The sequence below is a fragment of the Camelus bactrianus genome, chromosome 14 (assembly GCF_048773025.1).
Source record: "Camelus bactrianus isolate YW-2024 breed Bactrian camel chromosome 14, ASM4877302v1, whole genome shotgun sequence".
NCBI classification, from domain to species: Eukaryota; Metazoa; Chordata; class Mammalia; order Artiodactyla; family Camelidae; genus Camelus; species Camelus bactrianus.
The window spans coordinates 68,574,855-68,646,546 of NC_133552.1; the positions used below are offsets into that span (position 1 = coordinate 68,574,855).

At 49.9% G+C, this 71,692-nt stretch overlaps 1 protein-coding gene across 1 annotated transcript; it reads right to left on the reverse strand.

Annotated features, from left to right (window-relative positions):
* Positions 1–23,914: 23,914 nt before the first annotated feature.
* On the reverse strand, positions 23,915–54,785 carry IRS2 (insulin receptor substrate 2). The gene is made up of 2 exons (XM_074378523.1): positions 50,254–54,785; positions 23,915–26,362 (listed from the first exon to the last, which is right to left on the reverse strand). Exons 1-2 carry the CDS (start codon positions 54,248–54,250, stop codon positions 26,358–26,360), a joined length of 4,002 nt encoding a protein of 1,333 aa, XP_074234624.1. The 5' UTR covers positions 54,251–54,785; the 3' UTR covers positions 23,915–26,357.
* Between the last annotated feature and the right edge of the window lie 16,907 nt (positions 54,786–71,692).

Below are 71,692 nucleotides of genomic sequence, written 5' to 3' on the forward strand. Positions count from 1 at the left end.
GTCTCCTTGAGGCCTGCAAGAGAGAGGCGATGGACGCCCCGCAGACGCAAGCCCTCTCTGACATCGCAAGCGCGAAGCAGTGGAAAGGGCTGCTGGGCACATGGCGTCTGAGCGGCCCGTCCTTCGCACCGGAAGCAGTTAGCAATGTGAGTCTGGGCCACAGAGAAGACAGGGGTGTGGATCTGGCCATTGGATAATACCATAATGAAAAGAGCACAAAACTCTAGTAAAGAAGAGAAAGGTGATAGAAGATGAAATCTTAGAAGGAAAATTTGAAACATTGGAAATGAAACGCATCCTTATTTCTGCTAAATGCATTGAGAAAGAATGGCCCAGAAAGACATCACAGGAGACCAGAGAAGCAGAGTGTGGCCAGTGATTTAAAACACCTCCCAGAGGCCCAAGGCTGTAGGCTTACAAGAGGCCTCCGGATCTGCCAGGGGAGAAGGTTGTTGCGCTGTTTCCCAGCTTAGCTGGAAAGTGAGGCAGGAGACGCCACTGAGCAGTTGTCCTGGGGGTGAGGCTGCCGCCCTGGGGTGCAGGGTGGGGATGGCCGGAGGATGCAGACGTGGAGCCGGAGGAGGGGCGGGCCGGGGGGCGGGGCCTGCCAGGCGCTTGTGAAGCAAGTGGACGAATGAGTGCAAAGCAACGGAAAAGGGAGGCGATGTGGAATCTCCTACAGGCAACATCCTTGAAAAAGTGGGGAGGCTCATGGGTGCAGGTGTGGGGGCAGAGAGGCATCACACTCCCCGGGCGGAGGAGGGCGGGGACCCCTGACTTCTGCCCGCTGGGCTCTGCGCCTTCCACCCACAGGTCTGCGCTGGGTCCCCGAGAGAGGAGGCGAGGCAGCTCACTGACCCCGACTGATCAGCAAGGGCAAGAAAGTGCCAGGCTGTTAAGGAAAAAAAGCAAAATAGGTGGTTTCTCCTATTGCCCAGCTGGCACCTTGGTTCCGAGGACACAGCCGCACAACAGGACATTCTATGTCCCGCAACTGCTGCCTCAGTCCCAGGCTCGTCCCCACTGCCTCCTTCTTTCGTTCTCTTTCCCGCCAAAGTTTCTGCTTCAGGGCTGAGCTCCACGGGAGGAAAGAGCCCGTGACCGCGGATGACCGGCCCCACCGGCATGAGGGTGACGCAGCGGAGGCCTCCCGTAGAGGACCCCGCGGCCGATCTGGGGAAGGAGCTGTCACCCACCGGCCACCAGCGGACAGCTCCCCGCCCAAGCGTTTACCCTTTTTTTTTTTTTTTGCTTTATTCCGCCTTCTCTTTCTCTCTGGGCAATAAAACAGCCTTTTTTTTTTCTTTTCCACTTGGTGCCTCTACTGAAAAGTCTTTCTCAATTGGCAGGCAAGGACCCACACGTCTGTGGGGGAGGCCTGCTCACCCGTCTGGTGGGCTTTCCAATTTGAGGTCCCTCTAACTGCTGACATCTCCAGAGCCACCCGTCTATTCATCCAACAAATGCTCAGTGAACACCTCCCCAGGCCAGGCAGTGTGGCCGTGCACGGGGAGGTGCAGCTCCCAGCCGAGGGGGGTGGGACTTGCACAGTGGGGACTGGGGCTCTCACTCCCGGCCTGTGTCTTTTCCAACGCTTCAAGCCACTCCAAATATATATATATTGGATATAAGTTAGAACATGGCACTTGCTATGAAATTCAGCTTCATATTCAGCCCCTCCTGGGGCACCACCTCCCTGCAGTCCTCCCTGTAGAAACCAGGGGCTGCCCCTGCCCGGGAGGTCTAGGGATGAGGACACAGAGGACAGAAAGGGAGATCACAGACACCCAAAGTCACGTGAAGGAGGCAGACACTCAGCCAGCATTGAGAAAGCTGTCGGGAGGGCGGGAGGTCCACCCTGGGGGGCTCCAGTGTATTCCTGGGAGGCTCCGAATTCCATCAGAGCAAGGAACTGCCAGAGGGGATGAGAAGGGCCTGAGCAGTGGACAAGTAAGGGCTATCCAGCCAGAGGAGAGCGGGCTTACAGAGGAGCCACGGGCGAACTGGGAGAAGCAGGAGGGCAGAATGAGCAAGTTCAGGAAAACCCACGCCCAAGGTGTCTGGCGCGCCTGGGGCCAGAGAGGAGCCGCACGGGACCTGACTCCGAGCGAGTGCTTGGCCGTTCTTCTAAAGGGCATGGGGAGCCCCGGGGCACGCGAGACACCTGCTAATTCTCAAAGAAGTATGTCCGTATCCAGTTTGAAGATGCTTGGGGTCCAGTGGCTCGGACTGGGTGTCTCACTAGGTGATGAGGGGCTGGAGGAGTAGAACAGGAGTCTTAAGCTTCTGGCTTCTCCTCTCCAGGGAGTCTAAGAGCCAGGCAGCCCGCATCACCCCACTGAGACGGCAGAGCCGGAGGGCACAGGCATCCAGGGGTCGGCAGGTCTTAGCTGCTCGTGGTCTTTAATGGGATTCATTCGTCCCAGCACCGAATGAAGCTGTTTCAGTTCAGTCCAGGGAGGACTTGCCAGCCCTGCTTCTTCCCTGGAGGAGCCACATCTCAGCCAGAGGCCGATGCTCAGCACAGGGACGATGTCAGACACTGCACAGGTGAGGCTTCAGGAGCTCGGCCCAGGAAAGGAGCCAGTCTCAACCCCAGGCAAGTACAGAATGGCTTCCCGAGCCGAGAACGAGGACTTGCTTCACACATTCCAAAGGCAGCCGGCAGCCGGGACAAAGGAAGCGCGCGTGCGCGCACGCACACACACCCGGCCGCGCTTTCTGGCTGGTCCCAAACAATTGTCCGCAGCCACTGGGAGGCCCTCGGTGGCTTCACCAAGTGGAGGGTGCATTGCAAATGAAAACAACAGTCTGCCAGTCAAAGGCGATGTTGTTAAGCACAGGAAGAGGAATGCCACTGTGGGGGGGGCGGATAAAAGGGCTCCGAGCATCTCTAGAGCGGTTCACACACAAAAGCACCTCTGTGCCTTTAACAGCAGCTCCCCGGTTTCATAACCTGAATGCTGCCCGTAGTGATGTGGTTTGGAAATTAACCTGGCTTTTCTTCCCACTGCTGTTTTACATATTAATTAAAGTGTTTTCCTCAGATCAGGAATGCCTGCAGGCTGGCCGAGCTCTGCAAAGGCATCCTGCCGCCACGCCCTGCCGGGCCCCAGCCGAGGGCCTGCCATTCGAGGAGTCTGCCCCGACCCTGTCCCCTCCCTGGCATCCTGAGACAGACCACACACTAGTATGGCCTTTAAACAGTCATCCATCGCTTCCCTCCCCCAAAGATGACTGCAGAGCACAACTCAGGGGAGGTGAATTGTGGGAGAAATTGCTGGAGAGGGGTCTGTGTCTCTCCTCGGCACCCGCCGCCTCCCTCCCCAGCCCACTTCTTTCTTTTTCTTGTTTCCTGTTCCGGTGGTGCTTGGAAAACATGTGCAAACAACTCACATTTTAAGAGTAAGTTGACTTGTTATAGGTTATCACAAGCTATTTACACCAGAAACTAACACAATATTATCAATCAACAATGCTTCAATTTAAAAAAGAGTTAAGTTTTAAATCATCTATTTTTAGGGAATCACGGTGGCTTAAACTTTAAAGACCATGGAGTTCCTGAATCCCCAGCATGCAAAACGGATCAGCCCCTCAGGATCCAACACCCGCCCTGCGGTCAGCCTCCGTATCCCGCTTTGCATCTCGAAGTATCTTTCTTTACAAGTTGAAGATTCATAGCAGTGCTTCAGTTACACAGTAATGCCAGGAGTAATTTTCTAGTTCGGCACATGTGGCTCATACATCTGCTTCCCAGGGTAATGCAATCAAGTCACAGTTACTGCCGTGGGCTCAGGATACTTTAGCCCAATACATCCTTTTCAATTTTGAATTATATTTTGGACTGAATCCATGAACTTCTTGCATTATGTTAAATAAATATGCTTCTTTGTGATTTTAGAAAACTTTGTTCCCCATAAAGTCAAGGGTGAAATGATTTAGACTCAAAAATGCAAAATGCAGGGCTAACTGGTCACCTGTAATGAAGGTAATTCAGTTTATATACCGAAGAGCAGATTATTCCAAAATATATGTCATGGATTTCTACACATGGATGTAGACATCAGTATAAATAAGGAAATCCAGTTGATTTATCGAAAGTAAAATAAAGCTACTCTAGTTCCCTACTTGGCGTTTATTTATAAAATTCAAAAAAGGTGAATGAAAGTCAGATTCAACGTAATAAGCGTCTGGGGGCACCGTGGAGAGGTGACCTCCATGCCAAAGGTCAGCTGCAGAGGACAGATCCCATCACTTTCTTGGAAAGATGTCTACAGTATATCCCCCTGCATAGCGCGCCTGTGCCAGCTCCAGTGACAGAACTGTCTCAAACTACTTTATTAACAAGGAAGTGTAATGGCTCCTCTGGCTGTGAGTCCAGAGGCAGGGCCAGCCTCAGGACCGGAGGGGCCAGGAGCCCCAGCCATCAGCCTCGGGTATCTCCATCCTCCCCTTCCTCCATCCCGCATGAGCCCCGCCCCCAGGGGGCCACCTCTCGGGTCCTGGGCTGATTGCCTGAGAACTTACCTACATTCACGGAGCTAGTCGCTTCCAGAAGATTCTCAGTCGTGCTGGGGAAACCCTTCCAAGAGCCCTAAACTTCCCTCACAAGCCATCCAGCGCCCAGAATCACCCAGCAGCAAGAAGACAGATGGCTGGGTTGCCCCGGAGGTGCAGGAATCCGTCTGGAAATCAGCCTTCTCTTAGGAATGCTTGCAGAATGGAGCAGGGTGCTCTAGCAGGGGACAGGCTGCGCACAGTTGCACGTCCCCATCACAAGAATAACTCAAGGAGAGGGAAACGACTGATTACCTGTCGGGAAGGTCATCCCGGGATTTCTGCCCTGAGAAACAGGACTCAAGCCCACCTGAGGCCTCTTCCAACTCCGAGATCCTGTAATGTGACACCTGTTTGAAAAGAAATGCCCCACTTTGTCACGACAAAAGATTCACAGAGGATTTACTGAATGACTGCTCCAGGCAGGGCGCTCTTCTAGGGTCTGGACAGCAGGAGTGACAAAAGAGACATCACTGCCCCGGGTCACTTACCTTCTGGGAGGAAAGACGGACAATACACAAGATGCATGAATAAAACACGCAGGACCGCAGAGGGGGGTGGGGGGAGCACGAAAAAGTAACAGGGAGGAAAGACACGCGTGAAGTGTGGAGGCAACGGCCGGAGATTTCATTTTAAATAAGTAGCCAAGGAAGTACTGACTGAGAAAACAGCCATCGTAACTGCACCCCGCCCCCCAACAAAAGGTCCCTGCAGCACGGATTAGGGCTCAAGTCCATCTGGAAGGCAACCCCAGGACGCCTGGAGGTGAGCAAGGGGGCATGGAGAGACAGCTGGCCCTGGGGCAGCGGCGGCTGGGGAGGCTGAGGAGGGAGCACGGCCCAGGACGTCCCACTGACGGGGACCCGGAGCTGCCCCGCGTGGGTGCCTTCGGGACACGCGGCCATGGGGTGTGCTGGGGAAGCCAGCAGGCGGGGAAATGGCAGCTTCGAGGAGAAACGTTAAAGATGGAGCCGGGAAGCGAACCAGAAAGGTTTTCAGGACACAGTGAGACTTTTACTGCAAGCGAAGAGGGGACACATCTAACCTGCTTTCTTCACAGGGTCACCGTGCTTCTTAATGAACAATCCACCGAAAGGGGGACAAGAGCGAAGCTGGGAGGCCAGTCCGGGAGGGAGCCGGAGGCGGGGCAGGAGGAGTGGGTGGTCCCGAGAGCCACGTGGAGAGGTCAGGAGAGAAGGGTCAGGTGTCCCAGGTCAGATCTACAGGATCCCAACGTCCGCCTGCAGCGAGGGAGCTGGAGACGGGGGTGCGGGAGGGGTGGGGGGGGGGAGATGGAGAGGGAGGAAAGGAGAGGGAGAGAAGCGTGAGCAGAAACACAGACCCTTTTGTCCCCGTGTGTGTGTGTTTGTCTCTGTGACACCTAGTCAGGGCTTCCAGTCTTCAATGCAGTCTAAGAACGTGGAACATCCAACTTATGAGAGTGGGGGGTTATTTGTATTTGCTGCTGACAGGGTAGGAAGTGCGGGTCTGGGGGACAGTCCTCTTCCATGAAGATACCTCGGCCTCAGGTGGCGGGGGAAGCCGGACCCTGCGGCCCCCGACCCAAACTCTTATTTTATTCCTCGTTATGTTTCCGCATCTTAAAAAAAATTAATGTGTATATTATGGAGTTTAACTGAATTTTCAGTGAATGAGGGAATCCAGGTAGAGGGTTTCACAAAATACCAGTATCAATGGTTAGATCTTCCAAACAAACATCTAGGATTCTTCTTATGAACAGCTTTTTTAAATCCAAGAGACTAAAAACCAATGATCCACACTTAGGATACATTTGCCCGAGTTACACATGACCCTACCCCTCAAGAACAGACCTCCCGAACGAGACACAGCAGAGAGTAGCCAGGTTAGCCAAACTGGCCACAAAAGTCATTTTTCAAAATCCAAGGGTAGTTCCCTACACAGCTGTCTTTTCATAGCAACACACAATTCCACGGCAAACCATCCTGAAGACCTAAACACCCACCTTCTCCAAGAGATTCAGCAGTGCTGTGCGGACACCTGACCAGCGCGAGGCCGGCCCCTCGCTAGGTCTGAGCCCCCGTCCGGCAGTTCGCCCCTTGGCAGCCACGGGGTGAGCCTCTCTGGGCCGCTCTCCTCTCCAGGAACGCTTTCGCGTTTCTAGAAGGATTATCCCTGAGTTGTAAAAACTGTAGTTACCACCATGCTCTTATCTTAACTTTTTATTTTGAGTCAATTTTCTGAACATTTACATCCATGAGAGTCGAGGTTCATGGTCGACCAGTCATCCATCCTTACCCTCAAAGACCATACGCTTCTTGAAGGATAAAACAGGGACCTCAATTCAGGGGCAACCAGGAGACCCCCCAAAGTGCTATGGGTCAGTCATGTGTGCGAGGCGGTCAGGGAAGTCTATGGAGGAGGTAGCAGTGGATAAAAGCCTTCAGGGTTGGGAAAGCTTTTACTGGGCAGAGTTAGGGGACAAGAGGAAGCAGCACCCATGAAGACAGGGCAGGCAAAGGTGCAGGGGGGCCCTGATCCCTTCCCGCGCCTGGGTCACACAGCACAGGAGTTCAGAGATGAGCCGCTGGAGATCCAGGCCTGGAGCTCCAACAGGGAGCATTGGACTTTGTTCAGTAACAAGAGGGATCTGTTGAGGTTTCGTGCACAGGGCAGTGATGTAACCTGAGCTGAGCTGGACAGGAGATAAGCTGGAACCGGGGGTCCAGCGGAGCAGGCGAAGTAAGCAGCGTGTTGTCGGTGGAGTGGCCAAGACAGGACGGATTCGAGGACATCGCAGACACAGACCTGACTGGATGTGGAGGAGGTAGGGCAGGGGGCTGTCAGAAGTAACTTTAAGCCTCAGTAATTCAGAGAAAATGGTTGGGAGGTGGAACTGGCTTTCAGGGAAGACAATGATCCATTTCCAGACACGCTGAATTTAAGACACCATTAGAGAAGCCACACTAAGCCATCGTGCAGGCAACTGCCAATGAGAGATCGTGGCTTCTGAGATTCGGCGGCAGAGAGATGGGCACAGAAGCCAGGAAGGGGGTCACAGAGGAAGGAAAGGCAGGCCCAGGAGGTGACGGAAGGCTAGTTGGGAGCCAAGGGTGTGGAAAGGGTGGAGCGAGGAGGACAGCAGAGAATGGGGCCCGGGGAGGGCAGGCGCTGAGCGCAGCTGTGGAATCAGACAGACTCCATGTGAGCCCTGATCCTGCCCCTCTGGAAGCGGGGCCAAGTGCTCTCCATCAGCATCCCCTGCAGAAGAGATGCTGTGACCACATGACGCAGATGCGGAGGTGGAGGCAGCCCCTCAGGAGGACCTGTGACCTACTGTTCTGGTGACTCGGAGGCTGTCAGCATAAACGTGTCACCAGCTGGGGGTGGCCGAAGCCACTGCGGGTCTTCCTTCTCTCCCTGCAAAATTCTTCCTGCCTCCTTCCAAGCTGTAGTGGACAGTTTCTCTCTCAAAAGCACTCTTTAACTCTTCTAAACAGAACTCGTGGCTCCAGCCTCCGGTCTTTTTCTTTACTTGAGGCCCAAGGACGCGGTCACTGTCTTACCCGCGAGCGCTGCGCGGCCCGCCCACCCCGACGGGGCTGAGAGGGACTCAACCAGGAAAGATGTCCTTGTCCTGGAACAGCTCAGATCAAGTACTGGTTGAACGGCTGGTGGACGACAAGGGCGGCGGAAGGGAGGGAGGGCGGGGCGGGGGGGGTGGAGGCGAGGGAGACTTTGGGGGAGAAGGACTGAGAGGCAGCTCTTCTCGGGGAGCAGGACTGTGTGGAAACTAGGGCGCATGCTGGGTGGCAGGACGGGCAGGGGTGGTGGGAAAACCCAGGGCTTGAGCACCCTGGGGACTCAATAACAGAGGAGTAACAAAGCACCAGAGACCCGAACTGAGATGAGAAAGTACAGATTTGACTGGGGTGTCACCTGTAAGCGAGCTCAGGAGCGTGGCTCCCCGGGTCACCTGGGGCCAGGAGTATGCAGCCTCTCCTGAGCCTTCCTAGGCTGATTGCTTGACTCTACTGATGTTCGCACATCTGCTTCGGGAGAAATGTGGATGGAAAGGCATATGAAACCACGGAGGCACAGTCCTTCCCCGCTGCCCTGAAGGGCTAGCTCTGTGCGTCAGCTGGGTGACTTCTCATCTGGACCAGGCTCTCGGGCGTGTTTGGGACAACCGGCCAGACGGGTGTCTGCTCTGTGCGGTCTCCCATCAGCCAACAGACGAGCCTGGGCTTGTACCAGGGCAAGGGCAGGACTCTAGGAGAGCAAGCAGAAGCTGCCAGGCTGCAGGAGGACCAGGGGTGGGACGGGTACCCGTCCCTCCCTCCACAGTCTACCGGCCACAGCAAGTCACAGCTGGGCCAGACTCAGGAGTGGAGAAACAGACTCTGCTTCATAGAGAGAGAAGCCTCCAAGTCACGTCTCAGGGGCTGGGTCTGGGGCAGGGCTGGAGAGGGAAGCATGCGGGATCATTTTTGCAAAGAATCTACCCCAGGAGGCTTGAGAAAGAAGAAGGGGACAAAGAAGAATGGTGCAACGGTAGTGTCATCAGGCAGGGAACTTTGGAGTTGGAGATCTTGGCGATGGATCATTTTCAATGCCTGATAAGACCGAACGCTTTGATAAATAAACCTAGTTACCTCCCCGCACCAAAAAAAAAAAAATAAAATAAAATAAAATAAACACCGAATGCCTTGCTGGTTGATACTATCATCTGTCAGGAAGAACGTCATTTAGCGAATTGGGTGATGGGTCTTTGGTGTTTCTTATGTGATTTATTCTCATGCTTGTCACTTTATTAGAAAATTCATGACCTTTGTGAAAGACCTGTGCCTGAAGCAAGGTTGGTGATTGGTATAGATATTTGCTGAATGAATTTAATTCAATCCCCTGTGAGATAATTCACATATTAGGAAGGTAAGGCTCAGAGAGGTAGAAGAGTCGGCTCAGTGTCACACAGTAGAGTCTTTTCTCCTGAATCCTAGTCAATCCCATCTTCTTTTCATTCTTTATTAATTGACTTTTTTGCAAGTGATAAGAGAAGAAAAAATGACTGAAGACACTAACATTAAGTCACATAATATGCTTTATCATTTTAAATTTGTCTACCCTAGCTCCACCAAAAGCAGTGTGGCCATGATGCTGTATCGCCTGGTATGAAATAGGCTAGCCTGTAGTACAAGGAACCAGATTCTGTGCCAACCACCTAACGCCACAGCTTGGCAAATCAAACCCAAGGATGCTGTTCAATTATTTTATCAAACTGTGTTTATTTTAGCCTCAGAATTTCCCAGGACACCTCATTTCATATTTACTCCAGATCATCTCTTTAGGCCTAGAGAAGTCATTTCTTGAATAACTCAAGAATGTCTTCACTGCAAGAAGATCTTTGGCTTTTTATTCTTAACCTGCTGGTCAGTGTTTCCCTTTGTCAAAAGCAAACAGGGATTCCAGCCTCAGACTGCATGATGTTCCTCAGCGAAGAGTAGCCCCAGGCTCCAGAGGAATGACACTGCAGAAGACAGCAGGGACAAGAGGAAGTCACTCGCGGATGAGGTTCCAGAACAAGCATGTGCCAGGGAAGTCACTGTCAGGCAAGTGGCTGGGCCAGGAAACATCGCAGCAGCAAGCGCAAGGGCTCAGCAAGCGAGAGCTGGGGGTGCGGGGGTGCGTCTGCCGGCATCACATTATAGAGGAAATCACTGCATCCTGTTTATCCTATGGAGGATCCTATTTTTTTTTAGTTGAAGTACAGCTGATCGACAATGTTTTGTTAACTTCTGGTGTACAGCACAGTGACTCAGCTGTACACATATATCTTCCTTTTTACGTTCTTTTTCCTTACAGGCCATTACAAGGTATTGAATACAGCTCCCTGCGCTGCCCAGCAGGTCTGTGTTGTTTATCTGTTTTATATATAGTGGTGTGCACCTGCTAGTCCCAGACTTAGAGGGTTCTATTCTTATCCGTGGATTATATAAATACGTACATTGATCATATCTAAAATATCGTGTCTGTGTGAACATTCAGATATGTATCTACGTACATATGTATTTTAAATTCAAGTGAATGGGTAAATACTAAATTTAACAGTAACCAGATAATTATTTTTTCCCTTCCCAGTTTCAATTGCTCCCATAGCACCAAAACATTTAAAGATAAATTAATACGTTGATATCTAGACCTTTACTGGTATAGATGAGTGTAACAAATGGTCAGTCACTTGTCAACCATGGAAAGAAGTGGGGGCCCCACTTCAAGGGTGCTGGAAAGCCCCTGGGGAGCGGTCTGATCTGATCCACGTAGCCTAGCCTCACACAGCTGTATAGAGAATGGGGTGGAATGGATGGGGCGGAAAGGAATGGAACTGAATGGGAGGAAGCTTGTAAGTGGGGAGACCACTTAGGAGGCTGCTGTGTAGCCCAAGCAAAAGATGATGGTGACCTGAACTATGAAGAGAGGTGGTGAGAAGGGGTTAGGTTACGGGCGGCCATACTTCTACGGAGAAGTCACCAGGATTTGCTGAAGAATGGGATGGCGGATGTGAGCTGGAAAAGAAGAATCCAAGATGGCGCCCAGCTTCTTGTTCGGCGTGTTTGGTGGATGGTGGTGCTGTTTATGGAAGTGGGGAAGACCGGTGGGTTGGGTGGGCTGTGTTAAATAAAGAGGTCTTTTTTGATTGTGGTGATTTTGAGGCATATTAGACACCCAGGTGGAGCTGTCAGGTAGATGTGAGTCATTGGCACATAGATGGTATTCGGTGCCCTATGATTCTGTGAGATCACCATTCCCGATTCCAGGCTTTAGAGGGAGGCAGATGGAGAGAATGTTTGGCAAGAAGAGCTGAATGGAGGATACAGGAGGAATGGCAGGTCCAGGCAAGAGCATGATTTGCTTTTTTGATATGTTGAGCAGGAGCGGCCGGTGAGACATACTTGTAAGTTGTCAAGTCGGGAGTTGTTCATGTGAGGTTGAGACTCACGGAAGACAGAGGTGAGGATGCAGCTTGGGGAGTTGAAGTAATGAGGGTGCATGAGGGCATCCGGGGAAGGGTGTCAAGTTGACGAGCAGTGGGACAGGCAGGAACGCTGATTTCCAGGCCAGGGAGAGGCAAATGCACCAACTAAAGAGGCCGCGTCGCACAAATGCCAACCAGGAGAGAGCAGCGCCTGCACCCCCGGGTCGGCACTGCTGTGCTTCCTTACCAAGTGCGGGAACCCTGGGCGCCAAGCAGTACAAAAAGAAGAAAAGGGGGTTTGATTTAGTGATCACTCCTAAAGCTCCTTCAGGCAAATCTGCAGAAAGGGAGGGGGAAATTCAATCCGTGGTTACAACGTAGTTGGACCCCAGCGGTTAACAGGGGGAAGAAAAAGCTTTCGCCTTGACTTTGAGTGACTTCGCATCACTTTTCCCCAAACTCCAGAAGGCAGCTCCTGCCTGGACCTCTGACACATGGGTAAGGAGATGTTTAGGAAAAAGGCTCTCATCCCAGAGGCTCCTCAACTCTTTCAGGGTGGTTTTGCAGAGACCTTGCCACCACATGTGTCATCAGTGGGATAGCTGATCGCACTAGGGTGCAGGGCATCCTGCCCTGGCGGCTCCCCAGGGGCCCAGGTCCGCAGCCCGTCAGTCTCAGAGGAGAGATGCCCGGACAGCGCACGGTTACAGGGGTCCGAGTACTAGGTCAGGAACTGATCTCCCTTCTCATGTGCTAACAGGGAAAGGCAGCATTTGACGTGGAAGGGAATGAGGCAGAGAACACGGACTGCTAAGAGTTACCTCCTCTTCTCCATACGCATTTCCCACCCACCCTGTACTTGGCATTATACACCCTCGCTCCCCGAAGTGTGGTCCCGGGACAGACCTGCAGCCGCAGCAGGACCTGGGAGCTGGTTAGAAACGCAGAGGCCCTGCCCCGGGCCCCCTGAGTCAGACTCATCAGAGCTAATGCAGTTCCCAGGGGGCCTGTGTGCGCATTAACGTGTGAGAAGCACTCTTAGATATTATGAAATGGCACTCCACTTCAGCTTTTCCAAAGAAAACCTTCCAAAGAACTGAACAAACCTTGCCCTTTCAGTAAAGGGTGTCACTGAGGTAGCTCAGGTGTGCCCCAGAGCTCCAAAGCAAAGCTGGAGGGCTGCTGATGGCATCAGAGGGGCCAGTGTGGCTTTGACACCTGCAGACACAGGGCTTCACTACCGTCGTGAAGAGGCTTCATGCACGTCCACCGAGTTGCAGGCACAGCAGGGCTAGGAGGGCTCCCGTCTACCACTGCTGGGAAGGGCTCAGAGCCGTTCACGCGACGCCGTGCGGGGCTCCAGCGAGCGAGGCTTTGGGTGGATACGGCGGGCCCTGTGATGGCTACCTGCAGTCCCCACGGGCTGCCGCCTCCTGGTTTGGGCTTTTACTTGTACTGCGTCACCTCAGCCGCTTCCCCGTCCTAGCCCCGGCGGGCAGTTTACGAAGGTCTTTGCCCCTTACTGTAGCACAATCATCGTAAACAGAGCAGCTGAACCGCAGCAGAAATCTACTCACGGCTCCGGAGGCTGGAATTCCGAGGTCAGGTGGCGGCGCGGTCGGGCGCTGGCAAGGACCTCTTCTGAGCTGCCGACTCCTCACTGTGGTGGCTGGGGCTGAGCGGGGCCCCTTGAATGAGGGCACTAATCCTGCCCGTGGCCCAACCGCCACCCACAGGCCTCGCCCACCTCCCAGTGCCGCTACATTTTGGGGGGAGGTTTCAACACATGAATCTGAGAGACACACACACGTTCCATCCACAGCAACAAATAAAGATTAGAAGTTATTTTACAGAAAACAGCATAAAAACTTTTTCCATATATATTTTAAATTTACTCACGTGTTCATCTTGGTGCATTCCAATCTCTTTTTTTTAATTCGAAATCATTAAAAGTCTCACCTTTCTACCCGATCTTGAATGCAAACAAATGGAATTAAAAGTTTTCTTTTCTTCCCCAAGATAATAGCTTTGAGAACAGGGAGACAAAACTGTGGATCCAGAAAGAGTGAGGACGGCCACGTGAAACCCCTTCCCAGAGAACTACGCCACGGAAGGGGAGCTCCCGCGGCCGGCCGGCCGCGTCACAGCCGGCCGGAGTCACAGGCAGGCGGCTCAGGCCGCCGCGAGCTGAGCCCGCAGGGCTGGGCTCCTCCGCAGCTGCTCACCGCCCGTAGGTGTGGATATTTACTCCGGGGGTTGAGCATATTTTCCGCCACACCTGGATGCCTCCAGGTCACCAGGGAAAACTTTCAGTGGAGGGGAAACGACAGGCCTCTGATGGGAACGTGAGCGCGGAGGAAGGTTACTCACGCTCCTCGCACGGGAGCCGCTTTGCTTCCTGCTGGAAACGTGTGCGAGTAAGACGAGGCTGACGTGCTAAGAGGCTCTCCGGTCGATACCAGAGCGACTCCAGGATTTAGGAGGCCAAGCCCGGGGCTGCTGTCCCGCTAACCAAAGTGGGTGAGAGCGTGACTGAGCCGCACGTGGAGGTACCACTTTAAATATTTTATGTCGCCATGGCCCAAGCTGGACACACTGCCCTTCGGGGGGAGGCTTCAAAAGTCAAGGAACTTCAGTAAGTAGCCCGGAGGGGAGTGAGGAGAAAGGGGTCCCCCAGCCTCTGTGCGTTTGCAGAGCCAGCGGTCTCGCCCTCCGGGGGCTGCTCTGCCCACTGGCCGGACGTCCTTGGTCCAGGCCAAGCAGATGAAAGCAGGAAGCAAGCGAGCCAGGAGCTGAATGTTTTCAAAAAATAGACCAGACGGGAAGGAGCAGGGGTTTGCTTTGAGAGCAGCAAGCACAGCCTTGGCTGCCCGCCAGGGAGGAGCTGATGTCTCCAGCAGATCCTGGAAAGCTCAGGGCTGTGGGGGCCTCTCTGGGGCTGTGAATGGGTGGCAGGAGGGCTTCCGGGGTGGGGGTGGGGAGGCCCAGGGCCTAGAGGAGGAGCCCAGCCTGGGTCTGGTGTATGGGCTCAGCTCCCCGGGGCTCAGCTCCCTAAACAGTGGAGGATGGAGAATAGCCAGGCAGCATCCCACGAGCTCCCCTAGCAGGTGCTCCTGGCCAGACGGGACCTTGCTCACGAGAAGGTTCTGTTACCAGGCAGTTGACAGCTTTGGGGTCCTTAGGGAGGGCCTGGCTGGATCTTAGCCCGAGGCTTCCCCGCCTCCCTTACAAGGAGTCTCAGAGGAGCCTGAACACACCCCCAAGTATAAAACCCTTCGCAAAGACAGACCCTTCCCTGGGTTCTGCCCCTGATGCCCTTCACAATTAACTGGCCTCTCTTGCCTTTTTAGGGGGACCTGTCCCTGCCCACTCAGCACAACACAGTTATCAACCCAATCTTTCATCTTGCAAAGTGGCCGTGGGCGCGACAATTGCTGGGCATCCTCTGGTACCACTGGATGGGGGAGTGAGGTGCCATGTGCAAACACAGTGAGAGACAGCAGCTTTATTAAACCTTTATCCTCAGCCATTTTAACAGGGGTGCCCTCTGCGTGCCCGTAAACGTTCATACCCTGCGAGAATGGGGCTGGGATGTCGGTGTGTTTTGCTCTTTTTGGAGAGCAGGGACATTCAGAGCAGACGTCACTGATGGTGATAATAATGAGATAACGACAATTGTACCAGTGGAGGAAGAAAACACACAGCCTGGTAATTCTGTGATGACACGGACTCATGGAGTGAACTACCTTAAACGTGGGGCGAGGACACCTCACCATCAGGACCTCGTTAGCTCGAGGCCCAGCTCATCTTGCCTGAGGGTTTCATCGGAAGTCCGCACCTGGGGAGCCAGTGAGGACGATGAGGAGCTCAGAGACCAGCCGGGTCACGGCGGGGCACTGGGCCGCAGACTGAGCTTGCCAGCACCTGCTCACGGGCAGGGACTATGCCCCTGGGCCCTGAGGACCTCGGGCCTCCACAGCACATCCCAGGAAGAGGGTCACTATGTGGTCAGCTGGAGTTTCCCCAAGCAGCTCTGTTTGGGTCACTAAGGAAATGCATCACTTGGTTGAAACAGCAAATCGAAGGCAGTTTCCCAAGAAACCTGGGCCTGATCACCTCACTCACAGCCTTTCTGGTGTTCCTGGCTGTCCTGCCCGCCCTCTGCTAGGAGACACGCCAGCCACCATAGCGTCCAGCCCACCAGTGTCCTGCCCCTTCTCATGGAACATACCTGCATCCCAAATGAATAGCCCTTCAAAGCCAAGGGAAGTTCCTGTTTGTTGGCTTAACTCTGTCCTTCCTCCTACCCCATCCATCCTCTGTATGAGGCAGTAAAGCCAAGCTCTGAAGGGTCACACTGAACTGGCAAAGCTTTGATAGACGATTTGTATAACTGATTCTCACTTACAGATGAGGGTTCAAAGTGAACCATAAAACGTGGAATGGTAGACCAGAAAACAGAGTCTTTGGCCTCCTTCTTGTTTATCTAATTTGTCAAGTATGTTCCTGACCCAGGGCCTTTGCACATGCTGGTCCCTAAGCCTTCAGTGCTCTTCCTCTGAATGTCCACACAGAGGGCCACAAGATTAATATCAGACGTAATGCATGTATACAGTGTAACCATTAAAGCAACCAACTCAGGCTGGAACAGTTACAGTGACACATGAGACAAATATTCAACAAACTCAGTCAAAATACTCAACAGGTTTTTGCTGTGGACCTACTATGTATCAGAGGTTGTGTTTGCTCTACCAAAACCTAGTGGGAAAGGGCAGGGATGTGGTCTAAGTGCAGTGAAGTCTGATTCCTTGTTTCTTGGGTGTGTGACCTTGAGCAAGTGACCTCTGCAAGCCTCAGCACCCGGGGCACCACGGAGCCCAGGGGGACCTATGAACGTAAATGAGGACGGAGGTGAGGGCCTTAGCACAGCGGCACCGCAGTTACAGGAACAGCGCCTTGGTGACTCCTGTCTCTACAGCCTGATCCTGTCCATCAAGGACCTCCCTCCTGGGAGGAACATCCACAAACAGGTAATACATGAAACTCGGGAGATGCTGTAGCAGTGAAGTGAGCGGGGTGCTCCGGAACCCAGAGGAGTGGGTAACTAGCCGTGCGGAGGTGAGTTGAAAACAGGCTGTGCTGGCATGAAGACTCTTCCCCCAGTAGTTCTGGACTCCTCCTTCTGGCCCCTGGACCTGTGGCTTCCCAAGAGTTCCCTCTGAAGATGCAGCCACGGGATAAGCTTCGGTCAGTGGAAGTGAGCAGAAGCAACAGTCTCACTCCTGAGTGTCAATTTTAAGAATCAGGGGACAACTGGCCTTGTTTCCTACTAACTGTGTGGTGACTGTGGGAGCTAACGATGGTCCCTCCACCAGCCCAGGCCTCTGGTGACCACGGCAATCCAGGGCCTGCTCCTGCGTGCCCACTCACTTTGGAGAATGATGCTTCTGAGGTCTGGTGGCTTCTTGTCACTGTAGCATTACCTAGTCTCTCCCAACTGATCTGACAAATAGTGACAATGTCTGTCTTAAAGACTGAGTGCAGGTGCCCAGGGCAAAGGGAACTTTCTATGCAGAGGCAGAGTCCTAAAAGAATTAACATCTGGTGACGGGTTCAGGGCTCCTGTCACCCACACTGGGAACCCGGGGCAGAAGGCAGAGGCTGACACTAGTTCAGGTGGGCACAGAGCACCTCTAGCCTGCGTAAGGCATCTTTGACAAGGCCAGTTCCCCCAAGGCAATTCAAACTCAGAAGCCATTCAGCAGACTCTCCAGATTCAATAAATTAAGAGTTTAAAAATGGATTAGTAAATGAAAATTAGAAAAAGATGAAGAGGGGGATGCAGCAGTGGAGGAAATGAGTTGAGGACCGAGACAGCACTGACTGGTACAGCATCCATAATGCACATTAGAGGTGAAGGACCAGGGCAGGTATGGCTGGGACCTGAATTACTGACACAGAGAAAACTTTCATCATAGTGAATACAGAACAGATGAAAGAAGACAAAGATATTAAAACACTTAAAAAGAAGCTAAATCATCTACAAAACAGAAGCAGACTCACAGACACAGTAAACAATCTTACGGTTACCGGGGAGAGGGGGTGGGAAGGGATAAATTTGGGAGTTTCAGATTTGCAAATGTTAACCACTATATGTAAAAATAGATATAAAACAAATTTCTTCTGTGTAGTACAGGGAACTATATTCAATATCTTGTAATAACCTTTAATGAAAAAGAATATGAAAATAAATATATGTAAATATATGCCTGACTGGGACATTATGTTGTATACCAGAAATTGACACACTGTAACTGACTATACGTCAATGAAAAATATTTAAAAATAAAACTAAATACAAATAAAAACAAGCTAAAGATACAGACATGAAGATGTGTCAAAGCCCACTGAAATAACTGTTTACTCCTAAAGGCGAGAACTCAATGAATGTTTTTCTGAAAGTATTCAAAAGTAAAATACAAGAACACTGTCATGACATAAAGAAAAAACTAGTCTCCCAAGGAAAAAAAATGAAGCAAAAATAAACAAATGGGACCCAATTTTACTGAAAAGCTTTTGCATAGCAAAGGAAATCATAAACAAGATGAAAAAACCTATGGAATGGGAGAAAATATTCTCAAATGATGCAACTGACAAGGGCTTAATTTCCAAAATATACAAACAGCTTAATATTAAAAAAATAAAGAAAATCAACCCAATTTAAAAATGGGAAGAAGATCTAAACAGACAGTTCTCCAATGACGACATCCAGATGGCCAACAGGCACAGGAAAGGATGCTCAGTATCACTAATCATTAGAGAAATGCAGATCAAAACCACAGTGAAGTTTCCCCTCGCAGCAGTCAGCATGGACCTCATCAAAAAGTCCACAAACGATAAATTCTGGAGAGGGTGTGGAGAAAAAGGAGCCCTCCTACACTGCTGGTGGGAATGTAAATTGGTGCAGCCGCTGTGGAGAACTGTACGGAGGGTCCTTAAAAAACTAAAAACAGACTTACCATGTCCAGCAAGTCTACCCGTAGGCACACATACGAAAAAGACAAAAACTCTAATTCAAAAAGATACATGCTCCCCAAAGTTCATAGCAGCACTATTTATAATAGCCAAGACATGGAAGCAACCTGAATGTCCACCAACAGACAATTACATAAAGAAAATTTGTCACACACACACACACACACACACACACACACACTAGAATACTACTCAGCCACGAAAAAGAGTGAAATAATGCCATTTGCAGCAACATGGATGGACCTAGAGATTGTCATACTAAGTGAAGTAAATCAGACAGAGAAAGACAAATATCATATGATATCACTTATATGTGATTTACAAATGAACTTATTTACAAAACAGACTCACAGAGATAAAAAACAGACTTATGGTTACCAAAGGGAGAAGGAGTGGGGAGCAATAAATTAGGAGGTTGGGATTAATGGAAACACACTAAAAAAGGAAAGAAAACTCTGTACCTGCAAACGCAATGCATTCACAGAATCACCGAAATTATTTGAAATAAAATGCCCAGCACTGAGGCATGTCCTGGTTAAGCTCCTGAACTTCAAGGATCAAGGCAGAACTTTTCAGAAGTGTAAACAGAACAGAGAAAACACTGTAAGAGCGAGAAATCAAGTTGGGTGGGATCTCTATACCCCGAATCCCAGCGCCAGTAGGCAGTGGGGAGATGTCTACATAACGTTCTTGAGAAAAAGACCGTATGACCAAGGACATTCCACCCAACCAACCCGTGGCTCATCTATAAAAGCCACAGGAAAATATTCTCAGATATGAGAGGACTCAGGCAACAAAGCAAACATAACGTTTCTTGAAAAACATTTTGAGTTTTCTGCTTGTTTTTAGGAACAAAATTGGGACCATTTTCAGAAGGGTCAGAAAGTAAGCCTGTTCAAAACCAGTGTCAGGAAATAAATCAACTTAAATAGACGTTGGATAGTTGAAAATCATGTGAATTATATTATAGACGAGATTTTTTTTCTTAACCTGGGCAGTGCCAAATGAATCATGTAACTCACAAAATACAAGCGGGGGTAAGAGGAGAGGGCAGGAGAGGAGGGTGGGGAGGGTGTGAGGGAACAATCGGTAACGTTTAAATGCATATTTTCAAAGGTGCTTCCAACCTCTAATGTTTTGTGTTAACTTCTCCCAAGGGATCTTTTAGAAAATGGGGTCTCTACCCAGAGACACAGGTATTTGTTTCCAGTTCAGCCATTCTTTCCAGGTTCATTCTGTTTTCTTCTGTCCCCCAGTGGGGTACAAGTCGCATAACTTGGTAAGGTTTCCAGTGGAACTCAGGGGGAGAACCATGAAGACAAGCTAGAAGGAGGAGGCAGAAGCCAGGTCATAAAATGCTCTGTGTCCATGAGGCCAAGGAGGTTGGCTTCCCCTGTGAGATAACGGTTTCATTGAGATACACAATCACGTGTGCATTTTTATAAAGGTCACCCTGTCACTTCGGCTGCACCGTGTTTTACCATCCCCTGAAGGGACGTGAATTAGAGATGATCTCTCAGCATCATTTTATAGCTAATGGTCCAGATTGATCTAACAGCCTTCTCTTCCATTCAAATTTTTAGCTCTTTCCTTCAAATTTCTAAATATGACTCTGGTACAGAGTTTTACCATGAAGTAAAGTAGGTCAAAGTTGCCATGTTACTGCAAATGGTAATATTACATTCCTTTTTGTGGCTGAGTAGTATTCCATCATATAGATATACCACAGCTTCTTTATCCGGTCCTCTGTCAGTGGACATTTAGGTGCTTCCGTGTCTTGGCTGCCAAAACCCAATGCTAAGGAGTGTCCTCACCCCCAGAGAAGCTGGGACAGGAAACAGGACCAGGACACGCCGGCCAGGGCTTCCAGGCCGCGCCCCGAGTGCACGCAAGTGCCGCTGGCCTGGCACCACGGGCAGCGGCACCCCCGCCCCTGGGACACCGGGGGGAAGGACCAGCTGAACTTGTGTGGTAGACCTGCCCCTCTTCCATCCGTTCAAAGAAAGACAGGTAACAAAGTCCTATTTTTTAAGGCCTCCAAGGGATGTAATCTAAAATTCTTTTGATGTTAATACTGGTATTTAAATTCTCATTTTCATCAAAGTATTCCTTGTGGAAACAAACATGAATTCTCAGTGTCTTCTGTCCCTTGAAGGTCAGCTGACGAATCTCTCATCATAGCCTCTAATACAACGGGTGCGATGAATCACCAGTTTTCCTCTCTCCAACCTAAATGGTCCTCGCTCTTCAACGCACCTTCAGAGGGCCAGCTTTCCGCCTGTGTATGTTGACCTTTCATCAAGCAGCTACCAATGCCTCGTAGAATCAGTAACAAAAACCAACATACGTGAAGAACAGAGTGACAGACTTATGCCCAGGGCCTTGAAAGTAATCATTCCGTAACTACAGGCCAGCATCGCGGTCACGGTTTTGATCACACTAAAGTAATCACTTTATTCCACTTGTATTTTGCTAGAAATCCGTTTTTCAAAATGACTGGAGACTGGGAGCAGGTGCGCCCGAACGGGAATAATGCATTTGAGGTATACACGCATAGGAAAAGGGTTTTGATCAACCGTTCCTTCTTTGCTGCTGCTGAAGGCACCGGTAGCTGCCTCCTGCTTCCCAGCGCTCTGTTCCTGACACACCGCTCCCTTCAGTGCCTCGCAGCCTGGTGCTTCACGGGATGCTGGCGCTTCCCTGCCCGAGGGTGAATGTCTTACAGTGTCAGCCAGCCACAGCGCAGCTCTGCTCCTGGGAACCAGTGTCAACATCCAGCCAGAGCCTGGTCTGGGGCACTGGGGAGGGAGGCAGAGCCGGCGGGGGCGGCTGGTTCTGGGCCCGTCTGCGTCTCTCTAACGGGGCACCCGAGGAAGGGAGACTCTCTGTGGGGCATCATCACGGGAGGATGTGCTGTTGGGAGCCGCTACAACCATCTTATCAATACGGGGCGGATAAGTCTGCAAGGTAGAAGCTAAGATCCCTAGGTTGGCTGAGTAGGAAGATGAAAAGACCCCGGGCCCCTGACGATGCCACGTAGCTGCCTGACTAATCCAGCCGTGAACTCGTTACGTGAGATAGCACATCCCTTTCCTGTTCAGTGGTCCTCAGAGTGTGGTCCCAGACCAGCAGCGTCAGCATCACCTGGGAAATTATTAGAAAAGAAAATTCTTGGGCTTCTCCCCAGAGGTGCTGAAAAGCAGGTCTGGGAGTCAGCACCGGGATCTGGTCTAACGAGGCCTCCACGTGGTGCAGATAGGCCCCGGCGTCCCAGACGCCTGGGACCAGCCGTCCAGCTGCACTCTCTCTGACATGTGCTAAGCACATCCTAACTAACCCAGCGCTTGTACGTTTGATGTGCCTTCTGTGAAACTCTATCCATCAATTAGGTGTTTTTGTTTTACTTTGGAGTCATCTGGGAATTCAGGGCTGTGGATGGGAAGGTCTGAAAAGGGCCTGGGCCACCCAGGGAGGCTGGCCAAGAGCTGAGGTAGGTTTCTTGAAGTGTAAAAAATTCTGGTCAAAACTTAAGAGCTTTTAGAGTTGAAAAGGGTGAAAGGAGGGGATTCTGAAATACAGAAAAGGAAACGGAGAAGCCACAGCTCAGAGGGTAGGATTTCTAACCGTGTGGTGACAGAAGCTGTGAGCACCTCGAGGGCTCCGAAGGACTCGGGAAGTAGCCCGAGAGGAACCAGATCGTGAAAGAGCGCGAGTCTCAACACGCGCCCGAGCACGGAATCGAGGAGGTGCCGACAGCAAACAGGGAGCCACCAATGGCGAGGCAGGGTCCTTTGGGGTCGTGGAGCAGGAACAGAGACCAAGCTGGAAGAGGCAAAACGCACCGGGAGCGCTTTCAAACTACCAGTCCTCGCCTGAGACTCTGCAGGGCCATCATCAGAGGTCGGCGCCAACAGGGATCGTCAGCGTCCTGCTGGCTTAGTTGCGCCAGCCAAAGGAACGTGGAGGCACTGCCCTCCTGGGAGGGGACGCAGAGCAGCACTGCACGTTTCCAAAGAAGCCCTTCCGCCCTTTGTCTTCCAGCCGGCGGCCCTGAAGGGCGGTACGACACAGAGGTCAATGCTGGTGGAGCCGTCGGCTGGGAGTTAGACGCCCAGAGGAGTGGACGGCCTGCCCAAGTCAGCCTGCAGACTTGCGAAGTGACGTTCAGCCTGGCACCCGGGACCAGGTATGAGCCTGCAGGTCCGCTCACAGATGCTGGAGACAGCGCCGAGACAGCCCCAGGACCCAGCGTGCATCTTCCAGTATGGCTCCTAATGGGTCAGAACCCAACTCCCCCCAAACCAACGCAGTGAGCCTTTCAGCCTTCCTCCTGGTGTATCTGAAGCTGACATTCTCCTCCAAGTCTACACACTGGTTTCCAGTGAGTGTCTCTAGCACCTACAGAGCTTTGAAACAACTCTTCACTTCTTTATTTACAGTCAGCTTTTCTGAGCAAACATGTTCGCGGGTTCCTGCCTCACACGGCTCCCCTGGACAGCCCTTCATCAGTAGTTAACGGATCTCAGGGACACTGAACCTTGCAGATCATACCTCCTCCTCAGCGCCTAACGGGAGGACGGTCCGTCTGGGCACTGACAGCCACATGCCACCTATGAGGTCCCAAACACCACACAGAGCTTGCCAGTCTTGTGATTTAAAAGCCATCATTTAAAAATCATCTCCCATATTGCTGGGTTTATTTGTTCAAAAGAGATGACACCCGTGTCATTGCATGGCGGTAATGTGAGGGTAAGGCGGATGGAGAGAAAAATTATTTCTAACAGGAGGTAAAACTGTCCTTGATAAATCAAGACAACAATTGTCGTATTTTCTGCCTCCTGAGTGGTACCTCCCGGCTCTGAGGACCTGATGTCTGCGTGGCCCGGTCCTCTGCATCCCGGAGGCAGCAGGCGGTGCCCAGGCGCCCAGGTGCTGGGGCTGTGCTGCAGCGGCCGCTTCCCGGCTCTGCGCGCCCAAGCTACACGCCCCTCACGAGTCCTGGCGCCCCCTGTGCCTCCGTCTCCTCACCTGTAGGTCGGGCTGGCGACTCCCACCACCGGAGGCTGCTAGGAGGGAGGGAGGAATTAAGACCTGCCCAGGTCTGGAATGCTCCGTACAGCCCCAGCACGCTCACAGCACTCCTACATCTGGAAAGTGAATGACATGGTTCTGGTTTTGTTTTCTGAACACAGCCCCTTCTGGCAAATTTTGTGATTTGGGGATATTTTCTAGTTTCAGAATAAAACCTTTAAGACGGGACCAAGCGTCTTTAAGGAGCCAAATATTTACCTCTTTAATCCAAAGCACTGAAAGAGTGGGCTTGACGTCAAATTCATCATCCACACAGGAAAAAGCAGCCCCCAGGCTTCCTTCGCTTCATAAATAATGTACTTTATTGTACTGCGTGTGGCTATTAAGGGGGGCATCCGTGATGGGAACAGACTACGCACGACACGCCACCGCAGTCCCGCCGAGTCCCGCCTCCGGCGGCGCCACAGCGGCCCGTGTGTACCGCGAGGGCGCGGGAAGACAGAGCGAGAGTCTGCTGTCATGTCACAATAGCAAGAAATATATTTAACATCTTGATATCCAGAAACAATACGTACCCCAAAAGAAAACACTGTTTAATAACTATTAAAGTTTATATAGCAAAAAATATTTTAAATTTAAGGTAAGTCAGGCAAAATGTACAAAGACCCAATATACATCGTGAAGTTTTAACAAACATAACATTTATACATTTTGGTTCCATTCTGTAAACTAAATTAAAAATGTAAATATTGCATATGCCTTTTTGAAATGTACAGGATAGAAGGAAATTTAGTATAGTGTCAACTTCTTACTTCGCTTGTTTTAAGTTGCAGGAGGAACGCGAACCACTGGGGTGGCGGCTCGGCTACACTGAGGACGGGGAAGCTACTTAACTACAAGGCAGAGGCTGCGCTCAGCTCAGTCCCACCTCCTGGGGGGAGTTTCGTAGCAAGGACCACCCATCCATCCTTAGTCCCAAAACTAAACCAAAACTTTAGGACATTTTATACATTTCAATAAAGTCTTTGTATGTTACACACTGAAGAATGACCTTCCAACTAATGTTGTGTGTGGTCTCCTGTGCACGTCTGGGCTGTCTGATTCCAGAGAAGGAAAACCTTAAAAACAGTCAGGGGAGTCACTTTACATTCAACTTTGTCTTGCAATACAATCCTCTGTTCTAAAAGTTCAGCATGGGAGGAAGACTTTTGCATTGCGATTAAATATATTTTTAAGACATTGAATTTTTTGGTCTTCCTCTAGAAAAGCCTCATTTTATTAATGCATTATTCTATAGTGATATATATCTATATATTTATATATATTTTTCTCCAAAAAAACCCACCTCAAATCTCCAATGAATTCGTGTAACCTCTATAGGACTCTCAGAGAAGAGGCACTGGGGACGCACCCCCGGGGGTGGGGGGGGGGAGGCTCTACATGCCCCTCCCCTCCAGTGGCAAGGGAGCAGTGAGATCAGGTGACATTCTGCTGGTCGAGGTCAGCAGTTTTCAGTGACACCTGCCAAGAACTGTCACAATACTGATATTTCTCAGAACACTGAAAACACACAAAACAAGGGCAGCCCTGTCGGGAGTTTTTGTGACAAGTAACGTGTCCTGTGCGATTGTTTTTCTTCTTCGTCGTCTATTAATAACACAGGGGCTATTAATGCCTCCTTCGTCCGTTTCTTTCCTTTTTGTCTTTGTTTTTGGTGTTCTGTTGTTGTTGTTCAGGGTAGCCTTGCCGGCTGACGTGACAGCATCACAGTAAATACAATACATTTTTTTAAAAAATCAGCCAAATCCTTAACCACCCTTGAACCACCCACATGCCTACGTGAATTTTTGGTTAGAGAAATACAAGTTCAAGATTAAGGATAGCAGAGACATTTGAGCTGTAAATAGGATCAAAGGCTTTTGCAATTTGAAGTACCTACAGAAACGTCTACATGGAGAAGATTAAACAAGTCTGTTAAAGGTAAAAAGAGATATTGACCCCTGTCCCAGACCCTCCCCTCCCACCCCCCACTACCCAACAGAGTTGATGATTTCCAAAAGTAGGTTTGCTTCAGTTACATATAATAATTATTATTTATTAATCCATCTTCAAAGTCCAATCTCAAATTTCATCTCCGCGGAGAAACGTCAGTCCCACACTGGGCTCTGTCTGTGAGTGAGCACGTAGGTACCTGGACTGGAGTCCACGAGCAGCCGCGTACGGGACCAGCCGGATGAGCCGAGGGCCACTGGGGACCCAGCAGAGGGGCGTGAGGCCCCGCCGGCCCCGACCACGCCGATCGGCTTCACCTGGAACTGAGGTAGGACGGTGGTAGTTTTGAGCGGATGCCAGTAAATTCCAGATTTCACCATGTTAGTGCCTGTGGGTAGAGGCTCCCAGCATGCTGAGGGGAGACCTGCTCTGCCCGGACGAAAGTAAAGAAGAACTCAAGACACCAGCCACCACTGAAAAGGCTCGTGAAGACATCCAATTTTCTTGTGAACCACTTCTTCCGCTAATTTCATCAAAAAACGAAACAAAACACAACAGGAACAGCACGAGGAGGAACGCCCCCTGCGGGAACACGGGAGAGAGGCAGGTGGCTCCACGCCTGACAGTGGCAGATGCTTCCACACGTGGTAATTGCTCAGATCCCAAAGAAAACAGTAAGCAGCTTTGGATTAAAAAAAAAAAACAAAACAAAAAAAAAAAAACGCTGAGTGTCCTCTTTTAACGTTTTTCTCTGACGTGTGATGTCGTGGGGACAGAGCCAGACAGATCTTCACTCTGAAAGAGGAGAGAGAAGCGTCAGTGGGACGGCCGTGCACACACAGACGAGGCCCCTCTTCCCCGGCCCCGTCACTTTCAGGAAATGACCCCTTTGGGACGCAAACTCTTACTCACTCCGTTTTCCCGAAATGAGCTCAACGGGTGAATTCCCAGCCAGTTTCCCAAGAGGCAGAGCGACTAGGCTCACGGCGAGTCGCAAGGCCCGTGAAGAGGGGTCCTGTTTTCAGCGCAAGAAAACTGCTCACAATTCTGACCCGACCCTTAGGGGGGGAGCCGGGCGACCTGGCGACAGCCCCCGACCGCCTGGGTCTGGGCTCTTCGTGGGGACAGAGAGGGAGGGACCGCTGCCTTCCTGTCAGGGCTTCAGGGAGGACGAAAACCAGGACACGTGTCACAGCGTGCTGTCAATCACACTGACGATGCAAACGTGTGTTACGGTCCGAACGTGGACGAAGTAATCATGGCCACGCTTCTGCCCTCGGAAAACCCTTCCCACCAGATAATCTACCCTGTGCCTAAGGTGACGCACGGTTTCAGAAGCTCCTGTTCTGTGCCGTCTCCCTCCGCCCACGGGCCCCCTTGAGCTGAACTGGCTGCACATGTGCTGGGACCCCCACCAGAACCAGCCATTTCCCTCATTCGGGGCTGAAGGATCCAACTTCCTTAACTTCTTCCTAATTCGCAATGTTTTCAGCATGTTTTTAATCTATGTGTCTATTCCTCTTTTATGGGACATAGCAACTGGAGACATCAATATTTCATAGCATGCTGCCCTTTTTTTTCCCGTTTTTGTTTTTGTTTTTAAAGCTTTTTGGCTTTTTAACAAAAATGCCAAGCTGTTGGTCGCTCCTCATGCTGGTGACTACTCAGTGGCACGCGTGCCCGGGGGGCCACGCCCCGTCGTAAACAGGAATGCTGTCTTCCCTTGCAGTTGGAGTCACTCAACCTGCATCTCTGAAAACGCCTTTAAAATCACTTAGAATTCTGACTCTAGGCTCCCACCACGTCCTGGATTTACATTCTTTGTGAATCTATTGCTTTTCTGTTCATCTTGAGCTCAGAGGACTAATCCCGCCAGACAGAAATTTCCAGCGGGTCCCCAGGCCGAGGGTGAGCCCCTGCCTGCTCTGCAGTCGGGCAGTGCCCCCCAGAACAGGAGCCTCACAGACACGCGCTGTCAGCGTACAACACAAAGACAGTATCTTCCCATGACTTTTTTCAAAAGTCCCCTATGTGTGACACTTTGAGGCAGTGCCACTTCTATTATTTTTCAAAAGGCTGATGTCCTTTAAAATGTTTCATTTAACTGTTCAGCCAATGACACTTACTGGAGAGCAGGGCCCCAACATTTCTCTGAAGGAAAAGATGTGTCTCCAGCTACTTTATTCACTCCTGTGGTTTCTGGTCCTAAGAGACTGCGGCGAGAGCCTGCAGGTTTTCGTCCCTTAAATATGAGCATTTGCTAAAATCCACTGGACAGGCGCCTCGCCCCAGATGAGCGCATTTTGTCACGCAGTCCTGTTCATGAGAAGCGCCCCTCACCCCCAGAGTCAGTCAAGACCCCACGAGTCCACTTGCAGGAAGATTTCTGTTGACTTCATTTTTACACTGACGTTTAGCTGAATGCGCCTAAATTGTCTCGTGTTAACCCCAAACCCCATTACCTTGAAAACAGCTAAGCAAGTGAGTTCTTTAATCCTTCAAACTCAAATGCACAGTCATATAAACGAGGGTTACTTATAGCTGAAAACTTCCTTCTCTTTACCCTCTGCAAATTCAGGGACATGTTCACTCTGTTTCTAAGGACGCTTTATTGCTATGAAGTGACTCCTATCATGAGAACGTCATCAACTCTGACCAAGTCGAATGTGTAATTTAATTTTTTTGAAGTTCAACACAACTGTGAAAACCTTCACCTCTGGGCACGAGTGTTATGAAAGAAAACGCAGCTAAAAGGCGAGGAAATCACTGAGTCATGTGTTTATCTGCACACTGAGCTTCCAGCATCATTTTCAATTCTGCGCTGGGGCGGGGTCTCCGCGAGGCACGTGGGCGCGGATGGGGACAATGTTCCCGCCGGCACGGGAGTCACAGGACAACCGATCTCCTGGCAGGGCAGGAAGGCCACGCTCTCAGGTGTGCCCCACGCTCTGAAAACACCTGTCTTCCGAAGGCTGCCCGGCCGCAGTTACCAGGAGAGGGAGAACAAAGCTCCTCCAGGGGCCCAGGAGAAGTGCGGGCTGCTGGCAACCCAGGGATGCAATCCGACATTGGGACAGGGAGGAACGTCATTCCCTAAGATGCTGAGTGGTGGGCCGAGCCGCCCCAGGGCTCCGGGGAGGGGAAGGGGCAGGGACATGCTCTGACACGTGGGCCGGGGGAGCCATGGATGACTGGGGAAGGAGGCCGACCCCACACACGCGGGCACGTGCACACACACACACACACGTGACGTCACAGGCTAAGGCCCAGGAGACCAGCAAGAAGGCGGCCACCAGCTCAGAGACAGACGTCTGGGCACGAGGAGCGCCGGGCTTCCAGCACATCTTCAAATGTGCAGATGGGCCCTGGCGTCAACACAACAACACACCGTGGATGCAGAGGACGCCAAGACCTGCAAGCCTCCTCCGGGGCCTGGGAACTTCAGTCACCTGCCACTGAAATCCCCGGGGCTCAGCCCTGGCTCACTCGGAGATCCTCCCACACGTGCCTCGGCAAGATCCCTGAGCGAGGACCGCCAGGAGGGGACCAGCTGCAGGAAAGGCGCAGGGGAGCCGCTCGGGAAGATGCCCGGGCTACAGGGCTCGCCTGCCCCGAGCAAGCAGGCTCCCCGCGGTCAGGCGGGCATCCCGGCAGCAAAGCGGGGCTGGCCACCTGGGAACCACACCTCACTCCTCTCCCTGCATTCTGCATCCTGCATCCCGCACCCGTGTCCCAGGACAAGGGGATGAAGGCAGGAGCTAGGAGCTAGGAATGGGAGCACACGTTTGCCTTTTCTTTATTTACTTTCAAAGTAAGTTAAACCATCCCTCCCCCTGAAAATGGTTCCGCCAACTAGGGGGCAAAAAGCCTAACATTCTAGCCTGGTACCTTCACCTGGAAATACTTACGCTTCTGAATGGAGAGATTTCCAGCAAATTTTTATTTATTTCATTATCTAGGTTAATTCTACTAGAGACAAAGAACAAATCATTCATTTTGCGATCTGTCCAGTGAACACCAGTTAGATGGGAGACACTCTCTGAACTGAGGAGGCGCCGCGGCAACGCAGAGAAGAGATGCGGCCAGAACCGTGCGCTGCTCTTGTGGCTGCGGAACTGCACGCCGGGTCTGATCCTGCTCCTGGAGGGACGCCTCTGAAAGCAAACTCGCTGATACACCTCGAATGCCATATAACTGCACACTAACATTCCGCAGCTTAGACGCTGCCGTGTAAGGATGGCCAGGCACAGAGACGCCTATCCATACAGTCACTGATTAAAAAGGAAAGCACTATCAGTAAAAGGACCGAAGTTGTTCCATGTGACACGTCACGCAGCCTGGCCACTCCCCACCTTTTCTTTTCACGCTCTCATTGACAAATGACGTCCATATGGGCCAGGGATCATAACCCCCTGGGGACCAGCATTAATTTCACCCCTTTCCTTCCTATTTAAAGGAGGAATCAGAATGCAAACGAGCACGAGTGTTGCCGGCAAAAGGTCCCTCCTCCAATTTGCTCTATTTTACAAAAAAGAAAGAAAGAAAGAAACAAACAAACAAACAAAGAAAAAACAAACAAACCACTAAAAAACCACTAAAATTGTCCGGAAGACAAATGGGAAAGCTGCAGTGCCACAGGCGGCACTGACGTCAGAACACAGACATGTCACACCACTGCTGAGCTGGCCTCCAGGATTTCAAACACGTTAGTGGAAAACACAGTGAGCAATGGATCCAGAAGATTTTAGAAATAAATCAGGTAAATGTACTCTGGTAAACAGACTCGAGCAGCATTCTGGATGTGCGTTCTGACTCATGACTTTATGATTTCTCATGAGAATCTGGGTTTGGATGCAGACCGAGTCTCGTGTGGGCTCACGTGGGACTGGGGCGCGGCACAGCGGAAGGGAACGGGGCCTCCCAGGCCTTTGGTGAGCAATGCTGCACCAAACAGAATCCAAACCCACACAGTAGGTACAAAGACTTCATATTTTCAGGCATATCTGCATGAGGAGCAGTGCAGACACCGACTCGCATGACAAAATGCAATAATATAGTTCTTAACATTAAAAATTGCATTTCTAGTAGCAACTCTGATGAAAAAAAGAAATAAACCCTCTGTGAGCCCAAACACGCCCTTCAAGTCCATTTAGACTTTTTGTTAAACATAGAATTAGAGGAGAAAATAAACTTTTCAGTTACACGAGAAATTCCTAGAAAAGTAAACCTGATAATTCAGTATCTCCCAACTTTACTAAAAGCAAAAAACACTCTCAGAATGTACCAAAAAAAAAAAAAAAAAAAAGTAAGGCTGGGCGTGATAACAAACTAGCCAGGGATTCTAAGAAAAACGGTCACTTGAAGCCTTCTTTTAAAATAGGAAAAAAAAAAACAAAAAAAAAACCTTAAAAGGAAAGCGTGGAAGAGCAGACCCCCAGGACAAGAGGGCACGGCGAGCGCTGTGGCCGCGGCTGCTTGTGCAGGTCTAGAGCCTTCCTGCAAACGAGCTCATCGTTTCCACTGATGGTTAAGCTCGTCTCATCCCGAATGCGTGTGATTAAAGAAATTCCCTAACAGCACGTTGCAACTTGATGTTAATGACACAACATGAAACAGGATGAGACGGCCAAGTTTTCCTCTGACGCTGGGTTAATAAAAGGCATCTCTCCTTCGTTAGCTCTTGATTAATCCTTCACGTAAGACCTTGTTTTAACCACCAAAGACTATGGCAGTCAAGGGTCCCAGACTGTCAGCTACCAGACCTCAGATTCCCTCCGTGTCACCAAAGTTCCACTCGCAGCAGCCTGCGTTAACTCCAGCTGCACAGGGCGCACCGATTTCATGCCGTAACACTTAAGTCTTTGTCTCTTTTCCACTTGCTACTAAAAAGCCTGACGTGTGCATCCGATACGCCACCTTCTGTGGCGAGGGTTTCCCCCAGCACCTGTGACGGTAACGGCCAGGATCAAAAGTGCCCCGAATCTGCTGGTGGAGCCTTCTCTTAATGTTTAAGAGGTCAGACCTTTTCTGGGTAAAAAGCAGGTGAAGCAGCACCGGTGCCTCAGAGCCGGTCAGCAGGCAAGGACGGTCCTTAACTTCTCCCAGAACTTTCCTCTCGGCTGCACTGGAGGCCCTCTCTGTCTGTTTCAGCAAACAAAAGACTGGAGGGCCTGGGGGAGCAGTGAGAGGAGGTCTAACTTCCACTTGGGCCCTGAAGTTCCGACCCTGACATGGTACCATCAGCCATTCATAAACTACCCCAAGACATCAAACCTGCAGACTATGGATGCTGGCTTCATGCGTCCGTCTCCCCTGCTGTCCGGGGGCTGGGCCACATCAGACCCAGCATCTGCAGGTGCCTGCGAGGTCCTTCCTGAAGACTCGTTGAGTTAAACTGAAATAAGAACCCACGCGGTTTATGCCATTTCTTCCAGGAAGTAAAGTGGAATCAACTCTTCTAAAGGCGCACAAAACTTTAGGGCGGTCTGAGGCTCCAGAGAAAAGAAAACCCTTCTTACCTCACACGAGAGGGGCACTCTAAGAGGGAGGTCAGCGAAGCATGGCCAAATCTGCTTCTGCAAATAAAGGTTTCCTGGAACACGGCCACGTTCACTCCTCTGGACATGGCTGCATCTCAGAGGAACAACAGAGGTGAGGGGCGGTGGCAGAGGCTGTGCCACCCAGGACTTGAGGAAGACAGTGAGGAGAGGGAGGGGTAAGTCTGAAAATGATAACATAAACTTCCATGTGCATGTTACACCTGAGACTAACGGATGCCGCCTGGAACGTTCCCAGCAAGCTTACTGCCTTCAGGACGCCTCGTCTGCTTACAAGCGCACCGTCCCATTGTAGACCCTACTGAGAACGAGGAGGCAAGTCACAACGCCAGCTACGAAGCCGCCACACGCTTTTGGAGTTAGTTTTCCTCACTCTTCTGTTCGGTGTTTCATGTATGACACAAAACTGCTGAATAAACCTGATTACTACTAAGTATATCCTCCAGTGTTACTCTTCCAACCTTAACAGAAGGGAAGTCCTGCAATTCAAAAAAAAGTCCAAACCCCTTCTCTTCCTGGGGCCATCTGAGCACGTAACTGTAAGCACTGTGTTTCTGCCCTTCGAAACAGTAAGAATATTGTGGCCAATTGATAAAACTTGCATTAAAATCACAAATAGTCTATGAAGGTTGTGATTCTTTCCTCAGATTTAACACATTATTATATTTATGATTTTTATACTGGTGTAAAAAATATGCATTTCTGTACATTATAAAAATGTTTATATTGTGTACGTAGGAAGTTCTCAAAACTAAATATTGTTTTCCTATAAAGCGAAGAAAACGGAGAATAACAATTTATTCAAAATATATCCGTTCCCAAATATCCTGTTGTTCTGTATTATTTAAAGTAAACAATTCTTTTCTTCAATTAAATAGTTAAGAGTGCTCCTGGGTTCTTTTTGTTTAGTAATTTGATGCCTTTTTGTTTTTATTATTGAAATTGAAATAAGCATTTCCCGGAAGTCTGAAATTATGCCAAATGCAATTCAAAGCCCCTCTATGATGTCACTGACTGGGAACCGTACTTACGAGTGTAGCTAAAAAGGCGTACCTTCAGGACCCTGAGCTATTCTCTGGTTTCCACATTTAATGCTAATGCAGTAATTTGGAGATGTAGCAGAAGTGCGTGTGGTGGGGCGAGCGCTTAGCGTGCACGAGGTCCTGCGTCCCATCCCCAACACCTCCATTAAAACAAATAACAGTCAGCGTTGTGACGTGCTTGCCTGTCATCACAGGAAAAAAATAAAGGAAAAAAAGCAAGAACTAAATGAGAAAGGGGAACCCGTTCCTGCCCCCCACCACGACATCTCCCTGATGCAGGACGCTGGCTCCTTTCTTGGGGGAAGGAAACACCTCGTCCGCGCGGGCACCTGGCCTCTGGATGCAGGATCTGGCAGCGGAGTCGAGCTGAGAGCCGAGTTCTGTCCCGGAGCAGGCAGACCCCCCGCCCACAGCGGGCGTCTCAGGGGCACGGCCTGGGTCCTCAGGAAGGACCCCAGGCAAGCCGTCCAGACGCCTGAAAACCACCTGCCTTCCCCCAAGCCAACTCTCTGCCACGTGGGTGTGACAGCCACTGTCCCTGCCGGAGTCGGGTCTCGGCCAGAGCCCACAAGCCTATTCCCGCTTCAGAAAGTGGGGACCTTATTCTCCTGCCGTGGATTCCTCCTGGGCCACGGGGAAACTACCAAAAGGGGTGTATGTAGCGCCCGTCTGAATAGGTAGTGCAAACACATCGTTTCTTCGTGTACGGAGAAGCGCACGCTGCTGCCATGACTGGCACCTCGGGGCCGCATCCCTGCTCCGCGCACCTCCAGTGACAGATACGCGTAACCGCTCGTTCTGCTGTGAGCAAGGCAGACCTGAGGGGGCGGCCGGGGACGCCTGGGCCTCCCACCCCCGCCGCTGGTCTGTGTGGCTGCAGCCGGGCTCCCCGGGCACGTCGGCGGCCACGGGCTCAGAATGACACCCGTGAACGACACCACCCACAACTCATCTTCCAGCAGCAAGTAAACAGCCATGGACGCACAGACACAAGGGCAAACAGCTCCCGGAAAAACAGCAAACTTGCTTTCACTGGACAGGAGCAGAACAGGAGCAGAACTGGTTTTTCCCTTTGGTCGGGGGTGACTCTGGGCCATTGAGCGTTAACAGCTCTCTAGCGCGGCTGGGCGCTTCCCCCACGCCCCGCGCGTGGGGCCTGGGGCTCCCCGGGGCAGGATGCTGCCAGCTAGCTGGGCCCCGGGCACAGAGCCTCCGTTCCCGCGGGTTCACGCACAGCGCTGCCCCGAAGCGCACATCAGCATTTAAATTCCTCCATTGCCAATGAGGGCGATTTACAGCCAGACGACCTAGGCTTGATAAAAATTTCAGTAACGATGAAAAGTGGAAGATGCTAAGTTACAGAACCGTCTTTATAAAGTTTACTTACTACAAAATAATATGAAGTAAGATAGAGGTGGCTGATGGCCGCACCTCCCCGGGGAAGTGCAGACAGCGCCCCCGCCGGCCAGGTTAAGCTACCGTGCGCCCCCTCAGCCCAGATGCCGCAACGTCTCTGTGTCATTCAAAACTTGAGTCTCAGCCTTGGCAGAACCTAACCTAGACATTCTTACACGCTCATCGGCTGGGAGAGGCCCTGGATCTGGGATTTTCAAAGGCCCCTCGGGAGAGGCGCAGGAGCTGGAAGGTTGGCAACCATGGCCCCCATCGCCTCCTGGGGGGCCCAGGACAGCCAGCTGTCGCACGCAGGGCTGGGAGGGGGCACCTGCTGCTGCCTCCTGGTGGGAGGCCTACATGCCCGGGGATGGAGGGCACCCAGCCCTGCCCAGACGGTGACACGGGGCACTGCTGGGACATCCTTGATCATCACCCCACCTCACCCCTCCCTCTTCCCCGGCGAGGAAGAGGCCAAGTGCAGCCACCTAACGAGAGCTTCTCAAACCGCAGCAGGCTTGAAAAAGGGGGAAATGATGAACTCAGCATGAAGACAACATTCCTTGCGGTAAAAGAAGGTTGGATTGTGAGTGCTAACTGGCCTCAACACATTCCCGGGCACCAAAAGCTGGGCAGGGCTTCCTGAAGACATTTAAGAATGGATTTATGCATCCACTGTGGAAAACAGTATGGGGATTCTTTAAAAAACTACAAATGGACTTACCACATGATCCAGCAATCCTACTCCTGGGCACACATCCAAAGGGAACTCTAATTTGAAAAGACACCTGCACCCCAATGTTCACAGCAGCACTATTTACAACAGCCCAGACGTGGAAGCACCTAAGTGTCCCCTGACAGATGACTGGATAAAGGAGATACAGTATTTATTTAAAATGGAATACTACTTGGCCATAGAAAAGACTAAAATATTGCCATTTGCAGCAACATGGATGGACTTGGAGGTCATCATTCTAAGTGAAGTGAGCCAGAAAGAGAAAGAAAAATACCATATGAGATCGCTCATATGTGGAATTAAAAAAAAAAAAGACAAATGAACTTCTTTACAAAACAGAAACAGACTCAGGGACATAGAAAACAAACTTCTGGTCACCGGGGGGACAGAGAGTACAAAGGGATAAACTGGGAGTTCGAGATTTGCAGACACAAAAACTACTACACATAAAACAGACAGACAGCAAGGTCCTACTGCGCAGCACAGGGAACCCTATTCAACATCTTGTAACAGCCTATCGTGAAAAAGAGTATGAAAATGAATATGTGTGTATGTGTGACTGAAACCTCATGCCGACCACCAGAAATGGACACAACGTTGGAAAGTGACTATAATTCAACTAAAAAAATTAAGAACTGATACAAAATGTTTAGAAAAGAATGGGTTTAAGTAAGAGGTGGCTTCCTAATCACCTCTTTAGAAGTCGAGACAAACTCCAGGCGGAACAGACGGACCCTTCACAGACAACGACCGTGCCCTGCGCCCCACAGACACGGCCCACGCCCTCCCAGGAGAGCACCGCACGGACCCACGTGGCCCGTCCCGGGAGACCACTTCCGCCCTTTCACATTTAGCAGCTGCATGAGTTTGCGACACCCTGTATGTATGAATTCATATAAAGTAACATACTTTCCATTCTCTTTGGACAGCAAAGGGCCATTTTACAATTTCTACTTGTTGAACTGAACAGGAATGGGGCACTTTGAAGCCAAAGGGACCTAAACAATGAGAAACCAAGAGAAACAGCCCACGGGCTCATCCTTTACACACTTGGCACCCATATAAGAGTATGCGTGAATCAAGTTATTTACGAATCCATGCTGGCAATCTGCCAGGAGGGCGAGTGTGGCGGACACGGGGCAGGGGTGCAGTCCCCTGCGGCGTGCGTCCTCGCCAAGCCTTGGGTGCTGGTCACAGACCTTCCCGACACGCAGCCCGCTGCCACTCACCGCGCCCTGCCCTGGTCCCTGACACACCAAGTTCCCACAAATTCCTTCATGAACCAGAGAACTCAAGAGACCCGTGTTTCCTACAATAACGCACTCGACAGCGATCACTGACGTGTCATGCTTCCGGCCTGGAAGAGGCAGCAGCAAGCTCTACGGGAAGGAGTAACCACTAATGCAGCTGAGTGAGTCACAAGGAAGGATGCGCTTCTGCAAGACGCTTCACACGTGCATGCTTTTTCACGTCTTTCAGAAAAATTAAGTAAAACTAAGTCAACATTCTAAACAGAGACTTAAACCTATGTCAGGTCCTTAAAATGACACAAGCTACAACTAACCACACACAAGTCCATTTACCAAGTGTGCTTTCCCCATAGACAGGCTAAGAGGAGGAGAGGGTCTCTGACTACTAGTTTTTCTTGACGTCCTTCACCCTGAGCACCAGACGCCCCGTCAGAGCTTTCCTGTTAGGCGCAGTCTCCCCGGGATGCATGGAATGCTGATTAATCTATCATTTTGTTTCCAAATCAGCTGAAGAAAGAAATCAGTTTGTTGCAGAGCCTGAATGTAGTGCTCCTTACAGGAAAGCCCGCTGTGCGGATGCCCTGGGGGTGGGGAGTAGGGAGTAGCTGACCCAGTTTTTTAAAGGAAGGCATGGTGGTACCCGGAAGACACAGAACCAGGTATCAACAAAGGGGCCGGGGCAACGCTCCCTACAGCCCAGCAGAGACCCTGCGAGGCATTCGGAGGGGTGGGGTGCCCACAGCTAGATCCCCTCGCCCTCGGGCTGTTCCTTTAAAAATAAGGATAAGACAGATAAACAACGAGGTCCTACTGTGCAGCACAAGGAACTAGTCAGTAGCTTGTAATAGCCTATAATGGAAAAGAATATGAAAAAGAGTGTGTGTGTGTGTGTGTGTGTGTGTGTGTATATGACTGAGTCACAACGCTGTACACCAGAAACTAACACAACGTTGTAAATCAACTAAACTTCAATTAAAAGAAAAAAGGTAAGAGCAGGAACCTTCCCCCCAAGGAGGTTCTGAAGATGAAACATCACTTAAACATGTTTTACAAGGCGCTTCCAAATATGTCTGTGTGGCTGAGTGTGTCATTCGACGACTAAATGCTTGTGCTCGGATTCCACTGTTCATCCTCTGAAAACTTCCCACTGCCTTCTGCACCGCAGTGACCTCTCAGACCCTTCCTTCCCCTGGAAAACTTAGGTCTCTTCACCTTTGAGACTCTATTTTTGAGAAAGAAAGTCAAGAATGGACATCTACCTCACCAAGTAAAAAAAGACGCTACAGCAAAATCATATGAAAAGTGTTAAGACACTTTACGTACTGTTCCAAAGAAACATTTTCCTCCTAGGCTGTTAAACATGAACAGAGTGTTTAAGGTGGTTGATTGGGCTCCACACTTCATGGTCAGTTGTTAGTCCTTCACATTATCCACTATCGTCGCCTGCTCCCTTTGTCAGCTACATGGGTCTCCTCCCCACCAGCAGTCTTCTGCCCCAGGGCCTTTGCACGGCTAGTCATTCCCTTTGCTCATGTGGACCACCCCTCTACCAAGTATCTGCAGGACTTGCTTCCTCTCCACCTCCAGGATGCCGCCTTCCCCCCTCCCCTGCTTTATCTTCATTTCCTGGAGCACCTGCGACGCTACATGTTCTGAACACATGTCAGCATTATGCTTATTTCCCAGATTTCAAAGGCAGGCCTTAAGATTCAGTATCTTTGTTTTGGGTTTGGTTTTTTTTAAGTTTGAAAGCCAAATCTCTTTCTTTCTAGACTGTACCTTAATATTTTTAAAATGGGTGAAATAGTTTTAAAGTATGCAACATGTAACAATTGGCATCTCCGTAATGAAAAAAAAACCGAAAATGTAATGATTTGGTTAAATCTGAAATCTGAGGGGAGACTGAACCTTCTCTGCTGCTGCCCCTCCTGCACCACAGCCCACCTTTCCATCCTCCCAAGAAGCCCTTATGGGAAGTTCCTATCATTTGTTTGTTTGCTTTTTTGGGAAAAAAAACATTAAAAAAATACACTTTTAAAAAGGACTCAGTGGTGCCTGCACATGGTTGCAAACGTGTCTTGAGAAAACAGAACCCTACGTGGACATTACTAGGACAGCTACAAGCTAAGCAGTTTTGAACCTAAAATATACAGACGTGTGACGTGTTAAATGCCTGTGGACCCTGATGAGAAAAGTATTAACTAGAATCCGAATGTTCACTTTTCACGGACAGGCACGGGGGTGGGAGGGTGGCTGCACTGAACACATCTCAAGTGTGAGTTTCCACATGTGTGCAGCGGCGATTGCGGAGGGAAAGGTGATGAAAGCAGGGATGCACTCACAGAAAGATTCCGATCACACAGACTAGAGGGGATGCCTCCTTGTAAGCGAGAGTTGAGGGGGAGCAGGGAAGGGGGGCCCGTAACCTAGCACTGTGAAGTTCCTGAATACGAGGGCTGACAGCAAAGACGGGGCACACAAAGAAAGGCTGAGAGTTACGGGGCGAGGCCGCCAAGACCTCAGAAAGGCTGCCATCAGGAGCCGGGGCCCAGCAAAATCAAACCTAGGGTTTCCCAGAGAAGGAAACTGCCATGGAAATTCCACCCCATCAGACGCACCCCCGGCACAGGTGGGGGGCATGAGACGTCTGAGGGGTCCCACCAGAACCTTCCAGCAGGGGCACCGCAGCCCAGGTGGGGACAGCCCGTCTTCTGTCTTCTGTCTTCTGTCCAGAGTGGGCACCTGCTGAGGACTGGTTGCCTGGGAAACAGCTGGTGGGCGTGGCCCCCGGGGACAGGGGCTGTTTCGGGATCCTGAGCCTCCCACCTACTCCTGTGCTGGGACACACTGACCTCGCAATCAACTGACTGGCCGGAAACGTCAGCCACGCTCCAGTTTTAGAAACGGCCGAAGCCCCAGTGGATTCTGAACATTCCAGCTCAATGGCACCGACTCCAGTCAGGAAGATGCGTGCCTGTCACCCCGAGTTATCCTAGAATTTGAATGCTCCGCGCCAGGGAAACATGGGTATTTTACCGCAGTGGTTATTTCATTTGGCACCAGGACTACGAACAACCAGTACTACCGACAAGTTAGACTGCAAACGACAGTGAGAAGCAAACGGGATTGAGATTAGTTGGTTCTACAGCATCTTGATAATTCTGGCACAACCCTAAGGACCAAAATGACATCACATTTGGAAGCTACATAAACTTTCAACTTCAAAAGAAAGTGTCTATTTTAAAACTTTTTCAAAATAAATAAAATCTAAAGAATGTTGAAAAAGTCATTAATGTTCTTATTGATCGGAGTTTGTCCATGTTTCGTATCTAATGTTTCCAACACCACCGTTCCTTTAAAGCGTAAAGTATTTTGTTTACTCAGAGTCTTCTGAAACTGACTGAAATAAATGGACACTCTTGGTTTTATAATATCCTAAAGGAAGAAGAAATACAGATTTTGCAGTTTTACAACTAACATATTTTGCTAAATATTTTCAACTGAACTACACATTTATTAGAAGTCTGCTTGGTGAAGTAATGAGAGTAGCTTCACCAAACTTATTTGATAAATGTAACCAGAAGAGCTTATGAGGAGCTTATGGGTTTCTGGCTTCATCTGCGTATGAGAAATGTTATTTTTAGGTCACTTTTATGCTGGAAAACAATTCTAAAAATGCCTACATCATATAAGAATAAGACAGAAGCCTACCACCACCACGAATCACATTAGCAATTTATCTTTTAAAAAATACAGCATAATGATTCAGTTATACATAATACATACATATATATTCATTTTCATTATAGGTTATTACAAGCTATCGGAGCTATTTCCCTGTGCTGTATAGTAGGACCTTGTCGTTTATCTATTCTGTATCCACAAATCCCAAACTCCTAATTTATCCCTCCCCTCTTTTCCCCTTTGGTAACCATAATTTTGTTTCCTATGTCTGGGAGTACTTACTATTGTAAATCAATTATATTAAACTTCAATTTAAAAAAAAATGCATCCAGGCTGTGGTGTAAGACACTGACCCCTGGAGTCCCCCTTTCTAGGAACTCCTGTTGTCTGAGCAGCTCTGGAGCCTCCTGGTGACCACGGCGGACCAGGGTCCTGGAACCTCCACCTCCGATCTCCAGCAAACAAAATCCAGCTTCGTAGCACCCTCTAATCCATGCCCCGCTTAACCCTGCTTATTGCCTGGAGTTCCTCAAGTACTATGTGCATAGCTTTTAAATTTAGCAAGAACATCCTGGCCTGTTTGCCAGACTTCTCCCTCACCTCACAATTCCCCATCCACCCATGCATCCATCCATCCATCCATCCACCAACCGCGGGCTCGGGGAGTCCTGGCGGAGGGACGGGAGGCCTGGCCGGGCAGAGGCGCGTCACTCCCGAGATGGGAGAGGGTGGCTTCCACGGCAGACCTGGGGATCCAGGGGCAGCAGCTGGTCATCAACCTCGGGCTCTGTTTTCAGTGGCTCCCCACCGCCAGCACTGGGTACTGCAGCCAGCGCTCGGGCCCCCGGTCCCCGGAGGAAAGGATGTTTTCACGGTGCAGACCTCGTCCGGGGCAAGGCTGCTGGGCTTCTTCAGGAAGAGCCCCTGCCCAGCACAGAAGCCCCCTCACTCCCCTCCCGACGGGGCGAGTGCCCACAGAGCCAGTGCTGGAAGACGGGGGGCTCTGAACTCTGCTTTCCTCTTAACCCGAGGGGCAGTTCCAGCGCTGCCTTAATTCCTGGGAGGAGGAAGAGCACTCGCGTTCTGTTCATCCCGCGCCGCCGGTGGACAGCAGCACCGGGCGCGTTACTGGTGTGCGTGGCTCGGAACAGCGGGCGCGTGGCCCTGGGGCTGTCACCGGCCGGGAAGGAAGTCCTCTCTCCTCGGATGCTGGAGAGACTGACAGCTCCTGTAAACACAACCCCGAGTCACTCCCCAGAACACGAGGCCACAGATTCTTGGCTGCATTTTCTCGAACCTGGATAGCTCAGGGATCGTTGTGGTGGCTCACCTCTTCCTCTGTGCCTTTCCAGGGGGGCCAGGGAGGGGTAGGCTCACATCTTAAGGAGGCGGACCCTTCTGAAAAAAATTTCTCAACATGTAAAAAGTAAGCTAAATATATATACATATATATATATATATATATATATATATTTTTTTTTTTAATTAAAAAACAGGAAGGGCACAGGTGAAATGACCGCCTGCAGGACGGCCACCCCCTGGCAACAACCGACCAGCTGCTTCTTGGTCCTCAGGCAAATTCTCAAGTGGTTAGTTTTCAAGTAAACTCATCATTACACAGGGGGATGACTCATTTCTTCACAAATAGTAAACGGATTTATTAATCATGAGGAGTACGTGGTTTACAGAATAAACGCATCTGAAGGGTCCCTTAAGCAGAGACTGAAAACACAGACAGACCCACAGACGCTGGGTCAGTGGCCCAGGATGAACCACCTACACGGAATGAGGACCTGTATTTCCTCAGATCATGGAGGCCTTTCTATTTAAATTATCTCAAGAATTTTCTTTCTTCTTTTTTTAAACAAGTAAGCACACGACCTTGAACGCTTGCCAAACCTTCACTCTCGGGCAGCATCAGTAAACACTGCCCACACGGTGGCGGGCAGCCTATTTCTCTGACGTGCTAGGGGCTTCCTCACTGGAGGGCCTCCGTGTCCCCTTTCTGTTGCTCAGCATCCCTCGCAGCGCCTGCAGGTGGCAGTCTCCTGAAATGCTCCCCAAGAAAAAGGCCAATATCACTTCTGTGAATAAGAAGTGGTTTAGCTGGAACAGGCCGTGTGCTGGGAGAAAGTTACTCATCGGCACACAAAGGCCATGGAGACAAGAGCAACCCTCTTCTTTTCTGACAATATTTACCAACATCTCCACCAGCTAATTAAATCAGTGACCTTGAAAGGATGCCCACCCTCCCTGGGCCTCCATGCTCACAACCTCCAGATGAATTACATCACGCCGACGCCTGCCAGCCCTTCTCACTCAAAGCGACCCTGTATCTGCTCTCCCGACGGCCCCCACGCCGGGTGGCAGGAGTTTTCGTGTACTTGGTGCTGGCAGGGAGGTATCTTATCAAGTATAATATACAGTTTGATTTACTGAGACAAAGACAGCTGGAGGAATAAAAGTTTCCACTCTGCAGGCCAGTAGATGTCCAGGAAGGGAGCCTCGGGTCCCCCAGAACAGGTGACCTAACCACCATGTGACTCAGCTCTAAAATTCACCAACGGAAAGAGAGTCTGGAAGACAATACGGAATCCCAAGCTCTTCAAACCGGCAAGTATGGAAATGAGTTTTTAAAAAGAATCTGAACTAATATATATATATATATATATATATATATATATATATATATATATATGTATGTATATATACAACTGAATCATTTTGCTGCACACATGAAAACTAACATTGTAACTCAACTACACTTCAATAAAAAATAAGAATTTAAAAAAAAATCAGGGAACTCTCCTTCAACATCCAGTCTTCCTGCTTAGCTGTCCCCGTTTCACTCTGAATGAATAATGTGGGGACGAACAAAGAGAGAAATTAAGTAACTACCACCAAATGAAATGAAAGCCAAACTGTTAACCTGAAAGTTGCCTTGAGGCCGGTCTACAGTGAAACCCCAAGGTCACTGCTGTCTAAGACCACCCAGCGCAGACAGCGCGGGGGCCCTGGGGATGACGGGGTTCACTGCAGCAAAGCCCCGGCCGGGGGTCAGGCGCTGAAACAGCCTCTCTGTGTCGTTCACCCACCAGCACTCTTTCTGGCTTAGGGATTCCCGGCCAAGTCGCTGGGATTCTCTAAGCTGCAGGTTCCTTATTCCAAAAATGGGGATCTGGGTGCCCCCGGCTACATCATGGGGTCTTTGGAGTATTATGTAAGATTCTATGTATGAAAATATCTTAACACTGTAAAGTGAAGAAAAACCCCTTTTGAATTTTAACCACTTCTTTTGATTGAAAGGGGGGAGGGACATGCAATTATCTTTCAATATTGATCAGAGTAATGGTTCCATTTTCATCATCTCCACTTCTGCAGAATTTTTTCAAAATCATTCATTGTCCACCAAGTTTCGGGACTGTTGCTTACACTTGTAATTTGGAGGTCAAAGATGGACGGATTTAAGTAACTATTTTTAATTTGCATAAAGCATGACGTTGCATGCATAAATGTTAAAAGTTACTCACTGATTCTGTATGAAAGAAGTTATTCTTAAGATATACATATAGATTTTAAGGTAACTATTAAAATCATTAATATGATGAACTCTACTATAATTTCTAATTTTGTCACATTGAAAAAATTGGAATTTAACACTACACCATAATTCACTCAAGTATTTCTACCAATACCATGTGGGCAGATTAAAGTAATGGTAAAACTACAGTTATACTTACGGTCATAAAGTATTAACATGATTAGAGAACACACAACTACTCAGTGTTGAAGCTTCAGTCACGAAAAAAAATCCACATCCAGCCTCTCGGACCACGACTGGGCGAGATATTATGGTCCTACACACACGTACTCGCCACAAACGCACAGCATCCCAAAACAGTATAATTATTTCTAGAAAATTTGGGACTCTTTAAAATTGATACTAAAAAGCCCAGTATTTATAAAACGCTGTGCATGCGATCATTCATCTCTAAGGTATATTATAGATAAAAATATTTGATCAAATATTTCAAATTTCGGTAAAAGCACAATAAGCAAAGAGCATTTTCTAAATCTCATCTATGGGCATAACTATCACGTATGGCATGAGAAAACTGGGCCAACTTTGAAGACACATTTTGCCTGATCAACTTTACAAAGGGCAGGTAGAAGTAACTTTATGCAAATTTAATATTTTCTAGTCCAATCAAGAAGAAATCAGAACGGCTAACTTGACTATCCTACCATTTGTAAATGTGCAGCCTCGAAGATTTAACCTAATTCTATTTCAGCAGAATTCAATGGATACAGTTCTAACACAATGAAGTCAATTAAATGAGACCACCAAGCACAGAGCGTCCTGTATTGTTTGCACCCACAGAGCAACTTGCCAGTATCCAGCACGTGCTCCAACTTTCTCTATTCAAACTTTCCTCTGCGCCTTTCATTTTAACGCAGTTGAAGTCTCTGCAACCATGCAGGAAGAAGTGGAATAATCAGTAGCAATTACTAACCTCAGCACTCCCTCGGTCTTGAGTGATGACTTCCCCAGCTCTCTTCAGAAAAAAACCTACCCCTGAACTCTGTCCACAATAATCGACCTTGAATGACTCAAAATAACCACCGCCATCTTGAAGAGCGCATGCAAATTAATAAAACTGACACAGCAAGAATGTCCCCGTTTAAATGTGGACGGTGCTGTTCTCGCAAAACCTACCACCTGGCAAATGACGTGTCTATCACTGCTGATTTGGGAGGTTCTGAAAATGTGTTGTTGATGAAAATGCCATCATCTTATGAACACTCATTCTCCTCTAACATGTAGTGGATGAAAGTCTGCAGAGATCACCTATTACAGGGGCCGCACTGAAGAACTGGGTGTGGGGGCGGGGCACCATGGTTTCCTTCCCCGAGTGCCCCCACCGTCTCCGGGGACTTGGCAATGCAGATAAAAGAGTTCAGGTACGTTTTCCCTTAAGTTTCTAAGGTGAAATGGGAACACTTGGTTCTGTGCTAACCGCCCCCCCTCAAAAAAACAACACAAAGAACCTTTCCACCTGCCAAATCTGATACCAAAAGTTCCCCGGCTCTTAGAACTCGGATTCCACAGAAAATGCATTCGTGGGAATTTAACAGAAAACCCATTATCCCCGTGCTGGGAGCGAAACTTTTGCAAGTTCTTTTCAGAGAAAGAAAGAGATTCATTTTAATACTAATCATTCAGAAAAAAAAAATCAAGCATTCATGATCCAGTAAAACTCCTTCTCTGGGGGAAAGTGGGCCTGTGGAGGAAAAGCAAATCAAACCCTGGAGGTTTTCCCGACCCGGCTTGACAACCAGACAAATCAAAACAGGGCAGGAGTGATCACCCTAATCAACCCCGAAGAGTGAAGCCTCAGGCTGAACAATGGACGATTCAACAGCTAAAAGTTTAAGCTGTTTTTCTTATAAGGCATCGCGTAGCAAGGGCCAGCGCCGCCCCTCTAAAAACCCTGCGCTCTGCTTACCCATTTGCATCCTGGCAGTGTCTCTGAATACACAGCAAATCACAGAAGGTCGTCAGAGTGCAGTCCTGATACGGTTTCAGGATTAGAAGGCTGTTTTCCTTCATCCTTATTTTACTACGTAATTGAAAATGCTACTTCATTACTGCTGATAGTCATGCATGAAAAAATCTCCAGTTAAATTAAGAGGAGGATGAACAGTGGCTCCTGGAGATGGGAGTGGAACCAGTGCTCAAACAGAAAAGGCCTGCAGTTCTTAGGCAGGTACCAGCTCTGTTTTCAGACAGCTATGAGCTTTTTGTTTGGTTTGGTTTGGTTTTGAATCTAAGAACACCCATTTACAGAAGTGTCTTTCCTGGATGTACTCGTGGTTTCAAGGCAATGAGTATCAACAGCATTCCTGGATTTATTTTCCTTTTTAGAAGACCTTAACCGCTCCGGATGCTGACAATCTCCGGGGCCTCCCGGCGGCCCTGGGACCCAGAGGAGCGGGTGCCAACTAGCCCATTCCACAGACAGAGAAAGTGAGAGAGCGACTGGACGGCTTCCCTCTACTCATACACCACTCAGGAAGGTCAGGAGCTAGGAACCTGGTTTCCTGATTCCTGGGTTAGTGTCCCACACGGCATGCTTCCCTCCCCGAAGCACTATTTTTGTAAACGTTTCTCTTTCAATAAAGGAACTAGAACAAGTCACGTGACTTTCATTCACGAAAGCCAGTGTGTTTGCATTAGCACCTTAGTCGTCGGTTCCCGGGAAGGGGCAGGAACAGGCACACGCCTATCTCCTGATGACAAGAGCCAGCCAAGCCAAGCGGAAACGCAGGCAGGGCAGAAAAAAGAAAGCGTGTGTGGTTTGTCAAGCCATCTCACTGGAGCTCTAAAAATATGCAAGTCCTGTGCTTTAAGACTTCAACAGGCGATGCTTTGAAACATAAACAGTGATTGCGTCCTTCCTTCCGAAACATTTCTCTTATCCCATAATTCTTTCACCCTGGGATGTGACTAAATAGTCCTTTTATCAAACAAATTTAAATACAGATGCTTTCAGGGGCAATTCTTATCTAATCTGCCTTGTACATACACATAAACCAATTTTAGAACAAACACCCTACTAAAGAGGAACAGTGAAATAGCACAGTTTATGGTCTACACCACGCTGTAATCCTAACAACCAGATTCATAAAGTTCATTTTAAAAAGCAGTTTTACAAGCTTATGGTCACCAGTGGGGGAAGGGGAGACGGAGGAAGAAATCGGGAGTTTGGCATTAGCAGACACACACCACTATATACAAAATAGATAAACAACAAGGTCCTGCTGTAGAGCACAGGGAACTATATTCAATATCTTATAATAACCTATAATTAAAAAGGACATGAAAGAGAATATATATTTGCATAACTGAATCACTATGCTGTACACCAGAAACTAACCCAACACTGTACATCAACCATACTTCAATTTAAAATGATGGAAAAAAGAGAAAAACACTTTCAGAGCACAGTAAATTCAGAAGCATCGTTCCAGTTTCCAAACAATGACACTTGAACAGATAGGTTAGATTTTTCCACACGCATACTCACAAAATGCACGGCAAGGAAGCTTCTCCTTGCTCTTAAGTGAGATGGATAATTTAGGGTTACATGTTCACCTGCTCTGGACTGCATACAGACACACACACGTATTTGTATGTAAACCTAAGGGGTACTAACTTTTTAATTGGCTCTAGCATTGAAATCCCACCCCCATTGCCAATTCTGCCGAAAACAGCTGTAAACATGGCTGGAACCTTACCTCCTGGTCACTGCTTATCCAAATACCGAACACTACCCAAATGACCCCAAATGATTCTGCTTCAGCATAACTAATGAAGGGTTCCCATGCGGAACCCAAGGAGCTGGATGTGGAAACACATTCCACTTCTGAGAGCCAGGGCAGGGCACCCAATGACCCAGGAAGCCCATTTCCCATTTCATCTTCAAAGAAATGCCTTGCAAGTCTTGCTTCCACTAACCATGCTCCCGGAAGACACTTCTCTCCCGGGAACTTTTTATTTACGGGCACCACAAACCAACGTCGACGCGCATACGTGAGTGACACAGCAGTGAGTGTTCCTTCTGAGTTTCTCAAGGGTCCCTCCCTGGCTCCGCAGAACGCAATTTGGCTGCCACATTAATTAAGATGACATCCTCGTCTCCCCTAGTCTACTGTTCTCTCTGCTCAAATGAGTTTACTAGAAATCCATTTAGCGTGCAGTCCTTTTTTTTTTCTCTTTAATGTGGTTTTGGCACAATGGATCCATTGTAGTTATCTATTTTGCTTAAAAATAGTCTTTTTCCTTCCTCAGAGGGTATTTGCCATAATGCCCACACAGCTTTGGAAAAACAACAATCAAAAGCCATCACTCCGCTTTGTTCAGTCACCCTGAAACATACAAACCACTGTTTTGATTTCAGAATCCTGAATCCTATAGGTTGAAAGGAATTTTCTCCTGGTGGGAAAATCTGAAACAAAACAAGGCAAATCAGGTCTCTCTCTCAACTCATCTCTTGCGGTTGAAAATTTTCCCTCATCTGAAAAGGGCAATTGTATCGTACACGAATCCCGTTTCTGGACATACCTACTTTATCAGAAAGGCCTCGAATTCTTTTAGGCCTGTAGGCCAAGGGCTAGCTCATGCCTCCTGGCACTGCGAGAACCCACTCCCACGGCCCTCCTCAATCCAGCCCAGGTTTTCACTGCCTACTCCACCAGCAGCAGTACAAGGTGTTATGTTCTCAGGCTGTTTTTCTGATGAGAGTCAGATTTCAGCAGAATGCACTTTCCTGTTCACTGCGGTGCAGATCCGCTCGCCTGTGTGTTGTCACCCCCACTCAGCTGCGGCTGTGCTGGGGCGCTTCTCCGGCCTGCGCCTGGGACAGCAGCTAACCATCCTTCAACTCCCAGACACACGAGCCATTCTTCAGATGCACCTGGAATGCGTAACTCCAGCAAAGTGACCTTCCGCTGAGAGTCACCATTCATGAAACACATCCTGACAGCTTCTGATTGACTTAATTAAATGCGGAAGCGCCAAATTCCTGACAATCCTCTGCGACTTTCCATCTTCTGTTCTGTGGTTTTCATAAAAAGGCAAAAAGCTTCTCCCCTATTCTGTTAGAATAACAGGGTATTCCCCCTACAGCTAGAACTTCAAATCCCGTGGGTACCATGAAACATAGGCTGGATTTAGACAGCGTTGGTCAGGTCTGTTTACTTTTGGAACAAAAGGTGTGTGAACCCCAGAGCCGACTCGATCATCACCTTTTAACCCTTGCAGACTGCTGACCTTGGGCCAGCACTGGACACCACTTAGAAGAGTGCTCACTACCACGGGCTTTGTAGCTCCCACGAAGCCTCTATCTTACCCGCAACCCTGCAGGGAAGCAGCTGCAAAATTAAAGAACTCTCCTGAACAGAATGCCCATCCCCGCCCCCCTCTTCCACCTCATCATTCCGAGTCTGACACAGTCAGATGCACCACCAGCTGCAAAGCACAACCTCCTCATGGATATTTGATGAGAACGTTTAGAACAATACTCGGGGCACCATCCCATCCAACCGTTCTGAAAAGATGGGTGCCATCCTCTTCCAACGTCTTCTCTGAAGCACAGATTCACATCACCTGGGCAACCAAAAAATGCTGGTGTCTGGGCCCTGCCCATGGGACACTTGACTTGCGCCCGGGATGACGAAGCCCCAGAGGTCACTTCTCAGCCCTCCACAGGGGATCTAACTGGGGCAGGTGCTCCCAGGATGGTCCCCAACCAGCAGCACCGGCACAACCCGGGGGCCCCTTAAGAACACACGTCCTCGGCCACACCCCAGACCTACTGCATTAGAATCTCGGGCTCATGCAGGTTTGAGGACCATTGCGTGTAAGCTGTGTGTAAGCAGTGCGACCACGTCAGCCCCTCAGGAGAACAAAGTCTGGCGAAAAAGCTCCCCCGGCTGACGTGTAAACTTCAAACGGTTAACTGTTCCCCGCGGCAGAGACCAAAATGGACGTTCACTTCCTAAACAACTTTGGGGCCTGTTTTTATAAACTTTGAGGCTGAGCAAGAATCACCGGGCGCGGCTCCAGGAAAACAAAGAGGAAGGTGAGGGCTGGAGCCCGGGCCTGCGAACCTTCAGGCGCCTTCCTAGCACGTTCCCCGCCTCTCAGAACAAGAAGCCCCCCGTGCCACCTGCTGGGGCGGCCGACCTAGGGGGTCCACCGGGTGCTGACGCTGTGGGAAAGAAGAAAGGGGCTGGGCCAAAGAAAGCAAGGCAAAGTCTCCGGGGCAGGAAGCCTCGCATGCAACCCAAAGACGGCCGAGTGCTCTCGGCAAGGCCTCCGGGGAAAGAGGGCCGACGTGCGGCCAAAAGCAAAACAAAACAGGAAACCTGCGCCCGCTCTCCGGCATCTGGGTCAAGGAACCCAAGGAAAGAGGAGTTGACCCCCGACGCCCCCACCCTCCCACCGCCGCGCAGGCCTCACCTTTCACAACCGTGGCCTCTTTCAGGTGATGCGACAGGAAGTCGATGCTCGCGTAGGTGCTGGCGGAGGGCAGGGCGCCGGGGCCCGGCCCCCCGCACGCCGCGCCGGCGCCGCCGCCCCCCACCGTGCTGATGAGCCCCCCGAGGCCGCGGGCCCGGCCCCAGGCGCTCCTGTCTCCGGTTTGCGGGTGTGGATGCTGCTGCGGGGGCGGCGACCGCTCTGGCTCGTCCCTCACGTCGATGGCGATGTAGTTGAGGCCGTTCTGGAAGCCCGCAGAGGTCTCCCGGCGCATGGGAGAGCCGCTGCCCCCGGGGCAGCTGACCAAGCCCCCGGGCTGACCCGGAGTCCATTGCCGAGCCTGCTGGGGGAGTGGTGGCTGCAGCTGGCGGGGGGACGTGGGGAGGTCCTCGCCCCCACCCAGGACGCCGCTGCCGCCCCCTTCGCTGCTTTTCCTGAGAGAGACGTTTTCCACGGAGGCCGAGTTGTGGCGCTTGGGGTTGTGGGCGAAGGACGGGGACACGGGGGTCACAGTGGTGGTCGAGGAGAAGGTCTCAGAGCTGTGGCGGCGGCGGCCCCCCTGCGGGTCTGCGCGGATGACCTTGGCACCCCGGTGTGGGTCTGGGGCCTGGCTGGCCTGCAGGAAGGCCTCGACCCCCGACACCTGATCCATGAGACTCAGCCTCTTCAAGCCGGCCACGGGGCTGCTCACGCGGCCACCGTCCGGCTTCGGGGGCGCCGCGATGGGTTGTGGCGGGGTGGCAGCCACGCCGAAGGCCATCTCGGTGTAGTCACCATTGTCCCCCGTCTCCGAGGACGAGGAGGAGGCAGCGCTGGGGCCCTGGGAGGTGGGGGCCGGAGGCAGACGGTATAGCTCCCCGGGCGGCGGAGGCGGAGGCGGGGGTGGCGGCTGCAGGGCAGAGGAGGGGGCGGCCGGGCGCGGGGGCAGCGGCGGGTAGGCGGAGGCCTCGGGGGACAGGAGTGCGTCCAAGGAGCCCACAGGGTCCCCGCCCTGGGGGCCCGGCTGGGGTGACTTGGGCGAGCTGAAGTCGAGGTTCATGTAGTCGGAGAGCGGAGAGCGCTGTCGGCTGTCGCCGCTCGTGCCTGGGGTGCCCGAGCCCAGTGACGAGGCCGGGCTGCTTGCGGACAGCAGCGAGGACGACGAGGCGGCCGAGGCCAGCAGCGGAGGGGCGGGCGGTGACAGGCGCGCGCCCGCCTCGCCGAAGTCAATGTTGATGTACTCGCCGGGGCTCTTGGGCTCGGGCGGCAGGGGGTACTCGTGCATGCTGGGCAGGGTCTGCAGCCCCTCCAGGGACAGGCGCGTGGGTCGAACGGCCCGGCAGCGCTGGCCCAGGAAGCCCTCTGGGCGGCCACTGCCGCTGCCACCCGGCCTCCCGGGCGAAGGCACTGCTGGGTGGGGCGGCTGGGTGTGGCCGCCGCCACTTGCCCCAGCTGCGAAGGCGCTGGCCGACTGTGTGGACCCCGGGCTGGCTGGCGGCTCCAGCCTCTCTTCCTCCAGGATGCGCCCCACGGGGGAGCTCATGAGCACGTACTGGTCGTTGTCCCCTGTACAGGTGTATGGAGCCTTGTAGGAGCGAGGCAAGGAGCTGTAGCAGTAGCCGGGGACGCCCCGCAGCATCTCCCCGCTGCCATGCAGGGCAGCAGAGAAGTCCGGCGGGGTTCCCGCGGTGCCTGCGTCGCTGGGGGACATGTTGAGGTAGTCCCCGTTGGGAAGCAGCTTGCTGTCAGCGTTCTCCATGGACAGCTTGGAGCCACACCACATGCGCATGTACCCACTGTCCTCGGGAGAGCTCTCAGCCGGGGAGCTGGCCTTGTAGTTGCCCCCGTTCCCTGGAAAGGCCCTGCTGACCGCCGAGGTGGGCGTGGGCACTCCAGCTCCCGAGGGGGGCAAGGCCGTCGCGGCAGCGCGTGGCTGCAGAATCTGCTTCGGGGCAGACACGCTAGTGGGGCTCATGGGCATGTAGTCGTCACTCTTGCAGCTCCCGCTGCCACCGCCCATGAGGGCCACGCCAGGGGTCATGGGCATGTAGCCATCGTCCGTGCCCAGGTTGCTGCTGGAGCTCCTGTGGGACCCGATCTCGATGTCACCGTAGTCTTCGGGGTAGGGGTGGTAGGCCACTTTGGGAGAGGACGCAGGGCAGGAAGGGCAGAGACGGCCCGAGCTGCCAGAGAAAGTGGCCCGCATCAAGGTGTATTCATCCAGGGAGGCGGAGGAGGGCTGGGGCACTGGCCGCTGCCGGGCAGGTGTGGTCAGAGAGTAAGTCCTCTTCCTCAGCCCTCTGTCCAAGTCCTGGGCCCCGTCCCCTGAGACTCTGCGATAGGGACGGCCACAGTGGCTTAGGGGCCGGTCCATGGTCATGTATCCGTACAGCTCGCCCCCGCTGCCGTCCCTGGCCGGGGGGGTCTCGGCGATGGATTCGGGCGTGTTGCTCCTATGGCTGCAGAAGGCTCTCAGGTCCCCGGGGCTAGAGCCATACTCATCCAAGGACATAAAGCCAGGGTCGCTGGGGGAGCCCGAGGCCGAGGCGCTGCCGCTGGAAGGTCGCTGGGGGTGCAGGGGGTGCTGCAGGTGCGGGTGCGGGCCTGGAGGCGGCGGGTAGGAGCCCGAGCCGTGCCCGCTGCTGGACGACAGGCTGCCTGGGCTGGTCGCGGCTGGGGGCGAGTGCGCCACGGGCATGGACATGGAGCGGCTGTGATGCAGGGCGCCCCCTGCCGGCGCCAGCGTCACTTTGCTCGCGCGGCCGCCGCAGCCGCCGCTCAGGGTGTGCGAGCGGCTCAGGGGCGCGCGCACCGGCCCCGGACTCAGGGGGCTCCCCGCCACCGACACCGGCCTGCCGCCCGCCGCCCCGGTCCCGGCGGCCGCGCCGCCGTCGCCCTCGCTGGCCGTGCGCACCCGACACGAGCTGCATTTGGCTGCCGGCGGGGTGGCGGCCAGACTGTCGGTGCGCGAGCGGCGCACCAGGCCCGTCTGGCTGGGGGGCAGGTTGACCAGGTGATGGTGGCGGCGCGCGCCGGGGACGCTGATGGGATGTGTGGCCGACGAGCCTGACGACTGGCTCTTGCTGCGCGGCCGGAACTCGAAGAGCTCCTTGAGCGCCTTCATGGCCTCCAGGATCGTCTCATGGATGTTCTGCGCCACCACCGAGTCGTCGGCCTGCATCCACAGCTCGCCGGGGCCCGTGACGGCAGAGCGGCCCACCTCGATGAAGAAGAAGCTGTCCGAGTGGCCGCAGCGGCGGATGTTCATGAGCTGCAGCGTCACCGACGGCTGCTCGCAGTTGAGCTTCACGAAGCCGATGGTGCGCGCCGACAGGCACAGGCGGTACACGCCCGTCAGGTTCTTGCTCTGGCCCAGGCCCTTGGGCTTCAGGTTCACCTGCCACACCTCGCGGTAGGCGGCCGTGGCGGGCGCCACCAGCCCGTAGCTGTCATCGGCCACGGCGGCGCCGGCCGAGCCGCCCAGGGCGCCGGGCAGGGAGGCGCTGCAGGACCCAGCGGTGGCGGCGGCGGGGGACGCGTCGCCGGCGCTCGCGCGGCCCTCGCTGACCAGGTCGGTGAGCGCGCGGTACCAGCCCTCCTGCTCCTGCTCGTTCTCGGCCGCCACGGCGAAGTACTCGTCCTTGGTGTAGAGGGCGATCAGGTACTTGTGCTTGGCGTCGGCGCGCTTGTGGATGTTCAGGCAGCAGTCGAGCGCGATGACCCGCTTCGGGGCCCCCGCCTTGCTCCGCCACTTCTTCTCGCTCTCGTAGTACTCGAGCCGCGGCGGCTGCGGCGCCGGCCCCCCGCTCGCTGTCGCCGTCGCCTCGTCGCCGCCCGCGCCGGGCCCGCGCAGCACGAAGAAGCGCTTGTGGCCGTGCTTCTGCTTGCGCAGGTAGCCGCACTTGCGCACGCTGTGGTTGTTGTTGTTGTTGTTGTTGTTGAGGTTGGGGCCGTCGCCGCCCGCCGGCCCGGGGGGCCCGTGGAGCGGCGGGCTCGCCATCGCGGGCGCTTCAGGCCGCGCCGCCCGGCCCGGCTTGGAAGGGCTGGGGGTAGCGGAGGGGGGCGCGGGCGGGGGCGGCTCCCTCCCCCCCTGCTCGCCGGCGTCCCTCGGGCCCAGGAGGTGGGGAAGGTTGGGGGAGGCCCGCGGGGGCCGGCACCGCGCGGTGGCGCAGCGCCCTCCCCGCTCCGGGGCCCCAGAGGATGCCCGGCGCAGGCGGTGGCCGCCCCCTGGCCCGGCTGCCCGCGGCTGCTGCCTCCCGGGCTCTCGGGCGGCGCCTGGGGACTCGCTGGCTGGGCCGAGAGTCGGGGTCCCCGAGCCGCGGGGCCGAGCCTAAGGCGCGCGCGGCCGCACGGGTCTCGCCGCCGCGCCGCGTTCCGGGGTGCCGGGGTGTGCCCGGGTACTCGGGGTCCGCGCTGCCTCTGGGGCTGCTGCTGCTGCTGCTGCTGCCAACGGCGACCCGGGCTCGTCGCGGTCCCCGCCGCACAGTGAGTAACACATCGCGCACCGAGTGACTGAACTAAGAAGAGCAAAACAACATGTGACTCGGCGTTACGCAGGCACACACGGCGCGGCCGCCCCGCCCCGCCGCCCGCATTGGCGCCGTGCCCCCCGACGGACGGCGCGCGCGGCCAATGGGCTCCGGGCGCGGGGGGGGCGGGCCGCGCGCCCCCGCCCCGCCCCCCTTTCTCCCCAGGCCGCGTTTCCCGCCGTCCCCTCCCCCTCCCGCGGAGGCCGGGGCCCGGGCGGGGTGGGGGCCCGCCCGATCCTCATTAATCAGAGGCTCGTTGTGGATGCCGGCGGAGAAGATGCCACCCAGGGCGGGAAAAGGGACGCGCGGGAGGGGCGGGGGCCGGCCGCCGCGCGGAGGGCCCTGCCCTCCCGCCTTTGACTCAATTAATTGGGCTCGGAGCTTCCGCTGGGGAGGGGACCGGGGGAGGGAACACTGCAGGGGGCTGGGGCCGGCGGAGATCAAGGGCGGAGACCGCCAGCCAGGGCTCCATGCAAGGGAGGGGGCGGTTGCACCCCACTCGGGCCCCGCATCGCTCCGCCGCGGCCCACTCGCGAGGGCCTAGAACGGGCAATGAACTTGGCTGCCCTCTGAGAACCCCCTTCCCCCAACACACTTCAGTCTGCAGATCCGGCGCCCAGGCTTGAGAAGGGCGCGCGCCCGCCCGCCTTGGGTTTGCGCCTGGGTGGTTCCCGGGTGACCGGCCCGCGGCTTGTTTACGAGCATCACATTAGTCACCGGTGAGCTCTGGATCGATAGCCGCTTCGTGCCCCTTCCTGGAAGGAGAGCCGGGATGCGGGAGGGAGTGCGGGTGCGGCGCCCCCAACCCCAGGCCGCGCAGGGTCCCACCCGCTCAGGGGCGCCCTTCCCCCGCACCCGGTCGTGGGCCCTTTCCGGGGCGTCATCAGCGCCATTCACTTGTCAGGTTCTCGGGAAGTTGAAATCGTCTGTTGGGGATGTAATGGGAGAAAGAAGGAGGACGAGCAGGAGTAGAAAACTGCAGTTTCCACAGTGGCGGGCAGAGGGCGGGCTCCGGCAAACAGCCCAGGGAGCCGGGTCCCCGCGGCGGCTGCCGTCCTCCCGGCAGACCCTCCGCACCCCGCGGAGGCGCCGGAGCGGGCGGCGGCCGGACCTGCTCGCCCTCAGCCGGCGGTGGTTGCCGCGCGGCAGATGCCCTTGAAGAAGCGCTTCGAATTGTTACACCTACGTGGCTTTTGTGACTTTCAATGTCAAATACAAATAGGACCCACCGTACAAGCAATCGCATCTTCTAAACGACAGTGAGGGCTGCCGGTGAGGGTGGGGGTCCCCGAGTTCGGATCTGAGCAGGCTCCGGATCCTGCGGAAACTAGCCCTTGTCTTTTTTTTTTTTTTTTTTAATGCACCTGTGTCGTCATGAAATAATTTGAAACAATAATGTTGGCTATTTTTTATTAAATCCTGGAAGTTTGTCTTTGAATGTTCTCTATACTTTATAAAAGTCTTTATTTTAAATACAATGAAGTCAAACTTAAGAAAAATAATTTAAGATTGTAATTTTTGAAAGGATGATATATATATTTTAACATGTTTGTAAAAATGTGACAAAATATTACTAGTTAATTTTATGGGCCAAGAGACCCCCACTTACAGTTCCTAACATTTTGTTTCGTTGTGTATGCAAGTTATGATTATTGATGAGTAACAAACAGAATAATCAATGACACAAATAGCATCATAGAATTTGCCTCAAAGAGGTACATTTAAAGTCGAGTCTTCATTTTAAAGCATGCTTTAAAAATTAATACCGCTAGGAGTGCCATTTTAAGTGTGTGTACCTGTGTGTGTTTCTACGTGTGAATGTGGGTGTGTACATGCACGTATGTGTGTGTGTGTGAGATTGTGTGTATGTTGGGGGCACCACCCTTGTGGACACTACCTGGTTTTCTGTCCTTTGTAGCTCTCGTTGCCCTTTTTTATGGTAACAGATGTTGCCTGCTCAGAAAGGAGGGATGAAGGCATTCTCATCTGGAAGCTGGAGCAAACGGAGCCCACTTTCATTAGTCTGTGCTGATTTACAGCAGGGGGACTGCCTCTGTGTTCAGTAACCCTACCTAGCAGAGAACGATGGTGGGGCAACCTCTTTGCAGCATCATGTGACAATCATTTCTTCTGAGAAAGTATCTTTTCTTTTTGATTTTGGCTTTTCCTACACAATTAAGTTTTCAAATGTTCATTGAATATTTACTGTACCCATCGGATGTTAACAGGTCCATCTTGGGTTGTTCTGGTCCTTCCCTCAGAGCTGGTGGGTGTTCAATGCCAGGGTTCAAGTTGAGGTGTTGGAAGCTGTCCGTCAGCAGTTGGCACTATCCCCACTACTACTGCCCCATCACTGGTTGGGGCGGACAAGGTAGGGTGAAGCATTATCACCTGTATGGGAGGTGTTCTTATACAGTAAGGTCACACAGATCTGCAGCAAAACTGCAAACTAATTGTCATTCTGAGGTCCTAGAACCTCTGACTACAAGTGTGGGGGAGTACAGTTTCCATTCTCATTAAGAAGTCAGTCCATGAAGCCAGCAGAAAAGAACTCTGTAATTAGAAGTAGCCCAGTCTTCTTCCTCAACGAAGGAACTGGTTGTCTTTCTCCCTTTCAGGGGCCAAATAAACGATTTATTTATGTAAAGCTGGTTTGACACCTTGTGATTTTCCAACTGTTCTCCCATACTTTTGCATCAAAAGTCAGCTAATAACATCTGCCAGCCTCCTCTCTGCACTGAGCTGGGTGCTACTTTTGTGGCCGGTTGCCAGCAAGAGCCTGGATGAAATATTTTCTCATGGACCAAGATCTTTTGTTGGAAGTTCTCTTTCCTTTCATGGATAACAAAATAGCTGTATCTTTTAGCAAGGAGTGTTTTTTGTTTGTTTGTTTGTTTTTTAACATAGAATCTTACACAATGATTCTTTTACTAAAACAAAAAGTCCTTTCTGGAATAATTTATACCTTTTATAAAGTAATCAATTTCCTAAAAATGTAGATATTAAAAGTGTATCATCAATACATAATACAAATAATAGTAATGCAAATAATAGTAATAATAATAGTGACCATCATTCATTCTCTTCCCTGTTTCATAGAAGAAAGGTATGTATAGGAGGAAAAAGTAGGTAGCATTCCAGTGCTTGAGAGTCCCCCACCCCCACCTTTTTAATTCTTAACCCTACATCAGTTTGACAGTATTTTCTATCTGATGACTGTCATCTACAAACTGACTATGCAGATCATTAAATTGAAATATTATATAGACAGTTAGAATAGCTTTAATTTAAAATGTATTTTAGCAGTAGAGATTTAAATGTCAGACGTTTATGTCGTAGTCTTTGAAAAGAATGGCAACATTTCATGAGTTTTGCCATACTAAGTAAAGTGTTTCAGCTGCTCATTTAATAAATATCCCTTTCTGTGATGAATGAACCCTGCAGATGACTTCCTATCTAGGGTCCATACAGGGACTTACTGCACTTGAGAAGCTAGTTGGGGTTTTTTTTTTCTCCCTCGCAAGTATATTGCTAATATGTTTCAACTGAAATTTCACAAGGATTTTGTAACCTGCCAGCTCTGTGCAACAGAATAATTTACACGCGGGAACGCAGCTGCTGTCGGACTGTTCACTTGTGATGCGCTCACGTAGATTGTGTCAATTAGAAGTTATAAAGGCTTTCCACCTCAAGATTTATTTTGCTCATTAAAAATGCTGATGTATTTTACATAATCCTTTTCTTAAGTACTCATTTGGGGAAGAGGGATTTTCCAAACTAAATGATTTCTCATTTGTGTTTATGCTAGAGCAAACTACTATAACACTTAAAATAAAAATTATTCTGAAAAGTGTATGAATGGAATGAATACTATTTGGGATAAAGCTCATTTATGGAGTAGGCACAAGAAGAGCTAATCTAATATTCAAAATATTTTCATTTCAAATAAAATCATGTTGAAGAAATATTAACACAGAAACAACTGATTACATAGTGACTGCAGTTAGTAACTTAAGATTCTTATTCATTCACCCCTGAATTTTGTTGTGTTTGAATTTTGAGAATGTATCTAGATTTAAAAAAAAATTTCCCCAAAGTTTCCATGACTGAAATGAGAATTTCACATTAATGACTGTATAATATTACTGAATCATTAAAAAACAAAAGTTTTCCTTCTTAGAACATCCCTCTTCCTTGGCCCTGGCACCTAATAGCCTGGTACTTTGCATGACTAAATTGATGTGCTCGCTGTTAATGTTCTAGCTGCTAGGTTAAAATGTTGCTTGTTCTGTTGTATTGTGTGTTTGTTTTTTTCCTGCAGAGTAGAACAAAAGTGTCTGCTTCTCAATATGTAGTTCATGAGCAGATGACATTTTTTTTAAAAGTCTCTAAAATGACACAGCTATATTTTCTGGGCGGAGAGCGGGGGTGAGCAGGGGAGCCAGCTGGGAGTGTCCTTGAACGGAGCACAAGTGTTAGGAAGGGAAGGATCAGCCCAAGTTCATTGATCCCACTGTTTGTTCTAGAAGCAAGCTTTCGCCCTGTTTTTGCAAACTGCCCAGAGAGGCAAATCAGGCACAGGCTACCCAGCTTTTTGCCAGATGCACCAGTGTTTTGTGGACTCGAAACCTTCCTCTCCTCTGCAGTTATTCGTGGGCTGTTCCAGGCTTGCCTTTCAGTCTGGTTTTTTTTTTTTTTTTTTTTTTTTTTTCTAGAGTTGTTTTGAAATCCAACCTAAAGATAAGAGAGGAAATGTGACCCGCTCTTGTGAATGCTGCCACCAACTGGCAATGCTTTTTCCCAAGGCAGGACCAGCTACCAGGCGACTTGTCACAGCCAGACTGGTGCCTGCTTTGATAGAAAGCTGGTTACAACCTCACCTTCACTGGCTCTGCTCAAATCTTTAAATAAGTCGATAGAAACTATTTGAGATAAAACAAAGATACCAACAATGAGTGACTAAGGACAGATGACAAAAGAGGAATGACTGTGTTAGTAAGCTTAAGAACTTCTTTTTAATGGATTGGTTATCAAGCTATTATGTTCACATTTTCTAATACATTTTGTATCTCAATTTGCATCTTTATTTACCCAGAATAGCTATTGTATAAAAATATATATCAATGTTCATTTAAGAGTTTATCTAGCCAGTGAATTAAACACAAGAATCTAAACAGGATTGTTTCAGAATATTTACTTGAGCAAATCTAAGGGATACAACTGAGAGGTCCTTTTCTTGCAAGCAAACTTTTTATTGTATTTCTCCACTAACTTGACCTAGTCAGTCTCTCTCTCTCTTTTTTTTTTTTTTTAGAATAAGCCACAGTCATCTTGAGAAATATTGGAAACAAGATTTGAAAAAGTATGAAGGAAAGAAAATATATTTTAAAAACTATAAACTATTTTTAAAGCTGTAAGTGACAAATGGCAGTGAAGTGTCAAATGTGGCTACCTTTTTGATTAAAATAGTTTGAATTTATGAATTCATGGCTTCCTTATCAAAGCTAAATGTATAAATTACATTTTCCTTCATAACTGCTTCAGTTCCAGCTTTTAGGCAACGCCAGTGCCAGAGACAGTCAAGGGAGTGGCGGTGTTTGAGCTAAGCCATCCGTGTAGGGTGAGGAGGTCAGAGGATATGATTTATTTGCCACCAAACATTTTTTTAAGTACCTTTATCGTGCATGAAAGAGAAAAACCCCAGTATATAAAACAGCAAAAATACTACAGCTGCTAACAAGAATGACGGGTGAGGACAGTTCCTCAGCGTATTTACATGTTGTGGCCTTTGATTCTCACTGAGCTGCGAGATAAATAAAAAATACGTCATTCTCCCATGAGGCCAATATTATAAATATATGATTTGGACACAAGTGGGAATCCAGCTAGGTCCTTCACTCCCATTCCAGGTAACCCTTTATAACCTGTCCTGTGAGCCCACATGCAAGGGTGCAGAATGACTAGCTGTTCATATACGTAGGATGCTTTTTGCCTTGTTTAGGACACTGGTAACACAAATGACATTCACTAAACTCAAGTAACTTGAGGAAATAGGCACCCTTGAGGTTCACAAGAAAATAGAGCAACAACTTGTGAAATTAAAGCAGGTGCCACATTTCACTGTTTGCCACTGACTGTTAAGTGTTAAACGGAGATTTCAGTTCAGATAAAGACATTCTAAGAATCACCCTGTGAGTGAAATGTGTTCACTGTTGTCAGCCGGTGTTTTCATGTCTGCCGGTCCTTTATTAAAGTGTCTATCTATCTTGTTTCTAAAAGAGAAAAAAAAGAATAATATATGGAAAATTTCTTAAAATTACATTTATACTACAAGAATGTCTTTTTAGGTAGTTACTAGCAAGAATGTAAAAGCGCTATTTTTCACTGCTATTAAACAGCACACAGAAAATGACACACATTGGTATTTTGAGACTTGATATTATTCTGTTTTTATTTTGGCAGGGATGTCCCTGATTTTAAAAGTTTTATGCAGTCGGAGTGGATCACAATTTCAAAATGACAACTGTACCTCTCACAGTATAAATTAAAAAGGAAATTATTACGAGATTGTCATTCAGCATCATTGTTTAAAGTCACATTATTTTTCAGTTATAGAGTAATAGAAAAGTGGGATTATCCTTTATTATGTAGGTGAATTTATATCTTTCTCAATTTAAAATATAAAAACCAGCAAGCACTAAATTACTAAACATACATGAAGTATTTGAGTATCTAACAGTTCAGGAACTGTCTAGAGCATAGGTTTTTGCCCCTTCAGTTTTCTATCTAAATAATAAAGCATGATTTTTCTTCAGTGATTTATGTTTGAGAAATTTCTTTTTTCTTGTGCCTTTTGTTACAATATTGTCACATGTAATTCAGAATAAAAAATTGTTACATGTCTTTACAACCATCATCCGGCATTTTTCTTGACTTCTTACTGCTGTATTCTAATTCCTAATGCAGCTGTTTTCGCCTCTGTAATATATGGTAGAGAAAGCCATTTTCATCTGCAAGCCCAGCGAGGTTCACAAAGTTTCTCATGTCACATCAGATAACATTCAGGACAATTCCAGAAAAAAAGAAGAGACAGTGAGAAGAAGGTCATCTGGGTTACATGGGACTGTCTTCTGGGTCAGACTGTGCTTGCACTTAGGCGAAAGGAGGGATGAACTGAGGCAACTTTAAAATTGATCTTGTTCTAAATGGCAGTTTAGTTTAGTTTAGTTTTACTGATGTGAGGTGTTGAGCAGTTACCATTTAAGCTCATCTGCTCGTCGCCCTGAGCTGTCAGAGCTCTCCCCGCTGCTCTCATGGGAGCCCCTGCCTGGCTCTTCCGTCCTCATTCATTCCTCAGTTACAGTAGCAACCCCGTTTCTAATGGTATCAAAGTCCCCGTCCTTCATTTCAAAATGTTTCCTAACTATAGTAAAACTATTTGCTACTGTGTCTCATTGCTGTTTTCCATCAGTTCTTTTTCTTCTTTTAAGTTCTCAAGCAAGTTCACCTTTCTCTCTAAGTGGTGCTGGCGATCTCCGGCTAACTCCATGGGAGGGGGAACCCATTTTGTCTCCCCAAGTTTGCTTTCTGGATGTTGTTTCTAGTCATGACTGGATTACAATTTCAAACATAGCAATGCGTAATTAAAACATTTTAGCAACAATAACTAAGTGCTCATTTTAGAAACAAGACACATCCATTTAAAAGAGATTGAGGGTCCTTAAACCCTGTGCTTGCCAAGTTATCAGCTGAACACTGCGGGAAACGAAAACGGTAAATGAAGTGTCGACATCTCACCTAAGGGAAATTACTTTTAACTAGTCAAACACTAGAAATTCTACCTGGTTTATTTTTGGGTTAATGTTTTTAAAGCTAATGATATAACTACTGATCCTGAAGGTCTACAACATGAGGAACTGTCTGCTGAGTTGGGAAGACTCGTAGGTGGTGCCCAGTTGCGTTATCTGATGGTAAATCCATGCTAAACTAACAAAATGTTTGATTCTATCGAATTGATCAACGTTTTAGCCATCCGTGTGTGCTAGACACGATGTGTGGTCCTGTCGGCACCGAGACGCAGACCTACAGGAGCCGCCCCACTGTGCCCCTCGGGAAGGACCGTCCTCCACGGGTGTCTCCGGCTCTGAGACCCCTTGCTGGTAAGTGAAATGTGCAGGTCCTGGATGACTCCCTCCAGGAGAAGCAGCAGGCTTGCTTACCTCCTGCTACAAAAGAGGCGGCGCCCCCGAGCCTGGCGCACCCGCTCTGACAGCCCCCCTGCGGGGACTGCCACCGGGAATCTCCGTGTCAGCCCGGAGATGTGTGGGGGCGGGGAGGCGAGAGGAACAGAAGTGTGCTGCTGTTTCCTGTGGCACAGGGCTGTGGCCCCAGCAGCTCAGGTCCTCTGCCAGCGAGCGTGTCAGTGACAGGCTAACTGAGCAGCTCAGAAGGAAAGCACAGTAAAATCCCAGCCCGTGGGGGATCCTCAGGACCCTCACAGCCCGGGGAGAGAGGGAGCCGGTGTGTATATAACCGGAGCTGGGGGCCCCTGGTGTTCCGTGCAGGAACAGATCCGGCTTCACAGGGGAAGAGGGTGTCTCCTAAAGTTGGCATTTTATTTCATTTCTGGAGAAGACAGACTATTTGATAAATGGTGCTGGCATAACTGGAAACTGTATCTGAAGGCATGTTAAAGTTGCACCCCTGTCTCCTTCCACTGAAATGTCAGATGAGTCAAAGATTCAAATATTAAACCATGAAACTGTAGGACTTAGGAGAAAAGGAAAGAAATATTGACGCATTTAACTTTCTGAAGTAGTGTTCTGTGGAGAAAAATATGGTAACAACAAAATCAAAGTGCAGACAGCAAACTGGGAGGAAATCACGGCCAGTATCACAGATGAAGAGCTTCTTACGTGCTTGTTTAATGCCTTAAAGGCTCCTCCTGTGAGGCGAATAATGAGGAGACCAAAACCAACATGAACACAGGTGAAGGGTCTGAACACAGAGGTCACAATGATGAAAACAAACGCAGGAGAGTCTTAAGCCTATAAAAGCTCATAATAAGGTAAATGCAAATTAAACCACAGAGTGGTACAATCACTTACCTACCCGGCTGGCAGACTGAGAAGTGTGATAACACGGCGTGTTGGCCAGAATGTCCGGCAGGCTCCCACGCGAGGCTGCCGGTGGTACGCACTGAAGCAGAGCCCGGGCAGGGCCATTGGACTGTACGTATCAAAGGGACACAAGCCCACGTTCCTTGACTGACAATTTAACTTCTAGAAATTACTCGTGCATACATGAAATGATTTATTTACAAGAGTATTTATTGCATTATTGCTCAGAATAGAAGTTGATATTCACGTGAAATAATATGTATTGGAGGAACTTCATTACAGTCTTGTCTGGAATAGCCAAAATTTGGAAGCAAATTGACTGCCAATAATTTAGAACTGGTCAAATCATATATGTCTGCAATCCTATGTGACTGTGGCGTGATCCAGGCAACACGAATCGCACGGACTGTGATAGCCAAAGATGCAGTGTGCACAGGGAAAGTAAGTTACAGGGCAGTGTGTAGAACAGAGTGATACCATTTTTATTTAGAAAAAAAATATGTGTGTGAATGTGGGAAGACATTTTGGAAACCTGCTCACAAAGCTGGCCACAGCAAGGACCTGGGTTCCTGAGGATGGGAAGTTGGGGGACAGGGAACTCACATATTATTACTTTTTGGATTTTCTGAATTTTGTAACACAAGACTCTATTAAGAGGGGAAGGTACAGCTCAGTGGTAGAGCATGTGCTTAGCGTGCACGAGGTCCTGGGTTCCATCCCCAGTGCCTCCATTAAAAAAAAAAATTAATAAACCTAATTACCTTCCCTCACCCCCCAAATTTTAAAAAAGAATCTATTAAATATTCAAAGGTGTAAAAGTAATGCACTTTAAGGTCTAACGGCTCCTAGACCTTGGTGATGGTGTGGCTGTGAGGCAGGGCAGGAGAGTCCAGAAGGGTTCCTGGGAAGTCTTGCACAGGAACTGGCGGATGGACGGCAGCGCCCTGTCCCAAGGTGGGGCGACTGGCAGGCGAGAGAGGGCTGGGGAGGGAGGCTGACCGGAGATGCTGGAGGTTTTTGACACAACTGTCAGGATCCCGAGGGAAGGTGCTGGGCAGACTGCCACAGAGGTTTGGACCAGAGGTCTCAGTCTGGGACTCACAGGGACACAGCAGCATTTAAATCTACGGGACTGGCGTAAACTGCAGTGAGACGGATGAGCTGGGGAGGAGCACTCACGTTCCCGAGTTGGGGGGGGGGGGGCGACACCCGGAAGGAGCAGCCTGGGAAGCCGGAGGAGACAGCAGAGCCTGTGGGAGGAACCAGCCGCCAGGACAACGATGCTGAGTGACCAGGGAGGCGGGCCTGGCCACGCGGACGCTGCTGTTGATCTAGGCGTGAGTAGTTTGCTCTCGTGCAGAGTTCACAGGGACGGGGAGGCTGGAGTGCAGCCCAGACAAGGCGTGAAAGATGAGCAGTGTCCCTGAGGATGACATCTGAGGAGTGAAGTACTTCCACCGGGGGTTGAAAGCACTGTCCTGGCAGGAGCCACGGGGGGTCAAGGAGGCCACAGAACTCCAAGGGAAGCTCGGGTGGAGGATGAGCCGCGGCTTAGCTGGCGTCCTCGGGATGGAAGGCGGTTCAGATAAGATAGACTCGGGTTTACAGTGGGAGGATGCTTGGAAGAACCTGACGTGTTTGGGAGAGACAAGGCAAGGACCAGTTAGGAGAACCCCTAACCCCATGGGAGCAGGTAGACCCTGAGATCCTGCCTGGGCCAGAAGGACGACGAAGGGCAGGTTGGGTTTTCACAGTGTCGTGAAGATGCCAATGAAGCCGAGACCAGGAAGGGAAGCCCAGCACGCGGGACCCCTTCCTCTCTGGGCTGGGGTGTCCTCCACGGTGGTGCAGCAGTAGCTGTCATCAGTGGACAGAGGGCTTCCAGCTTTGGGGTCCTTAGTGTGGGACAGGGCGAGGCAGAGACCCACGAATGAGTTGGTGCCCCTGGGATCCCAGGCTCGGAGCTGTTGGGGTCTCCTGTCTGCACAGGGGGGCTCCATCCATCCCCTCCATCTCACGGTTTTGTCATAAAGCTTAGAACCCCTTAACCAGCTTTTTCCCCAAGTAAATATCATTTTACCCCTTCAGTTTTTGCATTTTTGGAAGTTGAATCAAAATCTACACCCTCTCCCTGTTTTTTTGACTCTCAAGCTAATAGCTTGTTAGAACCTGCTCATGTCATGCCTGGAAGGGATGCAACTGCGTGCAGTTGCTCAGAAACTCCTTCCAAGCCTGCGGGTCGAGAGCGTGTCGACGCTGCTCCACCAGGGACTGATCGGTGCCCCCGACACGTGGGCCCAGATGCTGGCATCATCTTGGAATAGAGACGCGAGGTAACGCTGGCACTGCCTTCCCCTCCAAAGTCCTGCAGCCTGGCCTTTCTTCCTGTGCGTCATCGGACGGCTTCCGCCAGCCCTGGGCCTGTGGAACCCACATCTGTGGATTCACTCTTGACCTTTGCTGCGCTTCCTTAAAGGACCTACCACGTAGACGTCAGTACGTTCTTGTCAGGGTTGCTCAGCTACATTTTTGGATTATATGGATATACTTTTTCCTCTGATTAAACATCTTTTGTGCTTATAGAAAACTATGGAAGTTGACAGAGGGGGAAACCGAGATGACACCGGGTGTGGTCATGCCTTTTTAGATATAACAGCAAAGATACGATCCATGAAAGAAGTCATTGAGGAGCTGGTCTTCCTTAAAATTAAGCACGTTTGCTCTGCAAAAGACAGTATCAGGAGACCTGGAAGACAAGCCAGAGACCGGGAGAAATTACTTGCAGGAGACACAGCTGGTAAAAAGCTGCTATCCAAAACGTGCAAAGAGCTCTAAAAACTCAATAATAAGAAAATAAACAACCTGGTTAAGAAATAAGGCAAAGACTTTCCTAGATGCTTCACCGAAGAAAATATACAGATGGCAAATAAGCCCACGAAGAGATGCTCCGCATCTGTCCCCAGGGAAATGCAAATTAAAACAAGGAGATACACGACACACTTACGAGCGTGGCCAAAACCTGGGACGTGAGCGACAAAGACAGAGCGCTGGTGAGGTGTGGAGCAACGGGAATTCTCACTCACTGCTGACGAGGACACAGAATGGCGTGCCTGCCATGGGAGACAGTTTGGTCATTTCCTACAAAGCTAATCAGTCTTGCCACACAGTCCAGGCCTCATGCTTCCCAGTGTTTCCTCAAAGGAGTTGAAAACTATGTCCGTATAAAATGTGAACACAAATATTTATAGCAGCTTTATTCAGAATTATCAAAACTAGAAGCAACCAAGATCCACATTAATAGTGGTTAAACAGACTGTGGTACATTCACACAATGGAGTATTATTTACTGATTTTTTAAAAGATGAGCTGTCAAGCCATGAAGGATAGCAAAGAACCTTAAACGCACGTTACTAAATGAAAGACGCCAGTCTGAAAAGGCTACACACTGTACCAGTCCGACTGTATGACATCCTGGAAAAGCCGAAGTTCTGGAGACAATAAAAGCGTGTGGACTTTGGGGGAGTACAGCGTGTTCCTCGTGGTGAGAAGTGTATCTGTCCTCCTGGTGTGCCACGTGGTATTGGGGGACGCTACGTATGTGTGGGGACAGGAGGAAGTCTCTATAACTTCTCAGTTTTGTTGTAAATCCCAAACTGCTTTAAAAGATAAAGTCTTAGAGGGGAGGGTACAGCTCAAGTTGTAGAGCGCATGCTTAGCAGGCATGAGGCCCTGGGTTCAATCCCCAAACCCTCCATTAAAAAAATTAATTAATAAGTAGACCTAGTTATCCCCTCCCCGCAAATAAAAAGAAACAAAAAAAACTCAAGGAAAAAAAAGATAAAGTCTTAAATTAAAAAAAAAAATCTACCACGAGAAAGTACAAATTGTCCCTGGATTGTGTGTTTGAACACAGCTATTTTTGATGATTTGAACCTTACCTGAAAGAACGGGCCGTGATCAAGGCACCTGACCTCTGCAGAGAGCGTTCCAGCAACACCGTGGTTATCCCACTGCGTTAAACAGACAAAGCAGAGCATGACCTTTCTTCTAAAAGATGTTCTTCTTTCAAAAAGAAGAAACAGCGGAAGTGGACAGAGACTATTAAGGAGAATGGGAAGACGAGGCTAAATACCAAGATGCTGGCATTCCCCAGTTAAGGAGAAGAGAAGGCCAGTGGTGCTGCAGGCCCCCCAGATCAAAGGTGTTTCTGGTAGCTGACAAGCCTTCTCTCTACGGGGGTCAGTGCCCGAGGTGCGGGGCACTCACTTTGATCCCCTGGGATCCTTTTGCCCGGAAGGCACTGGATCCATTATCCTGCATTAAAAGTCTGAGGGGACGTTCTAACTTGATCGCCCAAAGAGGCTTTTAACCCCCAGCCACATAATTATTTCATAACAAGCATACATTTCTCTACCCCGCTGGTTTCCCACAGCACACACACAGTTTCACGTGGGACTTTGCGACCCACCTAACGTCAGGGCCTTAACATGCCCTTGAAGGGACTGGCAATGATTTTAGTTGCCATATAAAATGTTACGTATATATTCTGATTACGGAAGAAATCATTGCTTAGTGTGGAAACATTTTAGACAAAAGAAAAGTGAATAGAAGAAGATTAAAATGAGTCGTAAGTGTAGCACCCAGAGACAGCTGTTGTCAGCACTTTAAAGGTGTCCTGACCGTCTTTTTACACGCACGCGTGTTATTGTGCAAAATGGAAACCATACCGCTTTAAAATTTTTTAATTGTTGCCAATCTCTTCAAACACACCACTCTGATGGCTACGTGCCGTTTCCTCCGGGCAGTTTCATCGGGATTCGCTGTCTTGTCCTCGCCCTTTTCCTTATTGCTAATTTCTTACTATGGAAAATGAAAGTGTGCTGACTAGACACTATTTGGGGGTATTCTTTAGCTTGATAAGTAGGTCCCCCAAAATCCAGCTAGGAAAGGTGGAACCTACCAGTCATTCTTGCTGTGGGTCTCCCTCCTAAACCCAATCCTGTACCAAGTGTGGTTCATTTTCCATCCAAAACGTCCTGCAAACCATAATCTATAACGAAAACGAATATATGTGTGTGTGCATGACTGGGACATTGTGCTGCACACCAGAAACTGAACATTGTAACTGACTGTACTTCAAAAAAAAAAAAAAAGCCCACAAATTTATCTACTTCTGTCCACCGCCATCCCCTCCCTCCATGTCATGACTTTGGTCTTAATATTTTCAGTTCCTTCCTGGTCAAGTAATACACGAGATATTTGCTCTCTCTTTCATGTTTCCACACTTCCTCTCAGAAGCAGCTATTGTTTCTCTTCTTCCAAGTTTTCTCTCACACTTTGGATGGGATTTTGTTTGTTTAGTGTAAGGACTTTCTTTTACATCATGCAGCATAGCACACACAAACAAAAGGCTATTTAACATGCATGCCAGTTATAAATGATAATTTGAAACCGGTATACTCAGCTACAAGCTTATTAAAGAACATTACCACTATTTTCCAGTCCATTGGCTGGTCCTACCACCATCCTAAACTTTATTCTGTTATTCTCTGATTATCTTTATGATTATACCACATATGTATGCAAACCTAAGTAGTATATTTCTACATTAAGCTTATATTTAAGCATTATACAAACACTGTCGTTCAATTTATATTCTTCTGAAACTTGCATTTTTTTAATGCATCATATACTTTTATTGAGGTATAATTCACATACTGTAAAAATATATAGTTCAGTGGTTTTTAGTACATTCACAAAGTTTTGAAATCATCACCACTATCTAAGTTTGGAACATTTTCATCACTCCAGAAAGAAACCTCGGCCCGTTAGGAGCCACTGGTGATGTTTTTCTCTCTGACCCTCATCAGCTACTAACCTAACTTCTGCCCCTATTCAACGCTATGTTTTTGAGAGTCATCTGTTTTGGTCCATGTAGCTGTGGTTAATTTGTTTCAACTGTAATAAACATGTAACAGGTTTTCACTTGTGCCAGTAGAAATTTAGGTTATTTGTAGTTTTCTTTTTAATGTTTATTTTAACATTACTTTCTTGAAAATGTGTTTAACAATGAAGTAACTTTGAACAATGGAAGTCCTGGTAACAACCCCTGTGGTATATACGTGCTCTCATGCACTCTGTTCGGGACGTAGGGGTGACCTTGCCTGCCTTAATTCTGCCCGTCGTCAACGTTAACGCACACGTAATAGTTATTTTCTGAACTGAATGTACAAATGAGAACTCCCACCAGCCGGGTATCACTGAGTCTCAGTACTGTCCCATGTGTGATGGATGTGAAGTGCTGTCTGCAGGCTGTCCCTTTCCTTTGCTGGGGTTGCTAAGGAGCCAGGTGCACTTCCCTGGGCTTAGTGGCTGCTGCAGCTCCTCTTCTGTAAAGCCAATTGCACGTTTTTGCCCGTTTCACACTGGGCTCCTGGTCTTCTCTCCCTGATCTGTAGGAGTTGTTATACATTCTCAGCACGAGGTCTTTACAAAAGTGTATTTTCCTGGTTAGTTATTGTCTCTTCACTTTCCTTATGTTGTCTTTTCAATGAGCAGCAATTCTAAACTTTAGCAGAATCAAGTTGATCAATTTTCTCTTTTGAATTTTGGGACTTTTGGTTTTTTGTGTGTTAAAATTTCTTTTTTTCCTATTCCTGATGTCACAAGCATTTATTCCTTTATTTCCTTCCTTCTTTCTTCTGATTCTTTTTCTTTTGGGCTTTAATTCACCTGCTTTAATTCACTTGTTGTGTCTGGCGTATGAAAGGGGCTCAATTTCATTTTTTTTATTCTCTTTCTGAAGCATGTTGTGAATATTTGACTTTTGCCCGCTGGTCTGAATTAGCACCTCTCTGACGCAGCGAATCTCCATGTTGGCATGGGTAAATTCATGTCGTCTCTTCTTTTCCACTGTCTCATTTGCTTATTCCTAAGCCATTACCGCACTGTTTAATTACTGTATTTTATCAACAAAACTCACTGTCTGGTAAAACATTTCTTTCACCTTCGTCTTTAGAAGCATCTTGAATTTTCCTACACCTAGGACTCATGCATTTTAGATCAGCTTGACAAGTTCATGGGCCACTCTTTTAAAATTTAGGTAAGTTTGGGAATACTGGACATCTTTAAGATATTGAGTTGTTCTATTCATGAACATGGTACATCTCTCAATCTGTTCACAGGATTTTAAAATGTCTTTTTATAAAGGTTTATAATTTTACCTATAGAGATGTTAAACATATTTTGTTAGATTTTCCCTAGCACCTCATTTATTTTGTTCCCTTTATGAATAACATCTGTATAAAAATTAACATTTTCCTCTTCATTGCTTGAGACTATAAATCAAATAAAAAACTGAGCCTCCACATAAAGGTGCACACACTGTTAGGGCTGGTGTACACCATGAATGGTGGCTCCTGGATTTGTGCAGAGCCGTAGTCCCAGTCTTGTGGTAGATGACAGTCCCCAGCAGTGAGCCACTCAGCTATGAGATAAGAATCATGATGGTTGGGGTCATGCTATGAATAAACAGAATAATACACAAAGCCTCTTTATTATGAGAGTAATTTGTTTATCATAATAAATGTTATTCTTACCTCTGTGCACATCTTTGAGAGAACCTACACAGTTGCTGGACATTCTGCTAGATTTTTGCCACTCACTTAACTCTATAAAAAGAGAGCTGCCCAGGCTGGTCCAGAAGGGGCAATGGATGTTCTGCTGAGACGTCTGTCCTTCCTTCCATGACTGCATCATTTAATGGCTGTATCATATCCCACCTTAAGGTCACAC

Bases quoted from the DNA above. Each gene is read 5' to 3' on its own strand.
- IRS2 (XM_074378523.1), bottom strand. From the start codon at position 54,250: ATGGCGAGCCCGCCGCTCCACGGGCCCCCCGGGCCGGCGGGCGGCGAC.